The sequence below is a fragment of the Vicugna pacos genome, chromosome 18 (assembly GCF_048564905.1).
Source record: "Vicugna pacos chromosome 18, VicPac4, whole genome shotgun sequence".
Taxonomy (NCBI): Eukaryota; Metazoa; Chordata; class Mammalia; order Artiodactyla; family Camelidae; genus Vicugna; species Vicugna pacos.
In genome coordinates, this window is record NC_133004.1 from 22,126,444 (window position 1) to 22,187,391 (window position 60,948).

The window sequence follows — 60,948 nt, forward strand, 5'->3', positions numbered from 1 at the left end:
CTATATGCGGTTAGACTTTTCAAATAACTACATTTGCAAATGAAAAAAATCCTCTGCTATGTATGATTTAGAAAATGCGGTTGCTTCATCCTGGAGGACTTTCCTGGTAACTCTGGTTCCATGCATGCTCTGTATTCCTAACTAGATTGTTAGCTTCCCCCAGGGCAGAGACTATGCCTGAATAAATATGGAAAATTTCCAAGGCTTTTGAAGTTGTAGTGGGGAAAAAAAATCCATAGGTTTTGAGGAAATGGAAATATAGCCAACAAAATACACAAATTCAAAAGTCACTCTTCACAAATACAAAAATCACTCTTTTTAGTGCGTCAGAAAAATGTACTGTCATAACTTGGCCTAGGCCCCGGGTTAATACAAGTCAACATGATAGAATATAGTAGAAAGAATAGTGGGATGGGTAGAAAACTGGCCTTTTAGTTCGGTTTATCATAGTTTTTTTTAAAGCCATTTTTTAAAAAACAGGTTTTATTTTTAGAACAGTTCTGGGTTCAGGTTGCCACATTTTAACTGGGTTAACTTGGACTTGACTTCTCTTCCCCATGCTGGATTTGGATTTAAGGATGCCAAATACACCTACCTTGTCTACTTTATAAGGTGGTCAATGAGGAAGATTAAATTGAAATAGAGTTAAGGATTCGGGGTTTTTTTAAATATTTTATTTCATTCAGGAAATAATCCTCAATAAATTTTCTAGTAAAAATTACTTTCAAATGATACATTTTGTCACTAACAAACTTCAAGCTGCTGAAATTCTGAATTTTTGCCCGTTTGTGAAGAGGAGGGAAAGGCCTTGGGATCAGAAAGACTAGAGTCACCTAAAGTGGCCCTGGGCAAATAACCTAGCATGACCTATAGGTTGAGTCAGGCTTCAGATAGAATTCTGGCCCTCACAGTTGCACATGCCATCAACTCAGCCACTCTGACCATCAGTCTCCTCATCAATAAAGTATGATTAACAATAGTAATAACACTTACTGAATGCTTTCTACAGGCTCTGTACTATTTCAAACATGTTGCATTAAGTCACTTAGTCCTCGCAACAACCCCATGATTGAGAGACTATTGGCATCTCTATTTTATGGGTGAGGAAACTGAAGCATAGAGAAGTTAAGTCATTTGACTAGGGCTGCCCAGCTAGTAAGTGGTGGAGCCCAGGACGAATCCTAAGCAATCCAACTCCAGAGCCCATGCTCTTGTCCGTGTTGGACGGCTTCTTCCCTGTGGAGTTATTTTGAGGATTAAATGAAATAAAGTACACGAAGCATTTGGTGCAGCCTGGTACACAGCTGTTAAAATCACTGCATTATCTTAAGGTATAAGAGTGGTAATATCTATAGGTCTGTAGCCCAGCTCCTGGCACAAAGGAGTGGCCTAGAAGTTGGTTCCCTTCCCCACTGACATTAAGGGAAAATGAAGAACAGTTTCCAAAGTGCAAGCAGACACAGATTATGCTCATTTATGCTTGTCATTTTTTTTTATCCTTCAGATAAGAGGTTGACACAGGGGATACCTCAGAACTGTTCAATACACCTTGGCTGAATTGCTCTTTTTCTTATGTTTCTTTTTTTTGAGGGGGGGTGGTATTTTGGTTTATTTAATTTTTTTTTAATGGAGAGACAGGATTGAACCCAGGACCTCATGTGTGCTAAGCATGCGCTCTACTGCTGAGCCCTACCCTCCCCTTCTCATGCTTCTTTTTCGTCGCCTTTATGGTATTCCAAAGAAAATTTCAAGTTTCCCTGGACTAGGAAAAGCATGAGCCTAATGTCACAGAAAGTGGAATTGGCTTGAAATGTCGTCTGGAGGCTCAGACTCTGCGGTACAAGTGCAAAGCCCAGGGACTGCTGGGATGTCCTCCTAGGGCTGAACTGTCCTGGGTCTCCACCCTGGGTTGGGCATCCAGGTTCACCCCCAAAACACAAATATCTGCCTGCACACATGCTCCCATGATCTGTAATCCACACATTGTTCGTGCAGTTACTTCACATCGACACCCACCGACCTACCCCAGACATACCCATTCCCCCGGACCCTCTCCACACAACACAGTGCCCACCCTTTTGACTCCCCTAAGGCCCATTCACATCTGCGTCTGCTGCCCAACATGCACCCATCCACACATGCACGTGTTTGCCCACCCCTTACACACACAGCCACATGAAACTTCCAATATCCCAGAGACACATACACATACACACTCCCTCCATTCATGACATCCCTCAAAGCATCTGCTCATGTTTAGAATGGCCTTTGACTTCGCTTCATGCCTTTTGCATTTCTGTTTTTCTGTCCTCCTAACAGGAGGCAACGTAAAGGTAGTGGGATGAGGCGTGTGAAACCCCAGAGGGCGGGTGTGCTATACTCACCTTCAGAGCAGACCTCTCCTGGGTAGGGAAGTGGGCAGCACAAACTGCTGGGCATGAGAATGGCTCACGATGTATTGTACAGCAAGGGGAATAGACCCAATATTTTGTAATAACTGTTAAGTGAAAAGTAACCTTTAAAAATTGTATTAAAAATGTAAAATTTTTAAAAAATCTATTTTATCATTTCTTTAAATAAAAAAAAAAACTTCACCTACCTTCCCTTTTCCAGGAAAAAGCTCCATATTCTCCCAGTCATGGGAAAACTCTGGTTGGAGTCACTGGCGGGGGGAGGGGGTGGCAGCAACCTTAGCTGGGGCAGCTTGATCAGTTGATCAGTCTGTGGACTGTGGGCCCCCTAATTGGGAGGAGGGCAAGGGAGGGACAGGGAGGCAATGAACCACATTGCCCCGAGATCAGCCCTCAACTTAGGAGACACCAGAGCAGGTGGCCTTGCACTGAATTCACTGAAGTCAGCATCCTCTCCAGCTTGACCCATCAGTGCTGGCGTGGGTTAACTCATACTCCCTTTTTGCTTATTCCCAACCTCCCACTAACACTCCCAGGGCCCACTTCTTTTCCTTTTGGAAACATGCTCACACAGAGACATTAAAGTGTGTCGAGAAGGGCACAGGTTCAGAGAGTCAGGGACAGATTTGGGTTTCCTTGAACACAGGTACCAGCAGGAAGCTAGGGTCATGCCATGGCGGCACCGCCTTCTGCAGAAGCCAAGGGGAGGCACCATCCTCATGTTCAGGGCTGACCTTTGGCTCCTCACCTGAGCCTCCAGGTGCCAGGTGGGCAGCTGCGTGGCTGAGGGAGGGGACCCAATGGTGTGAACACCTACCTGAGCCTCCTCTGAGAGATTTAGGGACAGAAGCTTCAGTAACTCCTACTAATGGGCTACTGCCTTGGAAGCCAGGGGAAATGACAAATTCGAGTGCTGAGGAGAGAATGTGACTTCAGGTTTCCAATTATACAACAGGAAGCCTAGTTTCGGAGCCGGCTGAAGGTCACCTTTGACACTGGGAGGCAAGAAGCAGGAGGGAGCTTCAGAAGGTGCCTGGAAGGGGTCCAGCTCAAGGGTGGGCAATTTATAAATTTTCAGTCTATCTCTAAGAAACTTAGAAATTAGTACACACAATGAGAGGAGACGGGAGGACGGAGAGGCAGAGTACAGAGGATTTCCAGGGCAGCGAAACTACCCTGCATGACACTATAGAGATGGACAGGTGTCATTACACATTTCTACGTGTCCAAACCTGTAGATGCACAACACCGAGAGTGAACGCCACTGTCAACTCTGGACTCAGGGTGACAGTGACGTGTCCTCAGTGTAGGTTCATCAATTGTAATGGAGGTACCACCTGGTGGGGCGTTGAGTAATGGGGGAGGCTGTGCGGGGTGGGGGCTGCAGGGGATGTGCAGGAAATTTCTGCCTACCTCTCAGTTTTGCCGTGAACCTAAAACTGCTCTTTAAAAAAACTGTCTTAATAAAAAAAATCAGGACACTCTACTAGATAAAAAGAAGAAAAAGAGATATACTGCTTGGAGACAACCAGAAAGTATGAGGTGTTACAGAGAGATTGGAACTTTATTGAGACTTTCTCCCTGATGAACTCAGAATGGAAAGGGCAGTGGAAAGGTTCTGCTTTGGAGAGGAACAGCAACTGCTCAGGCACAAACATTTACAGATGCTTCTCCCAGGGGATCTCTGGATCCTGAATCTCCCCCCTAGTTCTCCACTACCCCACCCCCCAACCCAAAGAGTCAGAATTCTGCTTGAAATCCACCTCCAAAGAGCAGGGCACAAAACAGCGCTTAAAGCCCCAGCTGGTTGACTGACAGGCGTGCGGGCAGTTAGAGAGACGGGAAGCCAAGGAGTGAACCTTGGAGCAGGAGTAAGAAACAGAAAACGGATGGAAAAAAGACAAGGGGGAAAGGATCGCTGACGATGTCACCGCCCCCACCCCCGAAAATGTAAGTATTGTGTGAATGTACTCATCTCATTCCAGCTGCTTCCCCCAAAGCAGTGGTGACCTTATTAGCAGCTATAAAAATGCCCAGTTCTGCACTTTTTCTTTCCCCTTCTGCACTGGGAAAAACAGATATGCCACGGGTAGCTGAGAGCAAGAAGGGAGAGCAGCCCCTCGAGAGCATAAAGGATGCAGAGATGAGGAAGGGTTGGTTTTTAACGAGAAGGAAGCAGCTCCCCAGGAACTGGTCACCAAGCTCCTTGGATGCCCCTGGCAGACTTTTCTTCTCTGGTTGGCTCTGGTCTTAGAAACAATGTCCTGGAGGCTCTGGTCTCCTTGTGGGTGGTTCCGGGTCCTCAGCAAAGCCACAAGAGGCAGCCTCTGCTGCAGCACGCGCCGGAGTGTTAATAATTCCAAGAAACGGAAATTCTGGGATTACAGTTCTCCTGGTGGACCTAATCCGATCGCCGATTTGCTTCCACTGCGTAATCCTCAGAGCACCTCTCCCTCTGCCTTGTCTTCAGTTTCCTTCTGGTCTGGGTGACTCCCTGAAGCCAGTAGGTCCTGACCCCTGCCCCGTAGTGAAGTCCCCCGGGACAGCTCACTCCCAGGAGGGCCTGGCTCACTTGTCACTCGGTGGAGTCCCTCTGGGCAGCTGGGCCAGGTCTCCCGGACTTACAGACTCTTCAGCCACTCACTCTCCATCAAAAGGCTTCTCCCCTCCAGCATCCTCCCTCCGTCCCTGCTGCCCCCCACCGAGAGGGCTAGCCAGGTGGGCAGGACCCTCAGAGCCAGTTCTTCCTCTGTGCCCTCCGGCCTCTGTCATCTCCCTAATCTCTCTTGGACAACGCAATACACACACATTCGCACTCATCGGTATTTGAAGCCAGGCTCCCCCGTGGTGCAATCAGTGGGAATTAGCAACAAGTTCAGGTGGGAACTGAAGGTCAGGCCTGGATTGCCACCGATACTCGGAGGCTGGTGCGGGTTCTGAGTCCCAGGAAATGACTCCGAGTTTCAAGTGCACATCAGGGAACAGAGAAGGGAAAGGAAAGCCATGTGATGAAAACCAGGAAGGAACGACCCTTCTGCCGAGTGTCTCCGCGGAGATATTGGGGCCACAGCCAGGAGCAAGGTCTCCACTGTCCCCTCTGAAACCCAAAGCCTTTGGGGTCTGAGTTTTCCAAGACATGCAATAGACAAAGACACACTGCAAACCAATTAACCCTCTGAGCCCTGCCACGACTTCCACTGAAGCCGCTTCCAAGAAGTGAATTACCTGAATGCACGGAAGAGTCACCCTCCTTCTGGAGCTGAGAAAGGGACCGAGCTTCCCAGCTGGCTTAGAAGATGATGCCAGAGAAATGGCCAGGGTTGGGAGCAGGGGGCAGATCCTTCCAGCCAGGAACTCTAGTTCTCTCTTGGTGTTCTGGTGTCCTGAACCGCTCCCCGCCCCTTGTGAAAACAGGGAAGAGGGCCTGGGGGTAGGCTCAAACCCCAGGTTGATTCAGACCCAAGAGACTGTCTCCTAGGGAGTCAACCCAAGCTCAGGAGGCAGCTGAGGTCTGGGGAGCAACAGAGGACTGTGTGTGGAGGAGCAGACAGGCCTGTGGAACTCAAGTCTTCTCTGTTTTCCCAGCTTATAAGGGACAAAGGAATTTCAGCTGCTTTTAGCTTATTTGGCACTCATGAATTCAGTTTACCCTAGAATTTAGCTGCTCTCTGACCTTCTGAGATAAGGACCCAGGGAAAGCAGGTGCGGCCCGACGTGCCTCAATCAGGCGCCATAATTGAAGCAACAAGACAAGCAACGCGATAATTCACAGTTTCCACTTTCCTCCCTCCACCCACACCTTCCCCCACCACTGGCCTCCGTGAACCCCCAAATCTCCAATGCGTAATGGTTCTTGCCAGTGTGGCTCAAAGGGTTAACAAACCAGGACTTCTCAGACAGTTCAGATGCAAGCTCATTCACCAACAGGAACCCAAGGATGGCTGCGGCAACCTAGGGTTTCCTGTAGCGGTTCTTTGGGGTCTCGCCACACCCTGTCTTGTCACAGTTGAGAGAACCTGGATTCTTCCCCAGCCCCAGGCTTCCTAGGAGGGCAGGGAGCTCCTGGGTGATGGCCCGCTCAATCTTCTCCAGGAAGCAACCGCCCATGTAGGAGCACTGCTGGGACAGGAGCTTGAAACTGGAGATGGGGTTGATGCCAAAGAAGTCCTTATAGGCGTCACGGTTGGGAAGGTCAAATTTGCTGACGTTGGTCTTTGCCAGGATGGTCTTGAAGATGTAGAATTTATCAGGGTCTTCCACAATGTCCTTAAAGACCAGCTCTCCATCACTGAAGAAGGTCATTTTGTCCTTGTACGTCTGCAGGTAGCGGTCAACCAGGAGGGCATGAATGCGGACCCGGATGGCGTGCTGGCGGATGAAGGCGATCTTGTTCTCCAGCCTGTTCTCGATCACCTGGTTCAGGTCTTCCAGGAGGGAGATCTCTTCCTTGAGAAACAGGTCCTTGTGGGTGTCAGGCTTGTAGTCGTGTGGCCAGAAGGAGCTGACGTAAACCCTGGGGGGCTCTGTGACGTTGATGAGCGGGGCCAGGCTCCAGAAGAGGGCCCCGTAGACCCTCATGAGCATCTGCGTGGCCAGGTTGTCAGCTTTATTCAGGATGATCCTTATCTGGGATTCACGTCCCTTCAGCTGGCGGAAGAGCATTTCCAGCTCCAGACCCACATCCAACTTGGTTGGGTCGAAGACGACAAAGATGAGGTCCGCTCTGTCAATGAACCACTGGCACACGTCATTGAAGGGGTAACCTTGGGAAGAGGGAACGAGAGGTCAGGTTGAGCCCCTCACACCTCCTTCCAGAACCAGATCATTTCGTGGGTTGAAGGGAGTAAGAGCATCAGGGATTTTCTGGGTTTCCAAAGACTTTTTTATTATTTTTTTTGTTTGTTTTTTAATGGAAGTACTGGGTATTGAACCAGGACCTTGTGCATGCTAAGCATGCACTCTACTACTGAGCTATTACCCCAACAAAAACTTTTAAAGAATTAATTACATATCTCCTGCCCCTTGTCAACCCTCAACACATAACGACCTGATCCTTGTTTTAATCTGCAGTGGAATCCAAGGCTTCAGGGAAGCAAAACACTTTTTCCAAACGGAGATTCTCCTACTGTCTGAAAAGATCTAGCAGCGGCAAAGATGTTGAAGGAGGAGGGTGGGCAAAGTTTAGTGGCAGAGCACATGCTTAGCATGCATGAGGTCCTGGGTTCAATCCCCAGTACCTCCATTTAAAAAAAAAAAAAGATGTTGAAGGAAAGAAGTCAGAGAATTAGAAGGAATGAAAGAGTAGGTGCAATACTTAGAGGAAAGAAATGTGGACCTGCCACTAAGGCCTGAGCTGGAATCTGGGCTCTGCCACTGGCCAGCTAAGTAGGAAATACTTCCATGCCTCTAGCATTTTAGCTACAAAATTACAAGATGAACAGTAACACCTAAATTGATATAATGATTACAGAGTTGCTATAAACATAGGAAAAGCACCCAAACTAAAACTGCCAGCCAGTCATGCAGTAGATGTACAATACATTTTAATTCCTTTAACTTATTTCCAAAATGAGAAGACTAGGAATACCTGTCTTGAATTTTTTTCTATAACCATCAACCAATAATGCATAAAATTAGCCAATGCATTATTGGAGTGCAATAAAGGTTAATTTATTATTATAATTATTAATGCTAATATTATCACTAGCAATAAAACAGGGTCTGGTTATAAACAAATGAGAGTCATAACCATAAACTAAGATCCACCATCTGGACATATATTCCTACAAATGCCCTGTTATGACTCATCTCTGCAGATGGCTCTGGTCATGGCGATACTCAGTGCCCTGCGTCACAGCCTAGTGCCTGCTGGGCCCAAAGTGGCACTCCCCTGTCACCTGAAGGCAAGGAGGGCTTTGGAGAGTCTGCTACAAGCTGGTGCTGAAGCCGGCCTGGTAAAGCAGACACTGGGACTAGGAAGCTTTGAAGGTCAGGTTTAACCCAGAGTCAAGTTAGCCAGAGGTCAAGTACACCTGGACCAGGATCCTATCAGTCCAGGGCCTTGATCATCCAGACAGCCTGGGCCTCCCAAAGACAGTTCAGCCCCAGCCCGGACCTGAAGGAGCTACCGACAGAGGAGGCCAGCCCTCCCGTTGGGAAAATTCTGCTGGCCTCCAAACCAGATTAGTCCTTGGGGAGGTAAAAGGATGAGGCATCCCACACCGAAGAGGTACCAGTGACAAGAAGGGGCTGGAAACAAAGAATGCTTCCCCTGGTCCTGGACAATGCTGGCGTCTCCCCCGTCTGCCTACCAACCACTGTCTGCAACAGGTTTCTAAGACCAAGCTCATGCTGCTCAGAAATGAGTGTTAAATTACCTCTTTCTTGCTGCTTGCGGTTCTCAATGATGCCTGGTGTATCCACAAAAGTGACCCGCTCCAGAAGTTTGTGGGGAACCTCAATGCCAATCAGCTTCTCCAGGAAATTCTGGCCAAACTTCTCAAGGGGCGAGAAGGAGCGGGCGCTGTCAGCAGCCATGACAATACCCTCGATGGTCTTCAGCTTGGGCCCGTGCATGAGGACCGTGAACTCAGAGGTGGTGGGCTCAGCACCTGCACACACGGGCACAAGAGTAAGGAACACAGTCATCTCTGGGCAGAAGACCCACGTGGATGAGCAAGGTGCTCCAGGGAGGACGTGCCACAAGCGTTGGATACTGTGTTTGCTAAGCTAGTGGCTTCTTTTTTCAAACTGTGATAAAGTAGATGTAAATTTTACCGTTTTATCCACTCTTAAGTATACAGTTCAGTGGGACTTAGAATATTCACATTGTTGTGCAACCATCACCACCATCCATCTCCAGAACTTTCTCATCTTCCCAAACTGAAATTCGGTCCCCACTAAACACTAACTCCCATTTCCCCTCCACAAGCCCCTAGTAATCTCACCTGTGCTTTCTGTCACTATGAATTTGACTACTCTAGGGACCCCATATAAGTGAAATCAGTCAATATTTGTCCTTTGGTGTCTAGTTTATTTCACTCAGCACAATGTCTTCAAGATCCACCCATTTTGTAGCATTTGTCAGAAATTTATTCCTCTTCAGGGCTGAATACTATTCCACCATAGGGATGGGCCACATTTTGTTTATCCATTCAATCCATTCATCCACTGATGGATGTGTGGGTTGTTTCCACCTCTTTGCCATTGTGAATAATAACGCTGCTGTGAACATAGGTGTAGCTACTGGTTTCTTGTATTTTCATTGTTTTAGTATTTTCATTGTTCTACTGAAGACACCTATGAATGTTTTCATTTTTCACAATGTTTTTACATATAACCTTGAAATACCAGCAATCACACAAGAAAATCTGACTGATACCTGTATAGAGCTGGTAGCGAGTGTTCTCCAACCCAAGGAGGTAGTTTATCATGGTGGATTTGCCAACGCTCCACGGCCCCAGGAACAGCACCATTGGCTTGGAAGTGATTTCCCCATCTGTGGGTGGCAGGGATTAGAAATGAAAGTGAACTCACAAAGTTCCTCACTGCACGAGGTTCTTCACGCTGCACCCTAGACAGTCTGTCACCGGGTCGTGGGATTCTACACTGGACCAGAGAGCGTGGAGCAGTCAGCGGCACGTCTCTTGCTACGTAAGTGCAATGATGCAGCTAGAAGACCCCGGAAGACAGCAGGTGGGCCATGCACAGATCCTCACACACCGGCGCCAGAGAGGAGGGAACACACTGAAGTCAGCAAACACTGGTTTGGAGCTCACTCTGGGTGCAGCCTCCGGTTGAGATCTGGGGGAGAATCGTTCATAATGGGAGAGGAGAGAGTTGCCACATGGGAAAGGCTAAAACTCTGCGATCTGAACTGGTAACAGAACAAAGAAGATGAAAGAGGCTTATGTGGTCTTGGACCGTCTGGACTCGGGTGCTGCCTGTCCCCTTCCTCCCTCCCCTTAGCTGCACCTCCCGACACCCCACCTTGGGCTCAGCCCAAGCCGGGCTTGGGGGCCCATCTCAAATATCAGCCTCCCAAGTCTGTGACACATTTGCCAGTGTCCAAGACCAAGCAGTGACTTGGCAATCCTCATCCCCTGCTGGGGAGAACACCCCACTCCAACGAAGAAGAAAAAGCAGAATCCTCCAGTGTTTTCAAAACCAGCGGGCGGGGAGGGGAGGGTAAGAGGTTTCCCTATGGGCTGTGGTCTCTTCCTGCTGATTTACGGCCCCTCCCTGAGCCACCACACGCGGGGTCTGCCCCACACAACTTAGCACTAAAGTTCTCCAGACATCTCTGCCTCCATGAGCCTGGCACTCTATTTGTTTTTAATTTATTTAATTTCTCGGTCCAAAAATCTGAAGTGTAAAAACGTATACAGCAAAAAGTCTCCCCACTCTGGTCCCAGTCTGCTTGGCCATAACACCCCTTGTGTCCTTTCAGACACTTTAATGCACATGTAAGTGATGTCAGTAGAGACCATGTTCCCCATCTTTTTTGCACAAGTGTGTCTGCACCTTGCTTCTCAAGGGGCTGGTTTTCTTTCTCTAAGGCAGAACTAAGTCCTCGAAGACCAAGCTGGTGTCTCATAAGGGGAGGGCACATATGTATAGGGCCTGAAATTGGTACCAGGCCCTGCCCCTTCCTCCCTGCCTGTAAAGACACTCAGTCCTTCGCATTGCTGGGACAGGGAGGGTCAGGCAGGCTGCGGGCCAGGGAGGCAGGTGTCCCCAGTTATAGCTACAGAGAGCCTACAAAAAGGTTCTTTTCCCCAGGTCCAGGCCACACCGAAGGGCTGTGGACCTTAAAGCTCTCCAGGGAGACCACCACACGCTGGCTTTCCTCGCTGCTGTTCCCGATCTGTGCAGCAGGGGGCATTACCGGCACACGTAGGAGGCTGCAGGCGAGGCACCAAGGAGGGAGGTTACACAAGAGGCTGGGGGGGCGGGGCATACAGAGGAGCACCGGCACCCGGGGACGCCCTCTCCGCAGCCTCCTGGGCCCGCGCATTCTGAGAAGCAGGAGGATGCAAGAAACCCTAGAGGTCATCGTAAGCCAGGGAGCCGTCTTCTCTTTAGGAGGAGAAAGTTACCACTCTGAATTCCAGCTGGGTGATCCTGGGTAGCCCAGCATTTCTCTGGGCCTCAAGGGTCCGTCATTTGTAAAGCAGGAATACTGTTCGCCCTATAACCCCCATCCACTGTACGGGCATGCAGAGCCCCGCAGGAAGCAATACAGAAACAGCCAACCAACACGCACCGAGCCGGTGCCATACCACTGACCATTCAAACGGCAGTTGGATGTTGCCATCACTCACAGCTTTCCAAGACAAACAGCACTTTAAAATGGCATTGCTGCAGGGCAACCTGAACTCTAGCGTCTGGGCGGCAACCTTCAAAATGTTGAATTGCAGCATTCCTTTTAAAAATTTATCCTACAACTTTACTTGGGTAAAATATGTAACAATTATAGTAGAGTTTGTAACACTTTAAAAAGGGAACACTCAGTGGTTCATCAGCAGGGTAGTATCATTTAGGGGGGTGCATTCACAAGGAACAGAAAGAGCAGTGGTGTGGTGTAATTTCATCTTTGTAAAATGAATGAAAAGATGCACTTGTATATGCTCATGTTTGCAGAGGAAAGTCTGGAAGTGTTCACAAGAAACTATAGCAGTGAGTGTCTCTTGGAGTGGAATTAGGCCAAGAAACGGATTTTTACTTTTCAATTTATACTATTTTGCACAGAATTTGGGGGGGGGCAAGAAGTATACCTTATTTTTATTACTTTGAAAATCAATTTTTAAAAGAATCCAGACCCAAGGGAAGTCAACTGGAGAAGCCATAAAGAGGAGGGAAGGATTCCAGGCCAACCAGGGGAACGAGAGACATGATCTGTAAGTGAATGGGGAGCCCTTGGGGGCTCCTGGGCACAGAAGGGATGGAAGTTGGTATCCCCATCCTTGGGAACCAAAACTGCACTACGTGGCATGAAGGTTCACAGATCAAATGCTCTCCATGATGCCTTGTGCAGATTAAAGGCACACCTTGAAGGGATGGTCCATGCCACTGAAGCCTCTGCCCCTCCCCAAGAACTCAAGAGAACTCCCCTCATGCACGTGGGGGAATGCAGATGGCCAAAGGTGCAAGCCCGACCTCTGGACACCAGGGGTACCTGTGATCTCGTGCTGCCGAAGCTCATTGTACTTGTAAGACTGCTCCAGGGGCTTGATGGACGAGTGGTAAATCTTTCGAAGCCGCTGCAGCACCACTAGAGGCAGAGAAAGGTGACGGGAGAGCGTCAGGCAGGGGTGCTGTGGGGTGGGGCGGCCAGCTGCACCCCTGTGGACCTGGCTCACTCCCCAGAGCAGCTCTGGCCCCGTCTGGTGGGGAGCAGGGGCGGGCTCCAACCCGGGCTGTGCATCAGCATTCCTGGGGCCGGAGATGGGGGTGGGGAGCAGGTGCACGTCCCAATCCTCAGAAATCTTTAAACCAGAAGGCATCCCCCTACCCAACCCCGTAAGCCTCTGGAGTGTTTTTCTTTCTTTCTTTTTTAACCTAATCCGCTTTTCCTTCCCCTCAATAGTATGTCCAGAAGCACCACCTCACCTAGCTCTGCAGCTAACTGAAGACCCTTCCTATTGCAGACGGGAACCCCATCTCCTTCTCTCGGCCAGTACCTCTACTTGCCTTAGGTTTAAAGGGCAAGAAGGCATGGCAGCCCCAGCCCCACACCCTTCACCGCATCCCCAGTGCCCCTGGGAGGATTCAGACATCCCAAGCATCTTCTTGGGATAAGGGGTTCATGAGGTGAGGCTCAGAGAGGGAGGAACGTGGAGCCACAGAGGGTCAGGCTTTCCGAACCACCCCCGTGGACGCCCCTCAACCAGCTATGTGCCCTAGCAAACCCCTGCCTTGCCCCCAGCTTTCATTAGCTCATTGACTAAGAAGAAACAGTAAGCCCTGTTGAAACCTTGGGTTATTATGAGGATGAAATGAAATACCGGACATGAAAGGGCTTTATAAACTATAAAAATCAAAGCCAATGTGATAAACTCTTATTAACAACCCTCTTGGCCACAACTTGGAGCCTGGCACTGTCCCCAGGCTGCAGCACTGGAATTTGCCCTCCACCCTACCACTGGTCCCTCTGCTTAGATTGCCTTTCCTCCTCCCAGCCAACCCAAGTCTTCGACGCTGCTCACGGAGCCTCTTCCACGAAGCCCCCCATCTCCAGGGCGCTCCTCCTCCCCTAGATGCCTGCCGGCGTCAGCCGTAGCCTTGGAGGTTCTGCCTGGCCGCTGGCCATGGGGCACCCCCCAGCCCAGCACTGCCTGGCTCCTGCCTCTGGTTACCAGAGAAATCATCAGCTGGCTTGTCCTCATTCAGCATCAGAGTTTTCTCGATGTGGGAACGATCCCTCAGCGGGGCTTCCTCACTCACGTCCTCCACCTCTTCTGGGGAGAGAAGCAGAGAGCAGGGTTAGGGCAAAGCTAGGAGCCCGAGGCTTCAGGCTCCCTCGAGATGGGCCAGGGCGGGGCCGTGAGGAAGTGCTACACGAAGCCACACCAGGTTCAACTGAACAGAGCTTTGTTTCTAAGACGGACTTTGAAAATCCAAACTCAACTTCTGTTAAGCTCTGCAATCAATTTTATGTACTCAACAAAAGTAGACTGAGCACCTGCTATACATGCCAAGCACAAAGCAATGTGCTGCGAATGCCGTGGTGCCCCCAGACCAAGCCAGCTCTGCCCTTGAGTTTTCTACAGTCTGTCCCCAGGGATAGGGGAGAGAAGTCACCTGGAAAATAATATAATTACAGACGATGATGTGGCTACGGAAGGAAAGATTTCAGAAGCTAGGCAGGCCTAAGAAGTGCGCTTACGAAGTCTTAAAGGGACAGTCTTAGGATGGGGAGTCAGAAAACTTTCCAAGGCTTGCCTGTGGGCTGAGATCTGAGATGAGACAGGAGACATGAGTGGTTAATGGGAGACTGCATTTCGGATTCTAAGAAAACCACTGGCCTGATCAAGGGAGGATTTTATCAGGAAGTCCTGGGAGATGGGCAGATAGGGGAGGGGGATTCAGCAGGGGGGCTTTGTCGCTGCTGACCCAGCATGAGATGCCCGCGATCATCTGAGGCTCCTGGGGAGGGGTCCTCACATTCCAGGGCCTCTATTACCACAGCCGTTTCTACCTGGGCTACTTGCACAAAGGATTTTAGGTGATAGAAGAATGGACTGTGGGGCAGAGGGAGACCAGCTCCACGAGGGGTGGGAAGCAGAGAAGAATCAGTATGCCTCCTGTAGCACCTGGGGAGAATGATTCTTTACCCGGCCAGACCCAGAACAGGGGGGACCAGGGAAAGGGGAGGGGCTTGCTGACTGAAGGCCCTCCCCCTAACGGAGTGTGCGAGTACCTGACAAGTGTGGAAACCAAGTTCTGCAAGGACATCTGCGTTAGAAGGTGAAGATTGACCCTAGCGCCTCCATCCTATAAGCCAGCTTTCGGTCCAGGCCAGTGAACTCGGTGGACAAGGCCACAGAGGGTGCTGGCCACCCCTAGCATGCAACACACCTCCAGTATTACCCAGTAGCTTTGGCCCTGCCCACTCCCCTCTCCCTGTCCCTAAGCCCTGAGAGACGGGCTGCTGCTGCTCCAGGTGGACATCTGCAGGACATTAGCGTCACTGCCAGCATAGATTTCTTATCAGATCCTGACTGCGGTCCCAGTTTACCCAGCCTATCATGGTCTAGTCTTCAAGGAAAGAGCCCAGGTGCTAGCCCACCAATGTGGTCCCCTAGTGCCTGCCCCACCCCCCAGCCTGCCTCCAGGCCTCAAATCCTGCCGCTAAGTCCCTGGTCCTTTGGGATAAGGCACTGGTTCGCGGTAAAGTGCACTGAGGGACCCTAACCAGTAGGTTTCTGACGTCCTAACTCAGAAGCAACCAAGCTCCTCTGGATCCTCTAAGGGCGCGGACTCTCACTGGGTCCCTCGGAACTGGGGATAAGTGGCTGATGAGCAGCCGGGAGCACCCCGAGGGCCGGGCACCCCGATGGGGCCGCAACCCTGCAAACCCGGGGCTGGCTGGGGACTCTCCTGCTTCGCGGGTCCCTGCCTGTCCCCCTGTGCACAAGACTTCCGGGAGGACCGCGGCCGCCGGCAGCGCCCCGAGCAGCCCTGGGAACCCCCTACCCTGAGGCCCCGACTCCTCGGGCTCCCGCGCCTCCGCCCCCCGGGGCTCCGTGTGCGACTGCTCCTGGCTCGGTCCGGCCCCCTCACCCCCGCGGCTCGCGCCTCCCGCTGCTTCTTGGGCTTCCCCGGCTTCTTCCTCCGAGTCGCCTCCTGCTTCTTCCGAACTAGCCCCGTCCCCGCTGTCCTCTTCGGATTCTTCCTGGGATAGAACTCCTTCTTCTTCCTCGCCGCTGCTGTCTTCGCCCCCGTCTTCTTCGGAGGAGGCTGCGTCCGGCTGCTCCTCGGACATCCCCTCTAGGGGGCGGTCCTCCTGGGGGCCCTGCATCTCTGCGCCGGCGTCCGAGGCTGGGCTGGAGCTGGGCTCCGCCTGGTCTTCAGTCCCCTCCCTGGCTTCTGCGTCCACGTCCGCGGCTCCATCTGGCACCTCTGGCTCCTGACCTGGCTCTGGGCTGCCCACCTCTTCTGTCTCGATCTGTGTGCCAGGAGAGGGCCCTGCGTCTTCAGGTTCCGAGGTCCTCTCTGCTGCTCCCTGTGCGGGGTCGTCGCGAAGGGCCTCCTCGGCGTCCTTGGGGACCACGCCACTCCCAGCCTGTCCTTCCGCCTCCCGTCCTGGGCTCTCTCCAGAGCTGAGCTCCGGCCCCCCATCCTCCCCCGGCTCCAACTCTCCTTCTGGGGGAGAGGCGCTCGCTCCCAGGGGGCCCGCATCCTCCTCCCCAGGCCCGGCAGCTTCCCCGGGGGGAGCGGACTCCGAGGCTGAGGCATTGGAGGGGCTGGCTTCGGAATCAGAGCCCAGGCCGGCGTTGGCGGTGAGGCCCCCCGCGGCATTCTTCTCAGAGCTCCCAGCCTCCCCGCCATCTCGGGGGTGAAGGAGCAGGTTCGTCTCTCCAAGGGCCGCCTCCGCCTGAAGGGCCCTTTCCTTCTCCTCTAGACTTGCGTCTCCAGCAGAGAAATGATTCTCCAACAAATGGTCAACATCTTCTGTGCCACCCGAAGCGGAAACTTGCGGTTCTAGATGATTAGAACACGATTGGTCAGTGTCAAGGGGTTGGCACTCACGTTGCTTCTCAAAAAAGCCTAACTCAGCCTAGCTCCTGTCTCCAGGAGAGTGGTGTGGACCTGGAGTGCGGTGGGGCACCTCCCTCCCTAGTCTTCATTACCGCCCTGGAGGGCCAGCAGAGGCGGTGCTATACCCTGCCTCCCTCCTGATGGCAGCTGGGGCGCGGGAGAGCAGCTGACCCACCCCAGAGCCCCGCCCCTAACCCTGCCTCTCCAGCCTCCCCGGAGGGATGGAAGTTGGGCGTGCCCTTCCAGCCCTTCCTCAACCTTGTTGGCTGGCAGGTGCAGCCTGGCTCACGGGGAGATCTTTCCAAGATAGGGCAGATGCATGTCCACACCACCCCTTGTCACTTCCTAGAGTCATTAACCAGCGTGCTTTTTATGTTGCTATCAGCAAAGGAGTGAAAACAGGTGTGTACCGGCCAGACCCTCTTAGGTTACGGGCAGAGCACTTAGGGGATTACTTGTGGCTCTCAACCTTATTAAGTCACACATCCAACTCTGTCCGCTTAAGGGCAGGAATTTGCTGGCCTCTCTACCTTAGATTAGAGGGGACATGGCCTGAGAAGGAGGAGATACCCAAAACGGGAAGGCCTGGGCTTCCCGGTAACCTTAGCCAACCCCTTGGGAGGGGATCCCTTTCTAATGGCCAATAGCTTTACCAGGAGAGCTGAGGACACAGGGAGAGCAAGCAGAGGGCAGGTAGGTGCCTAGTCTGTAACAGACGCCTATGTCAAGGGATCAGTGTGATTTATTTGGACAGTGGTGTCAGAAGGGAGGGTTGGACCTAACTCTTCTGCCCCCTCCCACCCAGGCTGCGACCTGTTTAAGGAGGAGGGAACATCGCTGGCGCATGGGGATAAGGGGACCATGGGTGCCCTGCCTCAGGATACCTGAGACGCCCCTGGGTCTGCCTTGACTCACAGCAGTCTTTGAAGCAGCAGCACACCACCTCTCTGCTGGGTACAGACACCTCCCCTCCCAGGCCACAGCCTGGTAATCCCAGCTCTGCCTCCCATGAAGAAAAGCCCCTTCCCTTCTGCCTCCGAGTACCCACCCCCTTGTTCCCTGAAACCTAAGGAGTTCCTCCAGGAGCCAGGGACAAATCTTTTCTCCTTAATCCCCACAGACACAACCTGCTCTCAAATTCAGAAGGATAGGAAGTTTGGGTGCCTTTTATTATAAAGGAGCCTGTATGTTGATATAACACTTCTCCCAGTGACCTTCACATCTGTGACCGTATTCACCTCTCTTATTACTGTCAGCCAGTTTTCAGAGCTGAAGGTCTGAAGAAAGTCTTTGATTCACCCAAGACACCAGGTGTCTAGTGGGTGGGTGGAACCCAGAACAGCCCACTCCTTGCCCAGATCTTCCATGCCATGCTGTGTTGGGGGGAGCACAGGGGAACCCTTTCCCCCTGGTACCTTGCCCCCGCTGCATGCACTCCCCTCCCTGGCCCTTGGATGGCAGGAACCAACGCTTCATCCTTCCTGTGTTCCCAGGGCTGTGACCCTGCCTGACCCCCAGAAAGTGCCATGAAGAGGCCCATGGGGAGTCTGGGGTACAACAGGAATTCCTGGCCCCTTAGTTGGGGAGCTGGAGGTTACTACTCATTTAAAATTCCTTTCATTACCACCCAAATACCTGTAAGTCCTGATTCCTTGGCCTGCAACTCTATTGATAACCCCCATAACCTCTGTAGAAAAAAACCTATGGCAGGAACTTGGTTTAACCCAAGGAGATTGACAGCCTACTGAGCAGCAATATATATAAATCTGTATCTCATATGAGACACATCTGTACAGTTATTCAGTGTGCCAGGCAATGCTTAAGCACTTTATACATTAAACATGAACTTGATCTTACTCAGCTTACTCTTACTTGCTTCTGTAAAAGAAGTCTTACCCTTATTCCCACCTTACAGATGAGAGGACAGACTGGAATCAGAGGCACTGAATGCCTTACCCAGCAACACACAGCTAGCAACTGGCTGAGGCCATTTAAGTCCAGAGTTGCAGAAGCGATGGCCTGACACTAGAGCGGGTTCTAAGCCTGCACTACTCAGCGTGTGGTCCAGGCACCTGCAGCAGCAGCATCACCTGGGTGGGCCTGGTAGAGATGCAGACTCTCAGGTCCCAGAACAGACCCACTGAAAGGGAATTTGCATTCTAACAATTCATCTGTTGCACATTACAGTTTGAGAAGCACTAGTCCACAGGAGCTTATAAAACTGCATATAAACTAGTTCTCAACACTTGACACTGGCTATATACTGGAATCTCCTGGTTCCTGATCCTATTCCTCGCCCCCTTTCCAGAGGTTCTGATTAAATTAGTCCAGGGTGCCCCAGCATCAGGACTTTAACCAAAAAAAAAAAAAAATTCTTGGGTAATTCTAACATGCAGCCAAAGCTGTAAACCTCTGCCCAGCCTGACCCCAAGGTTTCTGCTCCTGATCCCTCCTCACTCATGCACCCCCTGGAGGGTCCCAAATTGAATAGGTTACCGGGGCTTGGCATTTGACCTTGGAGTAGCAGTGGTCAAGGCTTCTTCTCTGGGGAATCCAGCCCTTTCCAACATGCCCTGTCACCCTCTACTGTTGATGTTGTTGATGATGATATGGTGATGGTGGTAATAGGGGTAGTGGGGATGATGTTGATGGTGGTGGTGATGGTGGTGATGATGACGACGTTCGTCTTGATGGTGGTGGTACTGATGGTGATGGTGATGATGATGGTAATGGTGATAGTGATTTTGATGGGGATGATACTGGGCTGAACAGACTCTGGGTCTGACTACGTGTGGCATTTCTAACAGTCTCAAAACACCCTCTTTTCTGGTTGGGGTGAGAGGGCTGCTTCATCCCAAGGGAGATAAGGACCCCAGACTTTGGGGGTTTACCATGACTTTCACACTGCTGTGTATTTTCCACGCCTGGGCCCTGGACAGGAACGCAAGTGTGTGCATGTGTGTATACACATTTACATCCATACTCTTCCCTGGTTTTTATGACTTAGTGTCAAGCTGCCCCTGCCCTTCTGCTAAGCAATTTGGAGTGAAAAAGACCGAGGGTGATGGCTTCATGCCCTGCGACCTTCCTTCCCAAGCTAAAAATTACTTCTCTGACAGAAAGTCTCTCAATGAAACAAGCTATGCCATTGGGGCCCCAGAGCTTGAGCCCCAGGAAGCAGCTGTGCCATCCGACCCGATCTCTCCTCCAGGATGCAGTGAGAGGCTTCAAGAGCCTCCAAACTCCTTCAACTCCATGACATCGAGCCCAGTGTCTTTCCACCCTGCCTGACCTCTGGCATCTTGCTGAAGCCCCCAAGTGGCCCTGGAGGAGAAGGTAAGGGAGGGGACAGAGGACCCAGGACACCCTGGACAGGTTGAGAGCCTGGTAAGATGAGTCTTGGTCTATCCCTGGACATGCAGTACCACACTGTATGTGCTGCTGCCAGGGCAGACGCTCGGGCCCAGGACAGAGCTGGGTGCTGACGTCAGGGTACATGAATAGCAAGCCCCCAGCTCAGCCCCGTATATCATGGGATGGCCCCTGAGCCTGACAGGCCAATGCCCAAGCAGAGCCCAGACTAAACAGGCTCTGCTTTCTCTCCTGACACTCCCCTCTCCCATTAGCCCTATCCTGGGGCTCAGCCTTGCAGCTGCTCCCCCGTCCACAGCCTTGGCAGGAGCCCCAGGCTCAGTTCCTCTCTCTGCTCTCCACCACCGAACACCTGATTTTTCCCCCAGCTACTAACTCTTCCCAAGCACTTTCTTATGGACTCAGAGAACTATGGGGTTGCCAAGGGCCTTGGTGAGTCCAACTGCAGAGGAGGAAGCTTTAAAGACTTGCCCAAGGTCAGAGATAGGGTTGGGACAGAGTCCAAGTTCATGACCCTTAGTCTAGAGCGCTTTCTGCCCCCGCATAGTTGGCAAACCATGTCCCATGAGATGCTGGATTTCCATGGAAGTGCCTGGTGGGGAGGGAAGATGAAGGAGCCGAGATTCAGCCCCCTCCTTGGTACTCCCTGCGCAGCAGCTCTCCTTGGGTCTGTCTGTCCCACTGCCAAAGCTGGGAGGGGCTGACCACCACTGTCCTGCCTCCCCTGCCTCTTCCCTAAGAATTCCTTCTCTTGATCATTTTCTCCAACAGCCCAAGAAGCGCCCCCTCCCAGCACCTTTGCACTTTGCTGATCACCACATGCCCAGCACGGAGCTCGGGGATGTCTGACCTTCACGCAGAACATCAAGCTTCCCAAAGTGGCTCTGTGCTCTTCTTCATCCGCCCCCGGAGGCCGGGAGAGCAAGGATTATTCTCTTGAAATGAGGACGCAGACACAGGAAAGTCAAGTGTTGGTTCAACAGGGCATCCAGGGATGGGCCAGCACTCAGGCCAAGAAACACAGCAGAGCTCTCTGGCCCACAGGAGGTGGCATCCAGGCCCTGCAGGGCTTCTCCCGCACAGAGGCTTGGTCTCCAGGGTTGAGTCCACGTGAATCCGGGCGTTTCACAATGTGATTCTAATGAACACCAACATTTGAGAACTACCGCTCTGAGCTACCCTCAGTACCAATGTCAGGGAGAGTCTGTCTTGAAGCTGAAACTGGAGGTCAGGAGAAGAGAGGTCAACACCCCAGATCTTTTATTTGGTTGGCCTGTTTCGGTTGACCTCTTCATGAAATAGAATGGAAATCCAGTTCCAGTCCTCCACGTCTCCTTAGCACGTGTTTCTAAGCATCTAGCAAAGGTTATTCCTCTGTGGGATTTCTCATCCGTTGGAACTGAAACCATTGCATCCAAAGTCACACACAGGTATAATACACCACTACTCATACATAATTATGTAGATGAGTCATCAGTTAAAAAAACAAAGTCCTGGGGGCACAATCACTTTCCACCTCTACCCCTGGACACATCTGTCTCCGGGAATCAGGGAGTCTTCACCAGTCTTCACCAGGCGGTCCTTGGTCCACACATTCGACATCTCATATAGGTGGTTCTCAAGTGCAGTGGAGAGCACTTCAGAATCAGAGTCCATGAGACCAGCGTGGCAGACTGACCCCTCCATGTCCCAGATCCTGTCTCTGAACACTCCGGGACTGGGCCAGCAGCAGCGGCCCCTTCTGGTGTCACATTTTTTCTTGACCTTATTCACAGAGTAAACGGTCACTGCTCAGGGACCCTCGTTCCTTCTCTTCTTGGATGAGCCTTCAGACTGCTCTGCAGATGCCGACGCTGAAAAGGAACTTAGGAGGGAAGTGCCCGCCTCCTCCCGGGACCCTGAGACCCTCTCCCTCGCCATTCTGTGGGCCCGCCCCTCTTCCCCCCAGACAAGGGGACCAGGGTGCCGTGAATGAGGCAGCCTTTCTTGGAAGGTTCTCTGGCCTCCTGGCTAAGCTCAGAAAGTCAAGGCTAATCTCACCAGGACAGCTTGTCCCTGGCTGGACTCTAGCCCCAAAATGACTCACCTAGGACATGATGACAAAGGCGGCAATCAGTGGGAACCAGGAGGTTGAGGTCAAAAGTGACCGCCTCCTGAATTTCACTGCTCAGAATCCTAGAACTCTGATAAATGACTGTCCCAAGGCCACAGAGCTAGTTAGGCTACTTAGTGGCGGGCTGGTTCTGGAACCCAGCCCACCACCAAGTCCCAGTCTCATGAGCTTTCCCGGCACCTGACCACAAACACCCCCAAATGATGGGGTGAGTCAGCCTCAGAAGGACATCGACTTCTCAGCCTACCCTCGTCTTCTTTGCTTCAAAAAGAATACTTCAAGATGTCAAGACAATTGTTTTTAACCTGTAAAGTCCAGAGATTGACAGAATAGCTCCACCCCAACCCCCACCCCTAATCCCTGGGAACTCTTGGGTTGGGAAGTACAGAGAGAAACCACCCACAACCCCACAGCTGTGGTGCACACACGTGCTTGTCACTGACTCCCGCAGGATTCATGGAAATGGATGAGCACGCACTTTCAAAAGGCAAGGACCTTTGGAAGAAGCAAAACATTAAGACTTAACCACTGGGTGTGACTCGATTATTAAAGGGACACTCTATGTTGCACCCGGTTTTCCCAGAGAGCAACCCTGCCTAGAAAATCATAGATCCCTGCCAGAGCCGTTGGCAATAATTCCTCCATTCAGAGTGGCAGGGCTGAGCAGGAGAGGAAAACAAGAAGGGAGAGAAGCAGGCTGGCTTCTGAGACAGACAGAGGCAGGTGGCTGGTCCTCCCACCTCCCCCTCCACACATGAAGAAAGAGAACCCCCCTGGGGTCCGTGAGGTCCTAGGAGTGCTGATGGTCCAACTTCGGGGCACCAGGCAGGGAGCGACCCACTGGGGGCCAAAGGAATGTGGCTCCCTGAGGTCTCAGTCAGACGGATGCCTTGGGTTCAAGTCTGAGCCATCATCGGCTTGGTGGGTGGGGGAGCTGCAACACAGACCCGCCTCCTCCCCAAGCCGGGGAAGCAGGAGGAAGTCCACTTTTTTCCTGAGCTTGGGAACCGGATGTGACACCTTCCTGGGCCAGGCCCACATCTCAGGGCTTTCCTTTGCCATGAGACCTAGAGCCAGACTGGTCTCTCTGGGCGCAGCTAGAAGTCCGGAGGGCGGGGCTCTGCCCCGTAGCGCCTTCCTAACCTGCCAAGCGGCCGGGACCCGGGCTGCTCCTCACTCCCCAGCCCAGCTCCAGTCACCCGTAAAACACAGAGAATACTACTTGCTTTGCCAACCCCTTTGGATTATCTTAAACATGAGATGATGTTTAAAAGCATTCTATGAATGTCAGGTTTCATAATAATAATTTCCTAGAAGAGCAAAGATGCCAGGCCAAATCCCAAGCTCACTGAGTGGGCCAAAACAGAAGCAGCTTTGGACAGAAGCCGCGCCAGCTCACCTGCACTCTGCTCTTCTCAACCCCCTGTTTCTTGGGGGTCAGTCCGTGGGCCAGGAGAGGTCTTTCTGCCCAGGTCCTTCTCCTCTCCTTCCATCCAGAAGCAGCTCAGATGAGGGGCTCTGGGCACCTGGGGGTAGCCCTGCTCTCCATGGTTCCCGCTGGCCTGGACAGGAACGAGCCTGAGCTGCCACGCTCCCGGGCCCAGATCTCGCCCTGCTGAGCTGCAGGCTAACTCCTACCATCACAGACCCCCACTTTCAGGCAGCCCTGACTCACCCAGAATCTTACATAGTTACATAGGGCTTCCCCCGTCTTCCACCTCCCAGGACCCTCCCATCCAGCCTAGTGAGGGGACCCTGCACTTTGCCCCAGTGCAAAGGCATATCAGGGGGATGTCTAAACAGATGCGCATAGGGTCGAGTCTGTGTAAGAACAGGTGAAGGCCCTTCGTTGCTCTGGGAAACGGCAGCAACACGATGGGAGACAGGCACCTCGAAGTGCCCGCATGGCTTTGCCACCATCCTTATGACGAGTGAGCACAGAGGGAAAACAGTAAGTCCTTCAGGAATGACTCAGGCCTCGAGAATGCAGCTTTGGCCGCACTAGACTTGAGAGAGCGGCTCCAACTTCCCCTCGGTGGCGCTTTGCTCATCCTGAAATCAGAGCTGATGTTTCCACGGGCCTCACACACCGGCCTGCAAAACCACGGCCCCGGCGGCCCCTTCATCTCGGCACCAGTAGCAGCTCTGCACCACTCAGTGGCACCAACCCCACCAACATGCCTGCCCAGGGGTGCGTTGCCCTTAGCGGATCTCACCTCCCGCTGCCACTAGTCCCCAGGTTTGCTCGGAGGAGGCTGCGGAAGAAGGTCAAGCAAGGACAGAAGCTGGGGCAGCAATAACACGTGAATATTCCACCCCAAGTGCCCTGGACCCTTCCATGAAAACTGCTGCCCAGACACTAAGATGCTAGATCATTCCACCTTCTCTTCCCAAATTCGAGACAGATGGGCTCCACTTCTGGGTCCCTGAGTTCACGACCCCAAATCTTATCTCGCTGCTCAGCCTTAGGGTGAATTTTGCATTAGAGACTTGCAGAACTGGAAGGAAACTGAGAAATTCACTAGCCCAACTCTCATTTCACAGATGAAGAGACCAAGGCCCAGAGATGGGAAAGACCCTGCCAGAAGTCACCTAGCCCGTTGGGGCAAAGCAGGACATACACACAAGGTCCCCAGACTCCTCACCTGGCCTTTCACGTGGGTTCTAAACAGCAATGGTTTCCTTTGCCCCTGACATTTTCAACCCTTTCAGTCCACGTCTTGCCCCAACCCTGGGGCCCAGAATTCCTGGGATTACCTATCAGTTCCCCTACTCATTCCTATGAAGTGCGGCCTCCCAGTGAGGGCCAGCCGAGGACCCTGATGTCAGGCTGGGTCCCTGAGCACAGCTCTGGATGGAGATTTGGAGAAGGGATGGGGTGAGGTTTAAGCTCCTGAAGTTTGGAGGTCGCCTGCACCCGGCCCAGCCCTGCATTCGAGTCTCTGAGTCACTGGGAAAAGCATGCAGGGAGGGGCTCCCTGTCTCCCTCACCAGGAGACAAAGAGCAGCTGGTTCCAGGAGAGCCAGTCTCTGAGCTCAGGACAGCAGAGGCCACAAGACTGGACCAGAAGAACCTTCCAGCATCCTGGTCACAGAGAAAGGGAAGAAGACCGCCTCCCACCTGAGGCTGTGCGTACGACTGGTACACACATCCAGGGCTCGGGGGCAAATCCATCTGTTTCCCTCAGTTACAGCTCCAGAGCTTGAACAAAGATGTCTAGAACACCCAAGTCACTCTCTGGTGGAATGTTCTAGAAATCTCACCTCTCCCCCTCCCAGGAGCAGACTTGTTTCTGATTTGTAACCCCAAGTGGCCTCAACCCCTGAACCCGACACGTGGGCCATGTTTCCCAGGGACCCTGGGCTCTGTCCTTCCCACAGGCCAGGCCTCCCGGCCCTCCCACGGGGCTCCCTCTCTGACATCCCCGCCCCCCCAGGGAAGAATCTTCACAGGCAATTAAACCCCAGGGCAGCTTCCTCCCACATCAATGGGGCCTGGGTTCTCCGGCTGGTCTCTCCAAATACTGACACCACACTAGAATCTTGTCACACTTTCTTTTCCTTTGGCACCTGGTGGCTGTGCAGGAGGCCAGGATGGGCCACCTACTCTTTAGTTCTCACAGGGCTCCCCTGGGGAGGGGAAGGTGAAAGCCAAGGGCAGGGCGGTGGGGGGGGGGTGGCGAGAGCAAGTGTGCATTCCGCACATGCTGTCCCCAGGGTGACTCTTCCTGGTCATCACCGTGGGCCGCACGCTACCCCCGCCGGGCTGCACCTGAGGATCCAGCAGGCTGCCTACCCAAAGGGCCACCACCCCCTGCTGACAAGGGCCCCACATCCCTGCACCTTGTCTTGTATGCATGTTTCCCGTATTTGCTGTAATAAAGCACCATGACCTAGTAGCTTAAAGCAATAAAAACATATTTTCTTATGGTCCTGAGGCCAGAAGTCCAACCTCAAGGTGTCGCAGGGCCCTGTTTCCCTGCAAGGCTCTAGGGTAGGCTCCTCCCTGTCTCCTCCCAGCATCCTTGGCTTGTCGACGCATGTCCACTGTCTCTGCCTCTGGCGCACACTGCCTTCTCCGGGAGCCTCTACGCAGTGTCCCTTCCCCGTTTCCTCTAAGAACGCAAACCAACTACCTACATCTGCAACCACCTGATTTTCAGAAGAGGTCGCATCCTGAGATGCAGAGGTTAGGACTTCAGTGCATCTTTTTGGGAAGCGTAATCCAGCCTGAAACGGGTCTGCCGATGGCCACAGCACCTCATGCCTGGAACGCCCTCTGCTCCCCACAGATCCAGCAGCCCAGGCCTTCCCACCAGCTATGTCCCCCCTCCTCCCGCCGCCTTCCAGGTCTCACCACCCCAGGCCACACGGGTCCCCCGCTGACCTCAACTGACTCAGTGTCCACAACTGTCCACACTAAGCCCTATGTGGCTGTGACCTGTGTGCAGGAGTTGGGGGCAGGGGATGTCCTGTCTTCCCTTCCAGGTTGTCATTCCCTCCAGGGCAAGAGAGAGGCCCATTACCCCTTTATGCCCCACAGAGCCTGAGAAAGCTCTGAGCACCGAGACTCACACAATAAATGCCTGCAGAATGCTTAAAGAAATTGCTCTCAGTCCTCGTGCATTTCCTATCAGTCTCCCTGAGTGCCCTATTCCCCGACCCTAGGATCCCAGCTCCCACTTCAGGTCTCGGCTTTAAGGTCCATCCCCTGGGAGGCCTCCCAGGCCCCTCCGTACCAAGCTGCTTCTGCTCTGTGTTCCCACAGCACCTGTCATGCTACGTGACAGTCTTTTTATTGCCCTGTGTCCCCATGGATGCTAGCGCCTGAGGCTTGACCCTCTCAGGATCACAGGTGTCCCGCAGGCACGAGGCCTGGCAGACACCCTGCACAGGGAATGTCTGCTGGATGCCCTGAGCACCCGACAGGAATGTGCCTCCTCCCCTGGGTCAGCCCTTCTCAAGGCGTGGCTCAAGGCCATTTGCAAAAGGATCCTAGAGAAGCTTGGTTAAAAGTTCTATTCCTGGCTTGTTCCCCAGACCGTCTGCATCCCACTCAGGGTGGAGGGTGGGGAGGCCTCAGGAGTCTGCCTTTTTAACAAGAGCCCAGATGGTCCTCACACATGCTAGAATCTGAGAACCACTGTCCTTGTGCCTTGACCTTGGGAGTCAACCTATACCCATCTTTCCAGGGACCTACTGGTTGCAGAGGGTGGAACTTGCCTGCAGGAGGCTGTATCAGGCCTGCCTCCGGCTCCCTGTCCCAGGCTGAGGCCTTATCTCCAAGGCCATGGGCAGTAAACAGGGCTGATGCCCATCAGCTCCAGGAACGTTGTGGGTCTGCAGTCCACCTGGCCTTGCTACCTTGCCAGGGGATATCCCTCCCAAAAGGGCAGGAGCAGCCAGTGGTGGAAGGCCCTCGAAGAGCCTGCCCCTGGGATGAAACCGGCAAGGAGAAGCCCTGGGGACTCTGCAACTCTGGGGAGGAAGACGGAGAGAGAAGGACAGAGTCAGGAGACCAAATCTGCTCCCCTAATCAGCAGTGGGGAGCAAATGCTGAGCAAGGATTTTCACTCTCTGTGCCTGTTTCACGCTTCGTTGTGCCATCATGTCACGGCTATCGATGGAGCACCTACTCTCCGCCAGAGAGCAGGAGGCTCACATGACACGTGATGGAGTTCTGAAAGCCGAGTAGTACTAGAAAAGTGTACCGCATTGCTCACTTTAGGATAAACTCTCCTCGAAACACATCTCCACACAAGAACGTACACACTAATGTTTGCAGCAGCATTATGCACGATAACCAAGAGGTGGAAACGACCCAAATGTCCATCAACAGACGAATGGATAAACAGAACGTAGGCCATCCACACAGTGGAATATTATTCAGCCATAAAAAGGAATGAAGCACTGACACACACTACAGGGTGGATGAAGCTTGAAGACACGGTGCTGTATGAATGAAGCCAGACACAGAACACCACATACTGTATGATTCCATTTAAATGAAATATCTGGAACAGGGGAATCCATAGAGACAGAAGGCAGATTAGTGGTGGCCAGGGGATGGGGGATTTGGGGAGGAATGCGGGTGACTACTGATGGGGATGGGGGGGTCTCTCTTTGAGGTAATCAAAAATGTCCTAAAATTGACTGTGCTGACGGTTGCACATTTCTGTGAATATACTAAAAACTACTGAACTACTTTAAATGGGCAAACTGTGCAGTATATGAATTCTATCTCAATAAAGCTACTTAAAGAAATAGATAAACTGTCTTCAGTTCTTTTCTTTCTCCAAAATCTTAGCTGAACCTGTTGTCTACCTGCAGACTCCTTACTGCTCTGGCTTCCTGCCTATCAGAGATTTTGTATTGCAGCACCTAGAACAGTCGTTGGATGGATGGATGGATGGTGGCAAAATGTAAGGCCTGTCCTCAACTCAGTGGCAGAAAGTTCAAAGTCCTGGAAGAGAAGATATTCAGGAACCAGGACTCAGAACCAGAAAAGTCCCCATGGGTGGAGTCACCTAACTTGCCCAGGCCTATTATTTTGTGATCAAAGGGTCCTAGGAGCAGCTGCCTTATCGGCTCAGGAGGTTGCTTCGATAACCACTATATGGATTCCTGGGTGTAAAGACACAACATCTAACAGGAGGGGGCAGCGGGCAGAGGGGGCTTCCTGGCAGCAGAGTCTCCATGCCAGGCAGGGATTGGACATGGGGGGCCCATCGCAGGAGCTCCTGGCAGAGGGTGGGGTGGGGGTTGCCTTTGGGGTGGCTGCAGGAATCAAGCCAAGCGTGTGTGGGGAACAGAGTCTGTGGTCCAGAGGGTGGGACAAGCTGGAGAGAGGAGAACAGACTGGATTCACAGGTGAGCCTTTCTGGAAAGGCGAGGGGACCCTAGAGACCGGCCCCTAACCCTACTCTCTTCCAGAACGAAGACAAACCACAGAGAGCACCACAAAGCCATAGCCACCTGCTTCCAGAGCTGGCCTGACCCTCGCAGACTCTGGGTTGGGGACCCCTAATTCTGCCAGAAGGAGACCCAGATAGCCTCCAGCCAGGGGATCCTGCCCAGATGCAAACCCCTCACGGAGGCGAGGGAGGGTCACTGGGAAGTTGTCTCCCCAGGTGGCTTCTGCAACGTGCATCCCACGCCCTGCTCACTCACCTGCCGCACCCGCAGGAGACAGTGCAGCAGGAGACAGTGCAGGGCTGGGCCCACGGGGGCCTGAGTTTCCGGGTTCTCAGCCGCCTGCCCTCTCCACCACATGACCAGATGGGAACCAGACCCTTTGCCCTCAGGACGGCTGGACTCCAACTCACACTGCACCTGAGCACACCTGACAGGGAGCTGGAAACTCCTCCCCACCGTGCTCCCAGCACCACCACTAGGCGAGGTGCTGCTCCCAGAATCCCCTGCCCCCGGACAGCTGTCAGTCCATTCATTTCACACACACGCCCTGGGTGTGACAGCAGAGCTCCAGATCAGTGGCTGGGGCAATTGTGTGGGCCGTGGGGCCCAAGAGAGGACCAAGGAAACAGGAGCCATCCATGCCCAGGGGACGATGACCACGTGGGAGAGAGAAGAGGACTGTCTCAGAACCAGCAGCCGCTCAGCAGACTGGGTCCACGGCTAAGGAACTGGAGCGGTGAGCACCCCACCTGGAACCCCAGGATGTGACATTGTTTGGAAACAGGGTCTGCGCGCAGGTGATTAGTTGAGATGAGGCCGTACTGGCCTGGCCTGGGCTCTGAGTCCACTGACTGGTGTCCTTATAAGAGGAGGAGACATACAGAGAGAAGACCACCTGAGGACAGAGGCAGAGGTTGGAGAGAGTCACCCAGCAGCCAAGGAAGGCCAGGGCCTGCTGGGTCTACCAGAAGCTGGAAGAGGCAGAAGGAGCCCCCTGGAGCCTTTCAAAGGAGCTCAGCCCTGCCCACACCTTGATTTCAGGCTTCCAGCCTCCAGACTGGGAGAGAACAAACTTCTGTTGTTTGAAGCCACCCAGTTTGGGGTCATTTGTTATGGCAGCCCCAGGAAGATAATATAGGGACCAACCCCTAAGCCAGGCCCTTTGAAAGCTTCGTGGCCCCTCTCAGGCAAAGCTGGTCAAGCTCACCAGCCCCTGGGCCCCGTCCCTGCCCCCTGCTCCCCCTCTCTCTGCAAGCTGGGCTACTTATTTTTAGCCCCTGATTACATCTGCCTTATATGGTTCCCTACTCCTATCATGAGCGGGGACAGCCTTCCCTCCTGGTTTGTGCGCTCTTTGAGGACAGAGAATCCCAAGGATATTAACAGTGCTGAGAAGGGGCAGATGTGTTGATGGATTCCCTGAGTTGTTCGAGTTTCATGATATTTGAGGAAACCAGTGGCAGGTGTCAAGCTACAGGCATACCGTCCTCAGTAAGAGCCTAGAATCATTGTCACGGTCCTTCTAACCTTAAAAAGTATCTGAGATCAAAAAACATTTGAAGCATTCGATAGCCATTTTCTTATTTTAGTTGCAGAACCACCCCAAGCTGCAAATAGGGCAAATATTATTACCATGTTTTATGGGCGAGCAAACAGGTGCAGAGATGGTAAGGGGCTTGGTGGTGAGTTGTGACAATGCCAGGGTTTGTCCCACAGTGCATGCCACACTCCACCCCAGGCTGGCAACCTCTGGGGTCTCCATCCAGACCCCGCGAGCCTAACTACCAATTCAGAAAAGAAACTGAGGCAGGAAAAGACAGGATCAAAAGGCCACCGGACTTCTATTCCCATCACAGCTCGGACCCAGGCTCATTCTGCCAGACGGGCTCCTTCGGGCCACAGTGAGGGCTGTGGCCCCTCCCTAGTGTTTCCAGACCCTTTCCCAGCCCCCAGGGAGCTTTCCTGGTGCCTTTACCTCCTGGGATAAGCTAAACAAATAAGCAGTCTTCTACTACTTGACAACTGGAGTAAAGGGTAGGAGGAAATTCAGGAAAAACCAAGTAACCAACAGCAGCTGGAAACTGATGTGTGCAGGTGCATGGGACAGGCAGCTGCGGAGTCAGATGCACATCAGAGATGGAGTGATCAAGGCAATGGCTTTGTCAAGTCCTTACCTATTGCCATCTAGGGAAAATGCTGTGGGAGGCAACCATCTGGACGAGGTCCTAACTGAATGGCCACTTGGAGGAGAACCAGGGGCCGAAGTTTTGGCAGGGACCTGGTGGGGGAGGGAGGGAAGGGGCTCCCCAACCCCAGGGCTCTCCCCTGGCCTGGTTCTGGGCTGAGCTCCCAGCGAAACCCACTTCCTGTGGGCCCAGAACTCCAGGCCAGACTTTACCTGCACCTGTTTGAGCTCAGAATGCAGTCCCCTCTCCAGAAGGGTCCAAAAATATCTTGAGAGGGAGGAGAAGGGGAGGAGCTAGCTGGAAGGGGAACAGGCTAGAGAATGTTAGGGGCTGAGGAAGACAGCCACTTGGCTCGGCATTCAGGACCCTTACCAATGGCCTCCAAACCATCAGGGTGGTCTGATCTCCCCAGAACAGGAGCCCCACATTCTAGCTCGAGCTGGTCTCATCCCATCCCTGCCAGCGCGATGCTCCAAGCTTCCCCACTTCCACTTTCAGATGCTCCTCCATCTCTGCCTGCACAAATCTTCTCCTCATTCATCAGACATTGTTCAGTGCCTTCAATGAGCCAAGCACTATGCTAAGCGTTGGTGATAGAGCAGTGAACAAATTAAACAAACGCACAGCCCTGTCCTCTTGGAGCTGACATCCAGGGATCGACCCCTTCCTCCCAGTGCCGCTGAAACCCAGCCAATCTATGAGGCCAACCTTCCAGCCTTCCTCTGAACTCCAACCAGAGCTGCCGGGGGTGTTAGTTACATTTTTTTTCAGTGCATGTCATCTCCCCAAATAGAAGTCAGCTCCCAGGGGCAGGGGCATAGCCCTTTCTTGCCTGCACAGTGTAGCCAGCCAGGACCTCGCAACGGGCAGAGCCTGGCCTCAGGGCTGGAGAGCTGAGCCTTTCAGAGATGAACCTTTATCTGCCTCATCTTTCCTTCTTCTCTCATCAAGCACCCACTTTGTGTGATTTCAGCCCCACCCTCCCTCCCCTCGGTTCCTGCAGCGTCCAAATTCCTGTTGCACCCGCACGCATTTTGCTGATCTCATACTGCCTGTTACCCTGAACATGAGTCCATCCTGGTTCCCCACCCAGGGCGCAGTCCCTAGGGATGGCCACATCTCTCCCATCTCTTCAGGACCCTGTGCTGAGCCCCTCTTCTCCCCAGGGCTGGCCACATCTCCTGCAATCATTCTGTGTCCTTGAGCACCCTGAGTTGACAGAGGACTAGACGAGGTCAAGTGCTCTCAAGGCTATGAAGGACCAGGACCCCTGAGGGGAGGGTCCACCCAAGAGTCAGAGGAGAAAAGCCTCTTCTCATCACTTAACACCCTTGCAAGGAACCTGGGGAGCCTGCCCCAGTGGGGCCAACATTCCACCCGAAATCCTGGGCCCCAGGATCTGGAGCTAGACGGCGCAACAGCAACTGTGCCTCCCCGTGGTCCCGATGACATGATCCCAGGAAAGACAGGCTCCTGGGATGGCGCCAGGCAGGAGCTGCCGGCCAGCACCATGGTCTTGTGGTCTTCAGAGCCGGGCCTCTGGGCACACCCACCACCAGGGCAGCACCCCCTCCGCACTGGATAGGGAAGAGCTGGAGGGCGGGAGAGGAGGCTGCTGTAGGCCCTGCCTGGGGGTGTCAACAGCTGACCTAACAGCTCAGGCATTTCAAGAGGCAAGGGCAGACTCTATCCACCCGCCCTGAGCCCCTCACCCTGAGGATGGCGGCTCAGAAAAGGCTTATCTGGAGCCCTGGACAACTGTGGGCATGTCCCCAGGGCAGAGGAGTGCCTGGGACCTTGACTCTGAGCAAATCTACCTTCGGGGCTGGTAAGGGATGAGGCTGAAACCACATGGGACAGACGATCCTTGAGCCCAGAGAAAGACACAGCACAGGCAGCAGAGACTAGGAAACGACATCTCTAAAGCCTCTGCTAAACCTGACCCGTATCATTTGCTGAATTACGCCACCCCTTTCACCTCCTGCTGGGGACACCAAGGCTAGGGGTGAGCAGGGCAGACGGGGCCTACTGAGCACTGAGCAAGTCCTATAGGAGTGGCCACCAAGGCTCCAGTCCACTCCCTTCCTCCCTCCCTCCCTCCTTCTCTCCTTCAGGGCCAGGTAGAGAAAGCCCCACCCTACAGTTCAGCACCTTTGTGCCCAGAATCAGTAGACTATCTACTGCCTCAATGCAGTGATTCGGGACTTTGGGTAAGAGCTTGCCCACCAAAGCAATTAGAAATTCCACATTAGAGATGCATTCCTTGAGCTAAAATCTTCTGACTCCTTTAAAACAAACAGTGGTTTGGCAAAGTGACAGTTTAAGTGTTGAGCTCACTGGACGTTTTTGAAACGAATTTCAGGGCATGTCTTATGGGAGGGACAGAGCAAGGCCAGTGCCAGGGAAGAGAAGGGAACCACCAAGGAACCCAACAGGGCAGATGCAGGAGTCCAAAGCCAGACGTCTAGCTCCCAAGTCTGGAAGGCCCCTGAGATGGCAGGTGAGGCAGGTGAACAGTCTCAGTGGGGCCTGGCCTCCCAGAGCCAATTGTGAGAGGACACCAGTCCCCTAAGCTCAAAATGAGCTCCGCCGATGAGCCTTGGAGCCTCAGAGGGAGGCCTCACAGCCAGGAAAACACCCTGGAGGAAACCTGAGCCCAGCTGACTCCGCGCCACATGCCCTGCTCCAGTTCCACCAAGGTAACCCATCCCGGTGGAGCCCACATGCAGCACTTTCCCTGCAGGCCCAGTGAACATCTGCTGGGTGAACACCTTGGGCATGGAGCTTGGGACCATAGTTTGTCCCTGTTTTCTGCACATCTGGCTTGAGGGAGCGGGTTCACCAACAAGAGACCAACATTCACTGTGACTAAAATGCTGATTCACTGGCAAACTCCTGGCCTCTTCTCGGCCTGGACTAGACACCAGGCTCTGGGCTGGGCTGGGCTGTCCGATTCCACACATCTCAGGACTACCGGTTTCCCCTTCCAGCTCCTGCAGTTCTTGGGAGGATCAGCTTGGCTCCCTCCTCTCTGTGACCCTCACCCTGCTCCACAGCAATCCCCAGTGTAGACCAGGCTCCCCACTCCCTAGCTTAGCTCCCTGGTGGGCACCGGGGCTGCTGAGTGGACCTCAGGTGTGCAGTGTCCCTCTGGGGTCTCCAAGCCTCGTGTCCCCTCAGACCCGCCTCAGACCCGCCCACCTTGCTCAAGTCTCTGATGCTGGGTCACTCCCCCTCCTCTTGCTCCACCCCACCCTCCCCATCAGCCCAGAAATACACCGTCCCCTCTGGTGTTCAAAAAAAAAACACCCTACCTCCACAACCCCACCCCCTTACTGCCCTTTATCCCCCACAGACTTATACTAAGAGTCTCACTGTGTGAGTACGTCGCCTCCGCGGGCTCACGGAATATGCGTGAGCTCGCCAGGACCCGTCCTCGGCATCCTGGCATCCAAGCCAAGGCCACATCTTCTTCAGCTTCCCCAGAGACTGAATGCCTCTCTGGAAGGCAACCTACCCTTCAGTGTCCAGGTCACGCCTCTTCCTGGATCTCCTCCCATCTTCCTGAAACCCATTTCTCATCTCTCTCCTCCCACCCTCCAGGGGACCAGTCCTTGCATCTCTTCTCTCTGCAACAGCTTCCTTGGTGATCTCACCACCTCACCCTCATCTTTATCCAGAAAAATCTCATTTCTGGATTCCCCAGAACTGACTGTCCTCCTAAGCTAACTCTCTCTGCCCAGATGTCCCCCAGCACCCAAAATTCATCAGGACCCCAGATGAACTTTTAAAATCAGGTCTTTTATGATCCTGGTCTTTTTTTTTTTTTTTCTGGCAAGATCATGCCTGCCATGATCTACCCTAAAACCTCAAGGGCTCCTCCCAGTTCGCCAAGCTGAGGAGTCCCATAGACTCTACCCAGCACTTGTGGGTCCTGCCCTCCTCCATCCATCTCCCTCACCTGAGTTCACACCCTTCTATGTCTCTGCTCATTCTGTCCCTCCCTAGGAACAACTGCCAGATGGACAGATTTTCCCAAAGCCCTCCAAGGTCAAACACAGAGAAAAGCCCCTCCTCACTCAATACTCCACGCCCCTCACACTTGGGCCCCAACCTCGCCTTCCAAAGAGACCCCTGACCTCACCTCACTCTGCCTGCCCTGGTCTTCCCTGACTGCACAAGTTTGTCCATCCCCCTCCCTTATGTGGCATCCTTTTTCTCCCGGTTTTCCATGTCTGAATCCTACTTTCTTCAAGGCCCATCTCAAACAGACCTTCATCTGTAAAACATTTCCTGATCCACCCAGTTACAAATAATCTCCCTGCTTACTTCCGACTCACCTCACTTTACCTGTCCCTCTCTTAGGACACCTGCGTGTCTTATTTGCATATGGAGGGCCACAAGGTGGAAGATGCCTTACCTCCCCGACCTGGACTATACACATGCTGAGGACAAGATGCCTGTCTGAGTTCCCTCAGCACCATACCTATGAAGTAGCAGGTCCGCAATAAACCTGGGATGAATTAATGAATGATGAAGTGTGGCAAGGTGTTTGAATGAAAAGGCTTTGCACACTCAAGCAATACTTAAAGGTAAGGGGTTGTGAGCCTGGATTTGGGTTGGATTTAGAGTAGGAGAGGTGCTAAGCCCTGTATCTCACAGTAGCAGGCCCCCCCCATCCCCAGCCGCCACCCTCCTTCCAGGCCGAGAGGCATGTCCTCCGCCCCTCAGGCAGATCGAACGGAGGAACAGACATCTTCCTTCTCCTGGTCCATAGGAATCAGGCTCCTTCCCAGCCTACCACACCTATGTGAGCACAAAGGGTCAGGTGGATGCGACTGGCCTTGCCTGGACCTCCTTTAGCGGGTGGGGTGAGCAGCCGGGAATTCCAGCTCTGGCCCTGGAAATAGCTGTTTGAGTTTCACTGTCACAGCCAGATGGGAGGCTAACCCAGCACTTCCTAAACTGTGGTTCCACAGGCCACGAAGCCAGGTGCCCACCAGGGGCTTCAATCCAAAGACATGTTTTCTCAGCACCCCCAACCCATCTCATGTGTTCTACAAGGAGTCAGTGGGTCAAGGGCTTCAGTCTTGCCCTGTATCCCAAGGGAAGCTGCTCACAGGCAGAGGGGCTGGGTGTTCAGGGAGGCCCATCAGAGAGTGCAGGCGGCCGAGGGGAGGACAGGAACTCCCAGGAGGGGTGAGACCAGCACTGGACTGGGTGTGCCTGCCACAGACCCGCTGTCTGACCTTGAACATGGCTCTCTTTCCTCTGGCTTCCGCTCCCTTACGTGGACAATGAGGAGACAGCAAGCTGTCTCTGGGCTGTTTTCCCCTGTCCTTGAGCCGGTCTGTCCTCAGGCCAGGTCCCTGAGACAAAGAGGAGGACCCTCCCCCACTACACCGTGGTCACAGAGGACTGGTCAGGGGAGACTGTGGGGCCCATCACCCTGGTCCAGAGGACCACAGGAGCAAGGTGGGCACAAAGGAAGGAAGGGCAGCTCCCTCGGGTCCCCCCAGGAAGCAGGAAGGGGGCAACAGAGAAGTCTGCCTGCCATCCAGCGATGGGCAAGTGACACAGGGCTGGAAATGAGGATTCGGCGGCAGGGTGGGAAGTTCAGGAGCAAAGCTGCTGCCTGTGGGCTCAGTGGCATTTACCGAGTAGCACAATTCTAGGGGAATATCAACCAGCAGGAAGGACTGTCATTATGGGGGTAGGGGGACATTACCCTTACGGCTGGAACCTCCCCCCTCAACGTGGTACAGGAAGAATTCATCTTTTGGAGTGTGCAGTCTGCAAAGGGAGAGGTGATAAAATCCACCCCAGCCATGAGCAGGTTGAGGAGGGAGAGAATCTCACCCACTGGTGGACCCTTCCCTGGAAGCCAGGCCAGGGGCACCGCGGAGTCCAGGAAGGAACGGGCCTGCGAAGAGAGGATCTCTGCACAAAGCACTCGCCTGCCTCCTTTCCCAAAGGCAAGATCCCCCAGTAAGGCCCGTGGAACTTTCCAGATGTCCAGCTCCCTTGCTGGGAGGAAAGATAAAGGATGTCCCTAAAAGGCTAAAAGCTCCTGGGACTGCAGTGGAAGCAGAGCGAGGCGGCAGCTGGGGCTGGGCGGGGCGGGGGAGGGCTGTGAGGGGAGAGGGTGGCAGTGGCTCCTGGGCTCAGGATCCAATTACACGGCTGTTTCCATACTTAGCCACCTGACAGCCGCTTGGAATCCTCGCCACCCCGGCCACTGCAGCCCCGTGGAGCCCAAATTAACTCAAGGGCAGACAAGGGCAGGGCCCAGCGGCACATGCGAGGCCGGAGCCCCCTGCTTTGGTCTCTAACCCTGGAGGGAACGGCTTCTGCTCTTGCCTGCCTGGGGCTCTTCTGTCTGGGTATGGGTCCTCAAGAAACGGAACCTCAAAGGTCCCATGATCCCCAATGCAAATGAAGCCTGCCGTCCTGAAAAGACAAAGCAGGACTCCCAGATTCCTTGGGTGGGTGGGGGGGGTCCTCAGAGCACCCCTGGAGCATCCCTAAGGGGAAATCAGCCCTAGGAATCTCAGGAACAGAGGTGGAAAAATGCTCTGGTACTCCCTCTGTGCCTATAAATAACTGCCATGCTGTAACCGGAGCCACCGCCTCTGCCACACAAAGTGCTGAGATGTCAAAGGAAAACCATGGCATGCAGGCCCCAGCCCCCTTCTAGTGAAGCCCCCAGCCCAGCCGGCTCCACTCCAGAATGACTCCTGTTCCTCCTCTGAAACATATCTGTTTCAGTTACTAGCCCAATTCCCAACTCTTATCTCCAACCCCATCCCAAACTGACCCCCATTCTATCCCACTGTTCCCAAGCCATGCCCCCACCCTCGTCCTCAGTCATGCAAAGCCAGGCCCCCGCCTGATCTCCACCATGTAGGAGGGTCAACTCATCGACCTCCAGGGGCCCCCTCCATCTCCAAGATCAGGGTCTTCTGTCCATCTAGGAGGCTCCAGTCTTGGCTTTTGGGGTTCTCTTCTCCCACATCTACTGGCCAGCCCTTCTCTCCAGCCCCTGGCCCCTTGCTCAGGCCTCGCACATGCCTGCACCTCTTGGTTCACTGCTTCCACTCCCTCTGGCCCCCTCACAAGCTCCTGACCATTCTCAGGTCTCTGCACCCCGCACTTTCTAGGCGAGACCAGCCAGGAGCAAAGGGCTTCCATCAGCCCCAGGAATCATGGAGGCCTTATGCTCCATCTGCCGCCCAAGCCCCCCACCCCTTGGGGGTGCATGGGGTCTCGGACGACAGGCATGGGGGTCATACCTGCTTGTCCTGGGAGCAGGAGCGAGGCCATGAAGCAGCACAGCAGGACCAGCGCCCTCATGGTGACTGCCAAGAGAGCCCAGCTGCTCCTCGCCTCTATTTATAGGGCAGGTGGCAGCGCGGGGCGGGAGAGAAGGGTCACACAGTCACTGGGGCAACTGGGAGGACGTGATGGGGAAGCCGGGCAGACCCCGCAAGGCGCACAGGAGGCGCGCTCTGCCACTGCTGCGCCAGCTGTCAGGCCCCAGAAGGCAGGGCCCCGCCTGGATTCTCTCCCCCAGCGGCCCTGGGGCCATGTGACCGGGTCACAGGGTGGAGGTAGCAGAAAAGAACTGGGGCGTCTTTTGGGTCAGGTCTGAGTCGGGCACCAGGTCTTCCCAGCATCTGCTGGAACTTGAACCAAAGTCTGGGTGAGACAGTGACCTTCAGACCTTCACGTGCCTCGGTTTTGTGAATGCAGAAGTTGTAGGACAGAGCAAGAGAGGTCCTCTTTGACAGACACTGACACTCGTCTCAGCCCCTCCCCGAAGCTCAGGTCTTCTATGTGATTTCCATTTAAAATGGCTTCACTGAGGCACCACCGACACCCAGCAAACAGCATATTCAAAGTGCACAGTTCAATATGTAACCATAACCAAAACAGTGAACAGATTCCTCACTCCCAAATTTTCCTCATGTCTCTTGATAATCCCTCCCTCCTGCCCCTCCCTAGGCATCCACTGATCTGCTTTCTGTCACTAGACATGAGTTCGCATTTCCTAGATTTTGATATAAATGCAATCATACCACATGTGCTTTTTTATCTGGCTGCTTTCACTCGGTGTAACTGTGCTGAGATTCATCCCCATAGCGGCGGGGACGGGGAGGCCACGCCTTCTGACTCTGAGTGGTATCCCGCTGCCTGGCCGGGCAACAGTTTGTCATCTATTCACCTACGAGAGACTTTTGGGTTGTTTCCGAGTTTTGACTGTTACTAATAAAGCTGCTTTGAAAATTTGTATAGAATTCATTACGACACACACTTTCATTTCTCTTGGGTAAATACCTAAGGGCAGAATGGCTGGGTCACATGGTAAGCATCTGTTTAACTTTTTCCTAAGATGACTGTACCACTTTACATTCCCACCACCAGTTCCTCTACAGCCTTGCCAACGATTGGTATGGTCAGTCTTTAAAATTTTAGTCATTCTTACAAGTGTTACATCCTGCAGTTTTATTTTGCATTTTCCTAACGACTAACGATATTCAACATGTTCCCAAGCGTGTATCTGTCATTCACTTCTTTGGTGGGTCTTTGATGCAGTGCCTGTTCAAACCTTTTGCCCATTTTTTATGGATTGTTTTCTTTTACTGTGTTTTGAGGGTTCTTGATACATGCTGGCAACCAGCCCTTAATCAGACACATCATTCGTAAATATTTCCTCCCAGGCTGTGCTTTGTCTTTCATTCACAATAACTGTCTTTCAAAGAGCAGACTCTTCATTTTTATCAAGTCTCATTTATCAATTTGTTCCTTTATGAATTATGCTTTTGGTGTCAGACTTAAGAACTCTGCCTAACCTAAGGTCACAAAGATTGTTTCCTGTTTTCTTCTAGAAGTGTGATCGTTTCAGGTTTTACACTTAGATCTATGATTCATTTTCTGCTAATCTCTCTCAATATGTTGCAAGATGTAGACCAAAATTTAGATTTTTACAAATGGATATCCAGTTGTTCCACCACAATTTGTTAAAAAGACCATCCTATCACCACTGTATTGCCTTTGCACCTTTTTTTGAAAATCAGTTGACCATATAAATGCATAACTATATCTGGACTATATTCTGCTCCGCTGATCTATGACATGTCTAACCCCTGACTAGTACCTCGCTGCCTTGATCACCATGGCTTCCTAATAAATCTTGAAAACAGGTAGTGTGAATCCTCCAACTTTGATCTTTTATTAAGTTGTTTTGACTGTTCTAGTTTCTTTACACTTGCACATGAATTTTGGAATCAGCCTGTCAATTGTTTTTTAAAAAGCCTTCTTGGATTTTAATTGGGATTATGATGAATCTATAGATCAGTCTGAAGAGAACTGACAAGTTATCAAATGCAACGGTTAATTTTATGTAACAACTTGACTAGGACGTGGAGCGCAGTTGTTTGGTGTAGATGTTGCTGTGCGGGTGCTTTTTAGACATGCTGAATATTTAAACCTGTAGCCTCTGAGTCAAGCAGATCACCCTCCCTAGTGAGGGTGGGCCTCGTCCAATCAGCTGAAGGCCTTAAGAGAAAACACTGAGGTTCCCCAAGCAGGAAGGAATTCTGCCTTCAGACTACAGACTGCAACATCGACTTGCCTGACTTTCCAGACTGCCGGCCTCCCAACAGTGGATTTCCGACTTTCTGCACAACCTCCCTCTGCGAATACACATCCCACTGGCTCTGTTTCTTGAGAGACCCTGACTGACACACTGACACTGAATCTTCCAATCCATGTTCAGGGCTGGGGGAGCTCCCTGTGAGGGAGGAGGCAGCGCTCAGTCACAAGAGAGAAACGGACTTCGAAGCCAGCGGAGCATCTGCTCTCAGAGACTTCGCACGGACGAGAGGCAGGATGTCACCATCTCACAGTGGAGCCCGAGGCTCAGGGCTGAAGGGATATCTTCAACATTACCAACTAGGAACAGAGCTGCTGGGTTGGAACCTAGATCTGCCTGCCTCACAAACCCGTGGCTTCTCCCATCCATCAGGTGACCTCCATCTGGGGAGGAGAGGAATCAGCACATTGGGGCAGAGGGTGGAGCACTGGGGGGCAGGGCGTGGAGAACAGACAGACGTCAGGGGAACCACAGTAACACAAACCAGGCAGACAGGGAAGAGTGAGCCCAGCACTGCTTAAAGGGTTAACTGCATTTGATTTAAAGACGCCCTGTTTGGCTCAGACAGATCCTTGTACATCCGTGGTCACAGCCGAGATGATGCACAACAGCCAAAAGGTGAAAACAGCCCAGGGGCCCATCAGCAGATGAATGGATAAACCAAATGTGGCCTCCCCATACAAGGGGATATTATTCAGCCATCACAGAAAAATGAACTTCTACCACGGGCCACAACACGGATAAACCCTGAACACGGATAAACCCTGAACACCTTATGCTGAGTGAAACAAAGGATAATGTATCAGTTTGCTGGGGCTGCAGTAAAGCCAGTATCAAAGCAAGTGTCACAAGAAAGCGAGTCACATGTATTTTCTGGTTTCCCAGTACATAAAAGGTTATGTTTACATTATCCTGTCGTCCACTAAGTGTGCAACAGCATTGTGTCTAAAAAACCCAAAGTACACACCTTAATTAAAAATACTTTATTGCTTAAAAATAAATGCTAACCATCATCGGAGACTTCAGCAAGTCATGATTCTTTGTGCAGTAGTAACATCAAAGATCACGGATCACAGATCACCGTAACAAATACAATAATGATGAAAAACTTTGAAATATTATGAGAATTACCAAAATGTGACCCAGAGACAAGAAGTAAGCAAATGCTGTTGGAAAAATGGCACTAACAGACTTGCTCGAGGCAGGGTGGTCACAAACCTTCAGTCTGTGAAAAATTCTATTAAGTGAATGCATAGAGACAGAAAGGAGATAAGAGGTTCCCAGGGATGGGTGCAGGGGTGAACAGGGAGTTAATGTTTAATGGGTACAGAGTTTCTATTTAGAATGATGAAAAAGTTGTGTAGATGGATGGTAGTGATGGTCGCATGGCATTATGAATGTACTTAATGCCACTGAACTGTACACTAAAAACAGTAATTTTTATGTTAAATATAGATATATTTTTACCACCACTTTTAAAAATTGGAAAATAAAAGAAGACACTCTGTTTGGAAAATGAGAGAGATTAAAAAGGAGGGTCAACAATCCCACTCCTGGGCATATATCCAAAGGGAACCTTAATTCAAAAGACACCTGCATCCCCATGTTCACAGCAGCACTATTTACAGTAGCCAAGACATGGAAACAACCTAAATGTCCATCAACAGATGACTGCATAAAGAAGTTGTAGTATATTTATACAATGGAATACTACTCAGCCATAAAAAAGAATAAAATAATGCCATTTGCAGCAACATGGATGGACCTGGAGAATGTCATTCTAAGTGAAGTAAGTCAGAAAGAGAAAGAAAAATACCATACGATATTACTCATATGTGGAGTCTGAAAAAAAAGACAAATATATTTATATATAGAACAGAAACATAGAATACAGACTTGTGGTTGCCAGTGGGGAGGTAGATGGGAAGGGATAAACTGGGAGTTCAAGATTTTCAGATACTGACTGGTATATATAAAATAAACAAGTTTATACTGTACAGCACAGAGAAATATATTCAATATCTTGTAGTAGCTCATGGTGAAAAAGAATATGAAAATGAATATATGTATATTCATGTATGACTGAAGCATGGTGCCGTACACCAGAAACTGACACAACACTGTAAACTGACTATACCTCAGTAAAAAAAGAAAGAAAGAACCTGAAACACTGAGAGACTAAATAAATTGTCTAAATTCACAAAAAAAAGAAAAAAAAAAGGCTCGACTTAATGGAAGATAAACTCTCAGGTCATCAGTTCCTAAGCAGACTTTACTTAGCCCCAGGAAACCTCCACACTGGTTTCACCCCCCAGTCACCCACCACTGCTGCCTTTCCAGAGCGAGGACCTCATCTTTCCCAGACTCAGTCTTTCGACAGAAGCTGCCAGAGCCCTCAGCCTAAGGGTCCTCACCCTCAAAGGGTTCGGGCCCTCTTTGGCAAGCGACTCACTAGATATTTCCACACCTCAAACAGTTCCTCGAGGGCTGGGAAATCCAAGTCAGACCCAGACAACGCAGGCTCCAGTGTCTGGACCTGTTCCAGACTCAACATGAACAGTGGGGCAAGAAGCCTTCACCAAGAGGACTCTCTCCTTTACACCAGGAATTAGAGGCCATCCCCCTTAGAAGGACCCAAATTTCCACCCAGTGCAGGAACCCCCCTGCAGTAACTGACAGAGATCTCTGCTTGAACACCTCCAGTGACAGGGAACTCACTACCAGAGGGCACTAACTCTGCTGTTTTGACTACGATGTTGTGAGGCCCACAGCTAGCCTCAGTGCTCAGATCTCCTCCCCCAGCCCCGCCACCTCCGCTGACCTCAAACAAGTGGCCCCCCCATTAACCCTAAGTGCCTGTCAACCCCAGCATGATTTCTTCTCCCTACAAGGGAACAGATTTTCCTCAATTCCCTTTCTGAATCTTCAGAGCATCCTCTTTATCTCCCACCGGGCGAGAGGCAACTGGAGAGAGACAGCTAATCTCTGGAACGTGTACAGCACCCGGGCCTCCTCCAGTCACTTTGCTGTTTCCTCTTTAATTTGATCCTGAGGCCGCCATGGAGACAGGCTGCAGCAGCCGGGGGAAACTGTGACCCAGGCCCCCTAATTCAGGAAACTCTGCAGCTGTCACTCTGAGCTTCTTTTCAACACCAGGGGCGTGGAGTGGGGGAGGGCCGGCTTGGGGAGCACATTCCTTTCTACAGCTGCCGGATTTAGGGCCCATCTTGCCCCCACCACCCCCAATCCTACCCCCTCCTCTCGGTCAGCACACGCTCATGTCAATCAACACAGAAACCTGCAACTCAGCAGGGCAAGAGAAGAGAGGGGACCCAGGCAGGGGACAGCACGAGCCCCACCCCCAGCCCAGGACTTACAGGGCAAGGGAGGGCAAGCAGAACTCCAGTGAGAGTGAAAAAGACAGATGTCACCAGGACATTAGCACCCAGGAAAGCACAGCAGGACCAAGAAGGGACAGTGGGATGGGCTCGAGTGGGACAGGGGAGAGCCAGAGACAACAAAATCTGAGGCTAAGCCAGCCAGCTCCAAAAGGTGGCTGGAGGATTTGCATGTGCTTTATGTACTGGTCTGCAGCCAGTTAACCAACCCCTAAGGAGGCCAAGGTCACAGGAAGGCGCCCCTCTCACCTTTGTGCTAGACAGCCCTTCAAACCTGTCACAGGACTGGGGCAACTGCTCTACTGCCAGGGATGACCCCGAATCAGAACACAAGCAGCATTTATTGATCATAACGCACCTTGTAGCAGAGGAGCACGAAGATGGCGCTTAAATATTCATAAAGTACAGCAGGAAAGCAAGAACTGGAAGTAATAGGAGCTGAAAATCGCACAAAGGCAGGCACACAAAATGGAGCCATTCTTAAGGCCGATACAAAAGCAAAGGGCACTCAAAACGTAAGTCCTCCCACGTGTGTAACTTGATCACTTGCCAATTCCCGGTGTCCTTAAAATAAGAACAAACCAACTGTACAGGAGAAGTGAAATTATTTCTGCTACTGAGACTCGACAGGAATTTCTTCTGAGGATCTTCATAAAGAGGACACGGTGTAATGCGATGACCCCTGGGATCAGAGCAGACGTACATCTCCCATGAGGTTTAATCTCTTAATAAACACCCTTAAAATAGGGTCAGGGAGGCCACCAGGAACCAAGAAGGCCCAGACCCCTTCCAAAGAAACCACCACCAAAGACAGTCAGTGGCACATGCTTAGAATGTTTCTCAGGGCTGGGGGATATAGCTCAGTGGTAGAGCTCATGCTTAGCGTGCATGAGGTCCTGGGTTCAGTTCCCAGTAACAACAAAAAACGTCCCTCCTCCTCCACTGACAGTTTACCACCCCACACGCCAGTGGCAGAATCAACAGCCTGGCACATTTGGGAGACAGTACCTATTAAAATATATTCATAACAGCCATAAGTTGGAAACAACCTAAATGTCCATCGTTAGGTGACTGGCTAAACAAACTGTGGTATATTCATATAATGCAGTATGCTTAGCAATAAGAATGAACAAACTGCTGATATATAAAAACATACATGAATCTCAGAGAATTATATTAGGAGACGCCAGACAAAAAGAGCATTGTATATACTGTACAATTCGTATGAAGATCTAAAATAAGCAAAACGAATCTACAATGATAGAAATTAAAACCATGGTGAGGTTCCACTCTACACCTATCAGATTGTTTGGTGGGGGGGCGGGGGTAGGGATATAAAATAATCTGACAATATCAAGTGCTGTTGAGACGATGCAGAACAACTCCAATTCTCAAAAACTGCTGCTGCAAAACGGGATACAACTGTACACACACATACATGAGTGAGAGCAAGTAAAACATAAAATCTGAATAAGCCCTGTGGCCTGCACCGAAAGCAACTACCCCTGGTTTCCATGTTGTAGTTTAGGTATGCAAGATGTTAGCACTGAGGGAGGCTGGGTGAACAGCGGACAGGACTTCCCTGTACATCTCTACAATTATTTCCAAATTCAAAATAAAAGTCTTAAAAAATAAACCACTTAAGGGCTTGGTGGGTGCTGGCAACTTGGATGTATAATCAGTTTGTGAAAACTCACGGAGCTAAACACATCGGTTATAAGCCCTCTTGTAGTATACGTTATACTTCAATAAAAAGGTTTTCAAAACAGGTTTTGTTGAACACTGCATTGATCGTGTCTCTCCTAGACCCTGCCCCTTCACAAAAAATAAAGTCCAAGCTTCCTAGCGTGACCTGGAAGACCTCTACGATCTGCTTCCCACATCTTGTACACTTCTTCATCCTCCAAGGCAGTGTCCACACTGCCCGAAGGACACCGGGCCGTCTGCGTACCCCATGCCTGGCTCCCACGTGCCCCCCATGCAAGGACCCGCGCCGCCCCACTCCTTGTCCAGGACTCCCAGACTCGGCAGAAAGGGAAAATGCGGTATTTCGTGAGTAGTTCCCTACTCACCACCTGTGCTGAAACGACAACGTTTCGGACCCTGTGGGTTAACGTTTTAAGTAAACGTGTTATTAAAATTAATGTCACCTGTTCCTTTCCGACCGCGGCCTCTAGGCCACAGTAAGTCACGTGTGCGGCGCGCCGGACTTCCGCCCGGCAGCGCGGGCGCCACCACCCGGGGCGGAAGAGCGCGCGGGGAAGTGGGAGAGCGCCTCCGCACGGGAGACACGCAGGAGCCGCACATTTGCAGCGTTTGCATGCGGAGCCTGCGTGGGAGTGAGGAGGGGAGCCGCGGGCGGAGAGGGGGCCGCAGGCGGGGCCAGGAGAGCAGTCCGGAGCACGGGGGAGCGCCTGAGGCGCCAAAGAGCATGCGCACCGAGGGACGGGGCGGGGCGAGTCCGGGAAGGGGCGGGGTCGTGGCCGCGCCCCTGACTTCCACCGCCTGCTGGTGAGACCGCCTATGGTCGCTGGGCGCGCCACAGGTCGAAGGAGGGGTTATGCCTCAGGCCCCGCCCCCGGGCCCCCACTGTGACCTATAGGAACTGAGCAGTCCCGCAGGCACCAGTAGGAGGCGGAGCCTCCGCCCTTGCTGGGCCAGACGTCCTGGTTCCACAGCGCCCTCTGTTGATCCCTTTAGGGGCTGCATGGAAACCGTCGGACGCGTCTTGCACCTAGCCAAAAGGGGTCGCTCTGCTGACCTCGGGAAGGGGTCTCCCTGCCCAAATTCCAGCTAAGCCCCTCCCCTCAAACACGTATTTAGTTTATGTAAATATATCTAGATATACCCAAAGAGAGGAAATTACAGTCATGAGAGAAACTCAAAAAGCTAAATATGTAATATCATATACTGTAAACGGATATTTACACTATAGGACACTTTGGGATAGGGTGTGGTTGCCAGGGTCTGGGTGGACCACAAAGGGACATGGGGGAACACTGGGGATGAAGAAACTCATTTATATCTTGATTGTGGTGATGGTTACACAACTGTATACATTTATCAAAACTCCTACAACCAAAAACTAAAAAGTATGAATTTTACCGAACATAAATTACTTTAATTCTTTTTAAATTCTAAACAACGAAAAGTTGTTAGGGATTCAGAGGGAAGAATGGAGAGAGACTGAACAATGGGTAAGGGGTTCATTTCTGAGTGATAGAAGCGTTCTTGAACTAGACAGAGGTTGCACAGCAGTGTGAATGTAGTAAATGCCACTGAATTGTTATTTTAGTTAGTTAGTTATTGAGAAAATTTAGAGAGAGGTACATTGCATAGATAGGGTGCAGGCTGTCTCAGAAGGCAAGAGAAAGGCCAAGAGGTGCAGGGGTTGGGTGTTTAAAAGTAGATACACACTCCATAGACAGTTTGGGCCATCTTGGAAGGTGAGGGAACAAGAGGGGCCTTATTTTTTTTAAGGTTTTTTTTTTTAAGCTTTTTAGGGGGGAGGGAGGTAATATTTATTTATTTATTTTTAATGAAGGAATTGAAGATTGAATCCCAGACCTCCAGCATGCTAATAAGCATACACTCTACAACTGAGCTGTACCCTCTCCGCTGAATGCTTCACTTTTAAATACTTAATTTTAAGTTATGTGAATTTCACTAAAAAGTACTAAAAAAAAAATGCAGACTCCTGCCTGCCTTTCTATTCAACAAATTCATGTCTAGAGGCATTCATTGTGGGGTGAGATGTGAACCAGCTCTTCAGCTCTGGCCTCAGTCCCCATGTGCCTGTCACATACCAGAGGAAAAGCAGGTCGAGAAAGACATGCTCTAAAGTAGTCTCTGGTCATGAAGAATTAAGAAATTTAAAGAACCAGCTCCATACCAATTAAGCTGCAGTCACCTTGTGCCATTATGATTTCCAACTTTCAGAAGAGAAAACTGAGTCTCAGACATCAAGTGCTTTGCCCAGTTTGGACCTGACCGCTGGCAGACCAACTCCAGGACCTGAGCTCTTAAACACACCATGAGGGAGTGCTCCCTTCCCTTCTATAGATGAGGATACTGAGGTTCAGAGAGGTCACACAAGCTAAGGAAGTGGCAAAGCCTAGTGATCATTCAGGACCCCTGAACATCCTGTGTCCTTTCTCTAGGAGATAGGAACCTATGGTCTGGTTGTTCATTCTCTCCTTGACTCCCATAAAGGAGTTGGGAGCCCCTCATCCCACCCCTAACACCATCTCACATCTCTGCAGAACACCCAGAATCATTTCAGGGAATCTGAGGACCCTGATTGCTCAATCACACCACATGCAAGTTGAGGGAGTCATCATGCTTACCGACATCCAATCCTCCCCAGTGGGCCCAAATAGCAACCCCTACTCTACCCTAGTAAGCCTTTCCCAGCTCCTTAGGACAGCATGCATCCAGGAGACACAGAATCTAAAAAACAAAGTACAAACTTTATTTTGTTTCTTTATAAAGGCACAGTGGCCTCTTGGTTTTTACCCCCCACTTTCTTAACAAAATATAATAGCTTCTCCTTGAACACAAAAAAAGACCTCAAAATTGTAAAAAACAAAACAACAAAAACCCAAAAAAAAAAAAAAACCAAAACCAAAAAAGAACCAACAACAAACAAAACAAAAAGAGAGAGACAATGACTTTTTTGGGGTGTAAGATGGGAAACCTGGAGGGAGAGGTGAGGGCCCGGAGGTGGTGGAGAGTGGTGGTTCCTAGTGCTGAGACAAGTCGGGGAGGGGAGGGAAGAAGGGCAGCAGCAAACCCCAACCGAGAAGCAACTTAGACCCCCGGACCCTCCTCGGAGAGCCCTGACCCCAGCTGGACCCCCAACCCATGTAAGTGCTTAAAGGAGGAAGAACACCAAAAAGAGGAGGGAAGGGGGGAGTTAAAAACTGACCGTCGTAGGGCTGGCTCTGGGGAGGGCAGAAATACATTGGGGTTTTGTTTGATTTTTTTCCCTGTTCTTAAAAACATGGTTCAATGAAAAAAAATGCTTTTTGGCGGAGAGAGGCCAGGCACCTCAGTGTCCGCTTCCCCAGCCTCCGGGGCCGAGGCCCAGCCCCAGGTGTCCCGGTGCTCCCACGTGCTCCTGCCACCCCAGCCCGGACCTCGGGTTGGGTGGCTTTGCTCAAAGGTCGATTTACAGTATTGAAAAAGAGGTCATAAAAGAGACCCAAATGATGCCGTAATTTTGTAAAAATTCCTCATTCGTTCACCCTCGTCTCTCCCAGTTGCTACCCCGCCCCCTCCAGCCCCCAGAAGGGAGAGGAGGGCTGGGGGGTAGTCAGGGAAGCCCCCCGTTCCCCGCCGGCTCCTCCCGGCTCTGGTCCATGGCGTCGCTGTCCGAGGCCTCTGAATCAGAGGCGGTGTCGGAGGCGTGGGCCTCGGGGCAGCTGCGGACTGGCTTCACGATGACCGCTCGCCGCTGCTCCTCCTCCTGCTCCTGCCTTTCCTGGGTGCCCTCAATGTGCTGGATCGCCTGGGGGAGAGGCTGCAATAAGGATGGCGGGACCACGTGGACAGCCATCTTCCCCACCACCCACAAACAGCCCCCAGAAAGGTCCAGAAGCAAGCCTGGTAAAGCACCAGCCGCCTGCCAGAGTCAGGAGAAACAAATTCTAGAAGCCCTCTGCTGAGCTGAAAACAGCTGGAGGAGAGGACAGTGCCTGGCTGCTTGTAAGTCACAAGTATATTTCATTTATTTGTATATTTCAAAGCCTGTCTGTTCACTTATGGAAGGTCTCTGTTATTAATTTTATGATTCAATTTGTTGGGTTTACATCCAACTTAAATTTCAGGGCTTCATGCACCTCTTTTCTGTTTCAGTGTTTTGGGTTCAGTTGTTTCTTTCTTTGCAGTGTTGTCTCTGCCTGAGACTGGGCACAGCTGTAACTTAAGGACTGATCCTCAGAGCTGATCATCTCTTTTCTTCCTCCTCTTTAGGAGGCTGCCACCTCCACCCACATCCCAGGTCCTGGACCAACCCAAGAGCTGGATGCAGGAACTCTGAAAGCAGGAGGCTCTGAGAACAAAGAACCCGCTCAGCAAACTCCACATGGAGGGAAGGAATGGGGTCTTCCAGGCCATCCTGTTCCCACTCTGCACCCCTCACCCCAGATGCAGAGATGGAGACCCATCTGGCTTCCAGACTTCCTCGCCACAACGCTCAAACCCTGTCTCAATCCCCTCCAGTCTCCCACTTTCTAAAATCCCCTCAAAGGGCCTGTTCCCAGATGATGACTCCCAAATGCTGCCCCCTCCCCAAGCTCAGATACCTGCACGATGGTGTCCAGATTTTGCCGGGATGTAGAAACAGAATTGATGACCGAGGAGGGGCCCATGGTGACGACGTTGATGTGGTGGGAGGGTGGGGGCGCCGGTGCCGGCACGATCACCGTGGGGTGGTGGGTGGGGGCCGGAGTAGGCAGGAGCTACGAGACAGAGGCCCTCAGCCTTTCTCCAAAGGTTCTGGGAGCTGCCCCTTCCCTTCCATCCATCACAGAGGGTGTAGGACTGCCCTCCAAAACCATCTCCCTCTGCCTACTGACTGGAGAGCCTCCACCAACCACTCCAACCCATTAGCCTCCTTCACTCAGTGGGGCTGCCCAGTTTGTGACCCTCTTATTTAAGAAATGAAGAAAAGCCGCCTGGAGAGGGGCTTCCCACTGCCTGAGATTGAGTGGCCCTCCCTCTCCAGAGCCAAGCTGCAGTTCACATCTAATAAATACAGTGGTGATACGGAGTTTAGACTGAATTTAGGCAGCCAGGGTTCAAATTCCTGTAAATCGTTAGGGGTCTTGGGCATGTTATTAAACCTTTCTGGATCTTCATTTCCTCATCAGTAAACTAGGAGTAATAACAGCTCAGGCCTCAAAGGGCTGCTACAAGGATTCAATGTAACAATGTATGCAGGACACCTGAAGTCAGAACCCTCCACATGACCATGACTGATGCCCTGGGTCCACCCTGCCGCACCAATGTTGAGTCTGAGAGAGCCAGCGCAGGCCCAAACAGCCCCTCGGGGAACGTCCTGCTCACCTGGGTCCGCAGGTGCTGCTGCTCCCGCTCCAGCTTCTCCTGGTGCAGCAGCCGCACCTGCTCCTGCTGCTGCTGCAGCTGCACCTGCTGTGCGATCACCTTGAGCTTTTCCGGGTACATATGGGCCTCCAGCGAGCGCACCTGGCGGTTGGAGTGGCAGGATCAGGGACAGGGCCCAGACCACACCCTGCCCCCACCACCACTGCACACGGGGCCCTCAGACTGCCGAGGTCAGTCTCCCTGCTCCTATTCACTCCTGCTGCAAACTCTAGCAGAGACCGCCACCCTCCCCATCCTCGGTGTAGAGACCAAAGTCCTCACCCATAGCCCACCAGGCCTGCCGTGACTCTTCTCACCTCCAGCCATGGTGCTCCCTTCCTGCCTCCCTCTAGCCCCCAGGCCTTTGCCCATGCTGTTTCCTCTACCTGGAGCACCCTTCTCCCCTCTCTGCACCATTAGCTTTGAGACTCACCCTCCCAACCTCGGCTCAGCTACTTTCAGAGTAGCTATGGGGCGGCCTCTCTGAAACCAGTCCAGCACCCTCCTCACCCACTGTTCCCTCATGGCCTTTATCACAGCTGTATGTTTACAATGTGAGATTGTAACTGACTCATTTCCCCCCATGCAGACGGTGACCCCCAAGGGTAGGGACCTGTCTGATTTGCTCCCCAATGGACGCCCCACTCCGAGGCCTGGCACAAAGCAGAAGCTCCTATAAGTAACTGCTCAGAGGGAGGAAAGGAAGAGAGACAGTCTGCATCCCATGCCCGCCTCACCTGCTCCTCCAGCATCATGCGCACTGAGCGCTCCTTGTCCAGCTGCTGCCGGAGCTCGATCATCTCCCGCCGCAGGTCCTCTGCCTTCTCGTCCTCCCAGATGTCCGGCGAGCCAATGCCCTCATCCTTGTCCTCTGCCCGCCGCCGCTTGGGGGATGAGCCGCTCAGCTCCTGGGGACCCCAAGAGGATCGGTGAGTGTGCCGTGACACAGCATATACCACCACCACCGCCAGGGAGGTGGGGAGCTCCGTTAAGATCCCAAAGCTGTCAAACCCAGGTGCACTGGCACTAGGGAGCCCCCTTCTGCAAATCCAGCAGCCAAAGGCCAGAAAGGGAGGCGAATGGATCTGCTTCCCAAAAGCCACCCGGTTCCTTCCAGAGCCCACTCCACTGCCCGTGACTGTTGCTAACCCAGGGTTAGGGCAGGAAGGCAAGTTCCGGAAGTAGGCAAGTCAGTGGGGAGGAAGGGCCCTGTAGACACATCACAGTCCCAAGCCAGCAGTGGGGCCCCGACACGCCCATGCCAGGGAGAGGGAGCCAGGAAGAGGGCACAGGGCGCTAAGGTGACTGGAGGCCTCCACAGGGTGCTACCTGGATAAAGCGCTTGAGCTGTGTATTCTGCTGCAGGAGCCTGGTCTTCTCCTGTTCCAGGGAGAAGATGTATTCCGCTGTCTGCTGGAGAATGGCTGCCTAAGGCCAGTAGGGTCGAGTCAGGAATCCAGACTGACATCGTCTCCCGAATCTCTCCCCTGCTCCAGCCCACCACCTCCTCCAGCAAGTCCTGGCTCTCGCCCACCTTGCTGAGCTTCTCTCCATCTGTGTGTGGGATAAGGGTCTTAAGGGACTGGAAGCCCGCATTGATGCTCTGCATGCGCCTCCGCTCGTTGCTGTTGGCGATCTCCCGCCGAATCCGCCGCTCCTGGTCCCGCTGAGTCTCAGGCGTCAGTGGAATGTTGGCAAGGCTGCGGGGAGGACAGGGACAGGCTCAGGCTAGGTGCCCTCTGTGCCCGGCCCCCAACCTCCAGAGGGACCTGAGTGTAACTTGCATCCCTCCAGCTACACAAGATACCAGCTCTCTGATGCCTACACCCCCAGCAGATAGGGGGGTGATGGAGTAGTGTGCTGGCCAGCAGGTCTGAGTAGGACCCAGAAACCCACATGGCTAAGAATCTCTGTGATTCGGATGCAGGTGGCCTCAGATGATAATGACCCGAGACACCTGCTCTTGGGATACCTCTGAACTCCTTGCTATGCATCTGGACCCCCTCCTTCAGGGTTGCAGGCTTGAGAACTGAGGAAGATATCCCTCTTCCCTTCCCATCCACACAGCCGCAAGCTCAGACATAAGCCTCCAGCCCGGCCCTAGACCATGCGCTAAGACTTCAAGGACAAGACAGGTACCACTCACTCCAGGAAGAGGACCAGGCCAGCATCCCCTGAAGCTCTCCCCCTAGCCCACCCACCCTGTAGCAGAGAAGTGGGGCTCCCAGAATGCAGTAGGCAATGTTATTGCCTATTATGTGATTGCATCTTGCAGGAGCGGCAGCCAGTGGGGTGAGAGAGAAGGCAGCCAGCAGAAGGGGGCGAGGCTGCGGGCGGAGAGGCGTTGGCGGGAGGCAGAGACAGCAGCGGGGGCCCATTGCCACCACTCCTGAGGGGTGGGCCTGTGTGTGGCCTCGAGGAGGCACACTCCCCTTCCAGGCCCTCTCCTGCAACTCCCCCATCCCTGGCCTGATGGCTTCCAGATGCTAGGCTCCCAGAAGAGGCCACCAGCCCCACCCAAAGCCACAGCCCCGGCTTCTTCCTGAGGGGCCCTCCCGGGATGCCTGGTCCAGGCCTGGGCCAAGGTAACTCACACCCCTGGGTCTGTGGGGAATGGGGAGAGGACTCTGGGCAGCCTTGTTCCAGGGAGGGGAGGCCTGGGTTCAGAGAGGTGCCCATCCCCAGGCAGAAAGGAGTCTTCTCGGAAACCCAGGAGGGGAACACATCTGCAACAGCTGGAGACTGCTGAGGCCTTCCCTGACCCCCCAGCCCACCTCATCTGCCCCACCTCAGCTCCCTGAGGGACCCTCACTCACCCCTGCCTCTTCCTGGGTCTTGACCTCCTCTCCTGTCAGAGAGGGTGGTCAGCTGGGGGTAGGCCGGGAGTAGGCTCTGCATCAGCCACTGCTGGGGGTCCACAGACAAGCCCTCTCCTCCACTGGCCCCCCCAAGAGCTCCCTGGACCCCCTCCCCCAAGATACAGTTCCCTCGCAGCCCTGGAAAGGGGATCCATGACCACCATTTACAAATGGGACTTAAGGCTCAGAGCACAAGGAACACAGTTTTAGGGTCCTGGGCACCTGGCCCCCCTACTTCTGGGCACCTCACTTCTCCCAGCTTCCCTGCCCCTGCACTGGAGGTGACAGGGCAGTAGATGGCCCGCCTGCTCTTTGCAGAGGGAGGAGGGCGAGTGGGCATCAGAACGGAGCCCAGGATACTGGGCCTGGCAGTGCTCTCCAGATCTGCTTGGGCGAGTGGATTAAAGAGATGGGGAGAGATGTCCCCAGAAAGCCAAGTCACCAGGTGACTGAGATCTGTTTAGGGGCATCCCCACCCCCCACCCCAGGAGAGGTACGGAGAGAGGACCCCTCCTCACCCAGTCCCTGGGTCCCTCCTGGTGATGCCCAAAGGCCAGAGCTGACCAGAGTGACAAAGGGTCAAAAAGGAGCCCCATCTCCACCCCGGCCCCCCAAGTGGTGGCCCTTCCAGAAGGCCCATCTGGAGAGCCTAGCAACAGAGTTATTGTTTTAAAAAGTCTTTTGAATTCTTAATATAATGTGCTAAGGACTCACTTTGCTGGAATTCTCTCACTGAAGGTCTCACTCTTCACCTGAGTTAAGCAGGCTTATGGGATGAGGAAGGACACAGGGCCTCAGGAAGGGAAGAGCTACAATAAATGCTGGGGCTGGGATTTGAACCCTGATCCCAGAGCCCTGCTTACCCACAGGGCAGAGGGGGCTCTGCACCATCCCACAGAGCCAGACGCCCTGAAGGACAGGTGACAGTTACCCCTGTAGAAAGGACTGAGCACAGGAACACTGGTGTGCACTGCTGTTGTGTTAGTTCCTATTTCCATTCACAGAACTTTTAATATTTTTCCGTCTGACTCCCATGGACACCCAGTTGGGTGGCTGCGTTGCGATGAGGAGTCCAGGGTTCTCGGAAGGGAAGTGACATGTCCAAGGTCAAGGAGCCACACCAGGGCACCCCAGGCACCTGCAGGTGCCAAATACACGCTCTCCTCCCCCACCTGCTGGTGGCACTCTCTACTGGGCCCTGCCTGAAGCCTCAAGAGGCAGCATCCTGCCCCTCCTGACAAATGGTGGGACAGGACAAGGCCCAGAAGTGACTTGCCCAAGGTCACACCATGACAGCACTTCCAACCCCCACTGCCCCCTAGCCAAATCCCACCAACACTCCAGGCTGAAACCAGAACTCACGCCCCACCTCCCACCAGCCAGTTCATCTGCCCATGAAACCTCAGTCCTGGGGAACCAACCCTCAGCCCCTCCCTTCTCCCCAGGGTGCTTATGAGCTGGGGAGACACCAAAGGAGACCATAGGATCCAAAGCATGAAAGCTCCAGCCCAGAAGTTCTCAGAAGGAAGGGGCCAGGTGTCCAGGCAGGGAGCAAGGGCCTGCTCATCCTGGCTCTTCCAAATGTTCCCTCCTGTCCCCTTCACCACAAGTCCCTAAGCCCAGCCTCCTCGTTCTGGAATCATATGCTGATTAATCTCGTGCAGACTTCAGTCCCAAAAATCAGACCTCCACCCCGAGCCACAGTTCCTCAAAGGGACTTGGGCTGCCACCAAGACCAACTCACCTAAATAGCCCTGAAGTTTCTTTAACAAAATGCAGACTAACCAGGGGTTGATTGGTGGAATCATGGCTAACCAGGGGTTCTGATCACTGACCAACCAGGGGCTCCTATAAAGGATGGCTAATTAGCATCTCCAGCTGCTACTGTACTAAATGAAGGAGACGTTTCTACAAATGTCTGCAAGCTTCTTATATTTCTTTCTGTGTTCTGCAGAACTAAACATGTTCACAGTCATTGTAAGGTTCTCCACATCAACTTCGGACCCCCCAGGGGAACAGTATGGCTGGTCAACTGCCACTGTCTCTCACTCCTCTCCCTCCCTGAGAGCCCTCAGCCAGCCAGTCTCCTGGGGCTGGACAGCCAATGGCCAAGGAACAGTTTGCAGATCAGCCTCAGGTGCCAAAAACCAGAGCTACCGCCCTCCACTACCAGGATACCCCCAGGACAATGCCCCCTGGAATAATGCCGGCATCCCAACCAGAGGATCAGGGGCAGGGAGCACCCTTTTCAAGTCTAGATCCCAGCCTGCCCCGACTGGCTGGCCTGAGGGCAAAGGGCTATCTCCTATTTCCCATAGCCCTGCCCAGCTCCAGCCTCAAAGTTAGCCATTGAGAACTCTCATTTCACACTGCCCCAAAGTTACGCACCCACCTGCTACTCAATGTCTACACACTCGGAGGTGGGAAAGCCCACACGGGGTTTCTCCCATTCACCAAAAGGAGGAAAGGAGGGAGGAAGATGACCCTCTCACCAAGGATGCCCAAGGCCCCCACCCTTCTCTCTGCAGCAGGTACTAAAGCAGCCTGGGGCCCTCCCCCATCCCCACTGCTTCTACCCATACCACCAGCCTCACACCTGCCCTTGGTCCCAGAACAAATCTCACACAGGCTGTTCCCATCAGAAACACTCCTCCCCACGGCTTCTACAGCCCTTTAGAGGGAGCCCTGAACTGGGTTCAAGTGGAAACTCCAGCCTTGCCACTTACTAGCTGGAACCCCAAGCTTAGCCACCTCATCTCTGGAAACCTCAGTTTCCCCATCTATAAAACAGGGGAATACTGCCTCACTTCATAGAGTCGTGGTGAAGTTTAAAAGAGATGGAGGAGAAAAAAACAGGAGGGGAGAGAGATTGTGGATAACAGGATGCCTTGTTTTTCCAGAGTTTGTACCCAGGATTCCAGGAGAACCCATGGATCTAAGGAAACCGACAAGACCCTTTAGCACCATGAGACTTGGAGCTCTTGAAACAGGGGCAAGTTCTAGTTCATTCAATCCCAGCACAAGGTGGATGCGCGTAAGTTACGAGGGGCCTTGTAAATACGAGATCGGGGATTCAACACACACTCCAAAGCCCCTAATTGTTCTCTAACTCTTTCTGAGGGGAGCTGGTCTCTTTCCTCCCCACTGCATACAGTAGGTAAACTCTTTTAGACCAGCATGGTCCCACTTTTAAGAACTTGAGGGGGAAGGGTATAGCTCAAGAGGTAGAGCGCATGCTCAGCACGCAAGAAGTCCCAGGTTCAATCCCCCGTACCTCCTCCAAGCGGAAATCAATGAAGAAACCTAATTACCTCCCCCTCAGAAAGAACTTGAATGCTATTTTAACAGCTACCAGGAACTTTTCATATGCAGAGCCAAACTTCACAGGTGCTCCATTTTACGGAGGCTGAAAGCAGTTAGGTGACAGGTCTAAAGCCACACAGCTTGTGTGGGCGCCCCTGTGGGGTACGACCCCCACTGGACAGTATGGTCCCTTCTGGTAGATCTGGGAGATGGAGGAGAAAGGCAAGGAGTCCTGCTAGTCAGAGGAATGAAGCAAAGTCCACCAGCCTGAGAAGCGAGTATATCCGGCCAGAAGGTCCCGCCCAAACCACGCTCAATCCTGGACAGGTCTCCTACCTCATCCAGCACCTCCTCCTGAAACGAACAAATCCAGAGGCCCCAGCTCCACACCCAGCACCTGGGCCGACAACTGTCTCACAGCTTGGCAGGCTGAGCAGTCCCCCTGCCCAACCCTGGAGCATGTAGCCCCTAGGGGACTGCTGAACTCCAAAGAGGGGCTTGGAACAGAAAAGAGTGAAGCCAGAGTCCTAGGGGGCTGGAAGAGAATATAGCCAAGGTCCAGGCCGGGCCACCAGAGGGTTGCCTAGTGCTAAGTCTGCCTGGGGTCAGGCCCACACTGTCCTCTCCAGCTTCTGGAGCAGCTCAGTCCACTTCCTCACCGCCCAGCCCACTCTGAGCAACCAGCAGCTCAGCATAAGAGCAGGACTCTGGGAAAAGGGTTCAAGTTCCAGCCCCATCACTTACCCTACCTGTTCCCACACAGAAATCATATAGCCACTTAATTCAGAGGAAGATTGTGACAATTCATTGAGAAAAACCTAGCAAAACGAGTCCCTACAACGTATTAAGAGCTCCAGATTTTTTTTTTTTTTTTTTTTTTTTTTTTTGCTGATTACAGCTGAGCACTCCAGGTGGACTTCAGGGGAAAGGCCAGCACTCAGGGCAGCCCTGCTGACTGCCAACCACCTTGAACTTGAGTAGTTAACATGGGAGCCCTGGGGTAGGGAAGTGTGTACACGTGTGCAGCAACCTTCCCCCAAACTTCTTTCTGCAGCCTCTGGTGTCCACCAGCCTGGGCCACACCAGCCTGGGCCACACCGCCCGCGGCTCCTCCTACCTCAATCCCCGCCTTGCCTGCCCAGGGCGGTAGAGCACGTGGCCGCAGCTCTGGGGAGCCATTTCGTTCCTAGAGCAGCACGGTAGGAGAGGCCACAGATCCCAAACTTGGACACGCAGAGAACACCCTACGCAGCACCGCCGTCCCGTGGTATATATGTTCAATATGCAGATGTCCAGGCCCTTCTCCTAGCGATCGGTATTGCGGGCATGTGCATTTTAGCAAGTACCCAGGTCTGTTCGGGTGTGGGTGGTGCGCTAACCCATCACTCTTCAGTTAAGGATAGATCTGGAGCAACCCGGGCCAAACTTAGAAAGTGGCTCCTGGAGAGGGCCGCCAACCTCAGACCACCCACCCACCCCGCTGGGCAACCGACGCTTTCGGTTTACGGCTGAGGGGAGGGGTGAAAGACAGGAAAGTTTGCTGCGGAGACCCAGGTGCGGCGGACAGCCGCCTAGTGAGGCTAGAGGTGGCCTATGGGGCCCCGATTCCCCAAAAGCCCCAGCAACCCGGCCTGCATCGCCCACCCAGCCAGCGGTGGCCGAGCTTTGTGCGGGGAGAGCGTGGCCGCGGCGCGCCTACAACTCCCACAATGCCGCACCGACGGGGCGCGGAGAACTACAGCTCCCGGGAGGCGGCGCGCGGAGGTCCGCCTACTCCAAGAGGGCTGCAGAGTCACGTCCAGGCCTCTCTAGTAAACAGCGCCCGGGCGCGGACGACGAACGAGCGGGCGGCCGCCAACGTGCCCGGGTTCGCGGCGCTCCTGGCAGCCGCGCCGGCCCCTCGGGTCCCGCCCACCCCACACCCCCACTCCAGCATGCCCCCCGACCCCGCTGCAGCCCTGCTCCCTGCAAACACTCACACCACCCAGCTCCCCGCCCCCCCCCCCGCGCCCGGAGCCGCGGCGTGGCTGCATTGTAGCTGCCTGCGCCATGGCCCCACGCGCGCCCGGGGCCCCCCAGACCCCCTTGGAGGGGGGGCGCTCAGAGAGCGATGAAGGAGGGAGAGGAAGGAAGCGCCGCGGGAGGGGGGAGGAGGAAGCGCGGGGGGGAAAGCCACCAGCACCAAGCATGGCCGGGACTGCTGCAGAACCACGTGGGTCTGTTTGCAATTTACAAACGTCGCGACTCGCCCGCCTGCAGCGGACAAAAGTGACCAGGGCCGCTCGGGTCCCTCATGTTCTGAGGGAGGAGGGTCCCCGGGCGGCCGGAGCCCGGCACGCGGGGCTGCAGCCGCCCCAGCGGCTAAGAAAGGCGAGAGGGTCCGCGGCTCGGGCCATGCGTGCGCACACGCGCGCCCGCCCGGGCGGGCTGGCCAGGGGCTGCAATCGTGGGAAGGGGGTGAGGGGGAGGAGGAGTACACACCTACAGAGCCCTCCTATCACTTCTTTCTCTGTTTTCCTGAAATGTTGCAAAGAGGGCACCTTCTGAGTGGGCACCATGAAATACTCCATAGCGATCGGCCCCCCTCCTCTGCACGAGCCAGGTCCCGCGGTCCGCCGGAGAATGCAAGATGAAAATCCGAATCAAAGGGCAGCGCCGGACGGAGGTGCAGAATCGGCCGGTCCCAGATGCTGGCGGCGGCGGCGGCGAGGGGAGGGAGGCGGGCGGGAGGGGCGGGAGGGAGGTCTCTCCGGCCTGCCTCCCCGGGCGTGTGTATGTGTGTGCGCGCGCGTGTGTGTGTGTGTGTGTGTGTGTGTGTGTGTGTGTTTGCAGCTGATCAGATGTCTGTTTCAAGGCGGGAAACAGCTGGTGAAAACTCAGCACTCCCCCGGCCTCCTTCCGCGGAGTAAGGAATTGCATGTAAACAAAGGACTATTTGCAGCGCCCCCCGGGCGGCGCGAGGCCGGGGCGAAAAGGGCGCGGGCCCCCGGGCGTGGGAGGCAGCCAAGGTCTGCGGGCCTACCCCCAGGCTTGGGGTGCGGGGGCTGCTGGCTGGCTCGGGGGGCGCGGCGTGAATGGAGCGAGCTGCGGCCGAGCTACATGCGCCACTATGGGTGATGAGGTCCATCAGCTGACAGGTTGGCAAGCGTAGCAAAAAAAAAAAAAAAAAAAAAAAGGCAGCCACCGCGAGGGAGCCCAGCCCGTGCGCCGGAGGTCCGGCGGGGTCTGCCCGGTGCAGGGTTTAAGAACTCGGCGGCCTTTGCGGGACGGGGGCGCGCAGCTGGGCCCGGCGAAGGTGGTTTGGGGTACTGCTCGGGGATTTTTCTTTTTCATGGTTGCAACTGCACGGAGAGGAGCCGCTCTGGCGC

At 53.2% G+C, this 60,948-nt stretch overlaps 2 protein-coding genes across 3 annotated transcripts; both read right to left on the reverse strand.

Moving 5' to 3' along the window:
- Positions 1-3,949: 3,949 nt before the first annotated feature.
- Positions 3,950-38,612, reverse strand: SRL (sarcalumenin). 2 transcript variants are annotated; one of them, XM_072942588.1, is made up of 7 exons: positions 38,552-38,612; positions 15,609-16,616; positions 13,769-13,870; positions 12,589-12,684; positions 9,793-9,909; positions 8,789-9,022; positions 3,950-7,174 (listed from the first exon to the last, which is right to left on the reverse strand). In XM_072942588.1, exons 1-7 carry the CDS (start codon positions 38,610-38,612, stop codon positions 6,363-6,365), a joined length of 2,430 nt encoding a protein of 809 aa, XP_072798689.1. In that variant the 3' UTR covers positions 3,950-6,362. The 2 variants fall into 2 exon arrangements, with proteins under 2 accessions (XP_072798689.1, XP_072798688.1); XM_072942587.1 differs by lacking the exon at positions 38,552-38,612 and having other exon boundaries at positions 13,769-13,867; positions 15,609-15,667.
- A 10,148-nt stretch (positions 38,613-48,760) lies between these two features.
- TFAP4 (transcription factor AP-4) lies at positions 48,761-60,427 on the reverse strand. Its single transcript, XM_031686989.2, has 7 exons — positions 60,062-60,427; positions 52,954-53,119; positions 52,749-52,847; positions 52,157-52,327; positions 51,381-51,521; positions 50,618-50,773; positions 48,761-49,821 (listed from the first exon to the last, which is right to left on the reverse strand). Exons 1-7 carry the CDS (start codon positions 60,148-60,150, stop codon positions 49,627-49,629), a joined length of 1,017 nt encoding a protein of 338 aa, XP_031542849.1. The 5' UTR covers positions 60,151-60,427; the 3' UTR covers positions 48,761-49,626.
- Positions 60,428-60,948: the final 521 nt, after the last annotated feature.

What these genes read in the sequence shown, in the direction of transcription:
- SRL (XM_072942588.1), bottom strand. Translation starts at nt 38,612, where the DNA reads ATGAGGGCGCTGGTCCTGCTGTGCTGCTTCATGGCCTCGCTCCTGCTC. An exon ending in GCCAGCTGATGATTTCTCTG is followed by an intron (nt 12,685 to 13,768) that starts GTAACCAGAGGC and finishes CTCTGCCTCTAG; the next exon opens with TGGTGCTGCAGCGGCTTCGA. An exon ending in TCGGCAGCACGAGATCACAG is followed by an intron (nt 9,910 to 12,588) that starts GTACCCCTGGTG and finishes TGCCACCCACAG; the next exon opens with ATGGGGAAATCACTTCCAAG.
- TFAP4 (XM_031686989.2), bottom strand. Translation starts at nt 60,150, where the DNA reads ATGGAGTATTTCATGGTGCCCACTCAGAAGGTGCCCTCTTTGCAACAT. An exon ending in AGCTCAAGCGCTTTATCCAG is followed by an intron (nt 52,328 to 52,748) that starts GTAGCACCCTGT and finishes TGGGGTCCCCAG; the next exon opens with GAGCTGAGCGGCTCATCCCC. An exon ending in ATCTGGACACCATCGTGCAG is followed by an intron (nt 49,822 to 50,617) that starts GTATCTGAGCTT and finishes CCTCTCCCCCAG; the next exon opens with GCGATCCAGCACATTGAGGG.